The 71,357-nt window shown below is 45.1% G+C and overlaps 1 protein-coding gene across 5 annotated transcripts; it reads left to right on the forward strand.

The window, feature by feature from the left end:
• Window positions 1-14,367: 14,367 nt before the first annotated feature.
• Window positions 14,368-45,071, forward strand: Incenp (inner centromere protein). Of its 5 annotated transcripts, none has more exons than XM_076844689.2 (18): window positions 14,368-14,485; window positions 17,453-17,603; window positions 18,215-18,328; window positions 19,172-19,995; window positions 25,408-25,459; window positions 26,742-26,799; window positions 26,915-27,032; window positions 28,036-28,087; window positions 28,719-28,833; window positions 28,906-29,040; window positions 35,307-35,416; window positions 35,492-35,612; window positions 35,993-36,115; window positions 37,023-37,234; window positions 38,743-38,818; window positions 38,981-39,088; window positions 40,952-41,102; window positions 42,417-45,071. In XM_076844689.2, the coding sequence occupies exons 2-18, from the start codon at window positions 17,464-17,466 to the stop codon at window positions 42,629-42,631; spliced, it is 2,724 nt and encodes a 907-aa protein (XP_076700804.2). In that variant the 5' UTR covers window positions 14,368-14,485; window positions 17,453-17,463; the 3' UTR covers window positions 42,632-45,071. The 5 variants fall into 5 exon arrangements, with proteins under 5 accessions (XP_076700804.2, XP_076700806.2, XP_076700802.2 ...); XM_076844691.2 differs by having other exon boundaries at window positions 19,175-19,995; XM_076844687.2 differs by having other exon boundaries at window positions 28,719-29,040.
• The last annotated feature ends 26,286 nt before the right edge of the window (window positions 45,072-71,357 follow it).

Below are 71,357 nucleotides of genomic sequence, written 5' to 3' on the forward strand. Positions count from 1 at the left end.
ATCCCCAGCCCCTCCACAACGTTTAAATTGACAAAATGAAAATATAACCACAGAATATATATATATATATATATATATATATATATATATATATATATATATATGGCTCAGAGTTCATGTTTCATTTTAGAATTGGTTAGGGCTGAGTGTAGCTCAGTGGTAGAGTGCTTGCCTAGCATACATGAGATCCTAGGCTCAATCCCAGCACCCCATTTTCCTGCAACTAAATTCAGTGCTCAGCTGTTAATGCAGATTTACAACAACAACAACAAAATTATCTGCTTCATTTCTGAAATGTCTTTTTTTTTTTTTTTTTTTTGTACCAGGGATGGAACTCTAGGGCACTCAACCACTGAGCCACATCCCTCCAGCCCTTTTTTGTATTTTATTTAGAGACAGGATCTTGCTGAGTTATTTAGGGCCTCACTAAATTGCTGAGGCTGGCTTTGAACTCATGATCCTCCTGCCTCAGCCTCCAGAGCCACTGGGATTACAGGTGTGCGCTGAGGTCAGCAGCAGTTGAACCCAGGGCTTTGCATATCCTGGGCAAGTGCCCTACCACTGGGCTTCACTGCCAGCCCCACCCCCATTTTTTTTTTTTTTTTTTGATGTGGGACTGGGGATCAAACCCAGGGCCCTGAGCATGGTAGGCCAGTGCTGTAACAGGAAGCTATGCCCGAGTCCCCACCTTTTCTAATTTTAAAAAACATTTTTTTAGTTGTAGATGGACACAGTATCTTTATTTTTACTCATTTACTTTTTAATGTGGTGCAGGGGATTGAGCCCAGGGTCTTGCGAGTGAGGCAAGCGCTGTACCACGGGCTACAACCCCAGCCTTCTAATTTTTACTTTTGAGACAGGGTCTCAATAGGTTGCCCAGGCTGGCCTGAAATTTTCGATCCTCTTGCCTCAGCCTCCTGAGTTGCTGGGATTACAGGAATTTGCCATCCTGCATAGTATATGATTTTAACTGATCATTATATAATTATCATTATATAATCTATTAGATTCTTTTCCTGAAACTTGCCTTTCAGCGGGCAAGTTATTTACTTCCATTGAAGTGACTCCATTGCACAGTGAGATGGATTTTGTAATATGGAAATTTTCTTCACACTTTTATGGAGGTGGAACTGTAGTTTGAGCTTGGAAAATATATCTGCTCAAATTTGTATGAACGTGGAGATCTCAATTCTTGTTTCAGCTTTTGACAACACAGAAAGCATGTGATGCAGTTCGATGTCACTTGTCACTGACTCTGTTAGTTTGACTAGAATGCACCCCTAGAAATATGGAGAAAAGACAATGTTAGTTGTCATCACGATGACCTTGCCGCTGTTGAAGTTTTGCATATCATGCTCTTAATATTAGGTTGAGTTCATTAAAGCATTATCAAGTATGTTGCAAAAGCTAAGTTCTAAAGCCGCTCAGTGTTCTGTAACCAAAGTTGAGGGCAGTTCTCATTCAGAAAAATTTCAATTTTAGCCTGAGCTAAAAAAAAAAAAGAATCACAGTAATTCTTTACCATTGGTAATCCATTAAACTGCTGGTAATAGGCCAAGTCAAAATTCATGGAACTGAAGATGGGGAAGGTATGAGATTGGATCAAGTTTACTGTGACACTCCTGGTGTTCACATGATTCAGTGCTGCATGATAGATAGGCTCAGTAAGACACGATAGAGAGATTCTAATATTCGCCGGCAAATATCTGCTGATAAGCTATGTAATGGCCGGGCTCATTGACACATGCCTGTAATCCCAGAAGCTGAGGCAGGAGGATCACAAGTTCAAAGCCAGTCTCAGCAATTTAGTGAGTCTTAAGCAACTTAGTGAGACCTTGTCTCAAAATTAAAAACAAAAAACAGGCCAGAGGTGTGGCTCAGCAGGTAAGTGTCCCTGGGTTAAATTCTTGGTACCAAAAGAAGAAGAAGAAGAAAAAAAAACCCCATAAAACAGATAAAGAAACAAACAACAACAACAAATATATATATATATATATATATATATATATATATATATATATGACAATCACAGTTTTTTTGACACTTTACATTTTCACAAGCTTTGTAAATTGGTCCAATTAATTTTTTTTCCTGCTCTATACTTTTTTTGCCACCATCAGTTGTAACACATTTTTGCAGAGTTGTACTCGTTCAATGTTTCCTCAATTTCTTCTGAAATATTCTCTGCTATGGTTGCTCCTGCAGTCTATTTATAGGGGCTAACTCTGCGGTGGACCTCAGCATGAACTCCTTCAGTAAATAATAACTGAGCAGCATCAGTAAGGGCTCTGAATAAATATCTTTGAGTTTTCCCCAGCAGAGATCCAGAGACCCAGAGAGAAGAGCACAGCAGGGGCTCCGCTGTCTGGGGTTGACCACATGCTCAGCTTCAAAGACAAAACCACAATGTGAGACTTCAAAAGGTGTTTGTTTGTTTGTTTGTTTTAAATACTTACAAATCCTGGGGAGTGCACAGCCAGGGTGGAAGACAATACACTGAGGTCAGGCGGTGTAGGAAGATAGGAAGATGGAAATGGGGGCGGGGACTCATGGGAAAATGCCTTCATGAGGTCCTGGGTGTCATCCAAAGAAGTTTCAGTAGGAAGCTTTAATTGGTAAGCGCTCCTCCTTGGAGTTTACCATGGGATGGAGAGGCGGTCACTTTAAATTCATGGGAAAACCTCTGAAGGGTCCTTTTAAAGAGACCAGCGGGGAAACGCTGGGAGCTCAGTCTGCTAGGCTAGAGGATGTCTCTAAGTTTTGCCTCTGGCCACGGGCCACAGCCCTTTGGGCAGGGTATAGTAATGGAAACTGTCCAGGGTGGCTGAAGACCTCTTTTGGCATGAGAAAGTTAAACATTTAAAAACATATTCATAATAGCATAGGAGAGGGATAGATGCTGAGGCAACATCAAATTATAAACACTCACTACAGTATCACTCGCCATTTTATCAAGAGGCAATAAAAACCACTCAAAATCATTTGACTTCTTTTTCTTTTTTTAACTTACTCTGATTTGTTATACATAATGGCAGAATGCAATTCCTGTTACACATATAGAACAAAATTTTTCAAGACACTGGTTGTAACAAAAGTCTTTTCACACCATTCGTGTCTTATACACGCACTTAGGATAATGATGTCTAACTCAGTCCACCATCATTCCTACCCCCATGTCTCCTTCCTTCCCCTCCCCCCTTTCGCCCTATCTAAAGTTCCTCCATTCCTCCCATGCTCCCCCCACAATCAGCATTATGCTTCTGCATCCTTATATCAGAGAAAACATTCGGCCTTTGGTTTTTTGGGAATTGGCTTCACTTAGCATTATATTCTCCAACTCCATCCGTTTACCGCAAATGCTGTGATTTTATTCTCTTTTATTGCTGATAATATTCCATTGTGTATATATGCCACATTTTCTTTATCCATTCATCTACCGAAGGGCATCTAGTTTGGTTCCACGGTTTAGCTATTGTGAATTGTGCTGCTACAAACATTGATGTGGCTGTGTCCCTGTAGTACGCTGTTTTTAAGTCCTTTGGGTATAAACCTAGGAGAGGGATAGCTAGGTCAAATGGTGATTTTATTCCAAGATTTCCAAGGAATCTCCATACTGCTTTCTATATTGGCTGCACCAATTTGCAGTCCCACCAGCAGTGTATGAGGGTACCTTTCTCCCCACATCCTCGACAATACTTGTTGTTGTTTGTATTCTTAATTGCTGCCATTCTGACTGGAGAGAGATGAAATCTTGGGGTAGTTTTTCTAATTACTAGAGATGCATTTCTCTAATTACTAGAGATGTTGAACATTTTTTTCATGTTTATTGATTATTTGTATATCCTCTTCCGAGGAGTGTCTCTTTCAGGTCCTTGGCCCATTTATTGATTAGGTTATTTGTTTTTTTGGTGCTTAGCTTTTGGAGTTCTTTATATATCCTAGAGATCAGTGCTCTATCTGATGTGCTTATATTATTTTTAAATTATTTTTAAATTTTAACCTGGGGGCTCCTTACCACTGAGCTACACCCCTAGTCCTTTTAATTTTTTTTTTTTTTTTTTTGTCTTTTAAAGAGACAGGCTGGCTTCGACTTGCAGGTCTCCTGTCTTAGTTTCCTGAGTCACTGGAATTCCAGGCTTGGGCCACTGCACAGGGCAAGATAAATGTTTTCCTAAACAGTTCTGGAGGCCTGAAGCCTGAAATCAAGGTGTTGGCAAGCCACATACCCTCTCCCTCGGGAGGTTCCATGAGGGAATTTGTTCTTTGTCTTTTTCAACTTCTGGTGGTTCCTGATTTCCTTGGCTTGTGGCCACATCACTCCAATTGCAGTCTCCATTTTCACACCATCTCTTTTCCCATGTGTCTCTTCTCTGTCTCTTATAAGGACACTTGACATGGGATTTAGGGTCCACCTACATAATTCAGGATAATCTCATCTCAAGATCTTTAATTTAAATCCATCTGCAGAGACCTTTTTTCTGGGGTCACATTCATAGATTCCAGGGGTTTGAACTGCATGAATTTGACATGGATATATCTTTTTTCAGGACTTCCCCCATCAACTAATGATACTGTTTCCAGTACTTACAACTCCTTAAGCAAATGTTCTCATCAAGGCTAACGGTTTTAAAGAAATTTATTTTCTCTGAACTTTTTTTTTCTTTCTTTTTGCTGCTGCAATTAAACACAATTTAGTTAACTCACCAGGAATAAATGGTTTTCCTTGCCTGGTTAACAAACGAAGCACAGGAAACTCACCTTTGGTTACAGCCAAGTTTTCATTTTTGTGAAGAAATTCTGCTATGATGAGATATAATGTTTTAAATTTTCTTATTTTTTCTGATGGTTGCTTCCTGTAAGTTGGGAATATTATGATGAGTGCTCAGTTTGGAAAAAATTGAGGTGTATTGTATTCTTTTAGCTCAGCTTCCCGCCATGGCTTAATAAACACAATGTTTTGCCACCTAAGAAGATAAATAATCTATGCTCCACTGTTCCCTAGAAGCACAGTATTCTAAATCCACTTTTGGCATGATGGATAGGTAATTAGAAAAGTAAAATATTGTGGAAGATAATGTGCATGGCACTTGAAATGCTGGTGAATGTTTACATCTTTGCCATTTTTACCATGCCAGACAGTGATGTGAAGAGATGAGCGTAGCAATCATTCGATTCCAGCTACTCCAAAGCAGCCACAGACAGTGTTGTTGGATAGTGACTGGGCTCCAGTAAAACTTTATTTTGGGCTGATTAAATTAGAATTTTGTGTTGTTTTCATCATCACAAAATATTCTTCTTTTGATTTTTTTTTTTTTTTAGCTTTTGAAAAATGTGAAAGCCATTCTCCGCTGATGGGCTATACAAAAACATGAGGTGGGCTGGGCGAGGTGGGACACATCTATAATCCTACTTATGTGGGAGACTGAGAGAGGAGGATTGCAAGTTTGGGGCCAGCCTTAGCAACTTAACTAGACCTATCTCAAAATATAAAAAGTAATAATTTTTAAAAAAGAGGACTGGGAACATAGCTCAGAGGTAAAGCACCCCTGAGTTCAACCTTCAGTACCAAAACCAAAACCAAAACAAACCAAAACAACCCCCCCCCAAATGTGGTTGTGCTAGATTTGGCTGGAGACCCGTGATTTATTGGTCCAAGGTCTAAATTTATATTAGGAAAAGAAACACTAAGGAATGTAGCTAGGCCCCAAAAGACTTACAGAAGGGAAGGATTCTGTTCTAGAAACACATTCATCTAGAAGGGCTGTCTTTGTTCCTTTCTGTGGTTAGGGTGAGAGGGTGAGAGATTTGTAGAAAACGTTATGGCAATCATGCTCAGCAAGAGACCAAGCACCCTGGAAGGGTTGGAGAAAAGTTTATTTATGCCAGTGGACCCAGGTGAGCTAGTGCTCTGAAGTTCTGAGCCCCCCAAGTTGAGGTTACATGGGGCTTTTATATGAAATTTGATGTAATTTCTTTTTTTAAAAATTTATATATATATATATATATATATATATATATATATATATATATATATATTTAGTTGTAGTTGCACACAATATCTTCACTTATATGTGGTGCTGAGGATCGAACCCAGGGCCTCACATGTGCTAGGCAAGCGCTGTACCACTGAGCCACAACCCCAGCCCCAGACGCCATTTCTTAACCATTATAACAGCAGTGGGTTTGATTTCTTTGCACAGGGATTTTGTTTGTTTGTTTGTTCTCTAATTCTATAGATACTATATGATGAAATGTGTTTTATTAGGGAAAAAGACAAAATAACAACAACACAATCTCAAAGCAGGCACCTGGGTTGTACTTTAATTTATAAAAATTTAATGTGCCTGCAAATTTTTGTGCAAATGCATGTTATCTCTCACTAAAAATATGCAGAGCGCACTTTGAAAAAAATTTTCCTTACAAAAATATGTTTACATATATAAATATACAACATAACCCAATTCCTAAAGATAGCACCTTTGGTTTAACTTCTTCCAATCTCCAAGGAAATTTGAAAGACATGAAATTGATGTTTGTCTTTCTTGGCCACTATATTATCCAGAAAAAGTATTTTTTATTTTCAAGACAATAATTTTTCTTGGTTCCAATTTACCCATATTTTCCTTCTTAAAGTAAATCCATTCAAATCCCTACCTGCTTTTTTTGGATATTGTATAAAAATATAAATTGGAAAATGAGCTTTTAGTAGTTATTAATACAAAAGAATTTGGTTAGTGTTTGAGCCCACAGTGTCTCAAAGACCTGAAAACAGGAAAAAAGGAGTCTCATCTTATGATCTAATGAAAAGCATAAAATTCCTTGTTTTATTAATATATGAGCACACCATTAGAGAGATGCATAGTTTAACCAGACATTAGCACAGTAACATTTGAGCATCTCGCTGCTGTCTGAGTAAGAGAGGGAGGTCACTACCCCAACCCTTTAGAAGAACTTTCTCTGAGCAATCATCCTTTCCCATCCTTCGAGGCAGGTTCTCCCTGCTTTTGTTCACCAGAAGTAAAGGTGTCAGCAAGTTCAGTTTTCTGATGTGTTTTAATATTACTGAATTTATTTCCTATTCACTTTTTTTGGAGGGGGGTATGTAATGGTCAATTTGAATCATCCACTTGATTGGATTAAGGGATGTCAATGATTAAGAGGCTGATGGGTGTGTCAATGAGGGTGTGTCTAGGAATGATTGGCATGTGAGATAGCCAACTGAAGTCAAGGCCCTCCTTAAGCATGGGCAGCACTGTCCAATAGGATGATGGCTTGGATGGAATAAAAGTTGGAAGAGCAAGGGAGCAGCAGCAGATGCAAGCTCCATTCTTCTTCAATGGGTTGTTGATTGCTGCTGCCATCACCTGAGGACATCAGACTCTTGATTCTTCACTCTTCCAAAAGCAGACAGTGCCAGTAATTTTCCAGAGAGTTTCCAGAAGCCTGCAGTCTCTGACTAGGGTAGCACCATTGATCCCTCTTGTACTGAGGCTTCAGCCTCTTGGACTGCACAGCTACTGGTTCTTCCAACTCTCTAGTCTGCAGATGGCCATTGTGGACTATCCAGCTTCTGGTTACATAAACCATCTTAATAATTCCCATTTTTATAATTATGCTTCCTGTTGATTCTGTTCCTCTAGAGAACCCTGACGAATTTGGGGGGATACCAGGGATTGAATTCAGGGGCACTCAACCACTGTGCCATATCCCCAGCCCTATTTTGTACTTTATTTAAAGATAGGGTCTCACTGAGTTGCTTAGCACCTCACTATTGTTGAGGCTGGCTTTGAACTCTCAATCTTCCTGCCTCAGTCTTCCCAGCTGCTGGGATTATGGGCATGTGCTACTGCACCTGGCTCTATTCACTTTTTATTTTCAAGACAAGAGAACTCAACTGAAGGAGTCTGTTAAACCTTTCTTCCTTTTCTGTGTCCAAACACTCATAGCTACTCATTTATACTTTCAAGTTACTAGGCTTCTTCCACAAGGACCTCACCCCAGTCTGTTTCCATGCCTCCTCTGCCCTCTCATTCACAACCCTCTGCAACATTCCTTTTCTCTCAAGTCAGACCAGATTGCTTGGTCAGTGTGAATCTATCCTTCATGTGCTAATCTGTACAAGAGGTCAGTTAATGATGAGCTCCACTCCTCCTTCAGGATACTCATTTTGGGTGAGGATGGGCAAATAGGGGCACCAAAGCTTGCCCACCATGACTGGAAGACTGATTCATTCTCAGCCCAACCAATAAGCTGCTACCTGAATTGAAATAAACATCAGAGTCTGATTTTTGAAGACCAATTTCGGCCTCTTGGCGTTTTCCATTCTCCTGGGTGTTGGGGTCTTGAGCACTCTGGCTATGCCTGTTCATCTTCAACTGGCCCATGCCAGGAGGGTTTCAGGAGTTCTCGAGCCATACATCTCCTGGAGGATTGTTTCAGCTGGACAGGAGGCCAAAACTTTTTCAGAGATGTATTTGGGGCTCAAAGGGCAAGGGACAAGGGCATGATGAGTGAGATGGGGAATTTGGTGTGGAAGGGAGAGTAGGGCTTTAGGAAAGGTTGGAGAAAGGGGTTTTCTGAAACGGGGCTGGGGTACACTTTAGCAGAGACGCCATGCTCCTGTAGAAGTTTGGCCAAGCTCACGGTGCTACTAAAGGTTGTAGTAGAATCTCGTCAGTTTGTGGGGATTCACCAAAGCTGAGTCTATAGGACAGGGCAGAATTCATAGCTCCCACTACAGGGTAGTGAAGGGAACCAGAGCTGGGGTGACTGGAGTGATACCAGGGATGTAATAGCCTACAGGTGGTGAAGGTGAATGCTGAGTTCAGATGCACAGGGAATTTATGTTAAGTGTAGAACACCTTGTTATGCTCGAATTTGGGACCCCCTAAAGACCACCAGAGACCAAGATCGATGTAAGCATCAAAGAGGTGTTTATTGCGACCTAGCTCGGTCCTCCGTGCGCACACAGCAACAGGTGACGCTAAGAGGCCCCGAGCCCAGGGTTTGCAGCAGTTTTATACATTCTTTGGAGAAGGCAGGGACCCCCACATACATCATAGCATCTCTTAGCAAACCATCACACACCGCGGGAAAATCAAATAACAACTCTAAAACATGATTAGTGTATCAAGTGGCGGGAAAGAATCTGGAAAGAATTATTGGTTAGTTCAAGGGGTTGAGGCACTTAAAATTGATTGGTTTAAATCCTGAGGATGTCACAAGGGGGGTACGTGCCAAACTTCAGGGCTTCTAGTTTAGATACTGGTCACCACACCTAGGTGGGGGCCATCTGGAATTTCAGATATGTGGTTATCTTGGCCTGTCTTAGGTGATCACCACCTGCGGCTTTTCCAGAGAACTGTTTCCACAGAGCTTTTCTGTAGTATTTTCCTGACTTTATGACTACAGTAGGTCAGAGGTTAAGTTTCAGAGCAAAATGAGGTCCCAAGCAGAATGAGATTGCTTAGGTCTTTCAACCTGTTTTGCAAAGTGGCCTGTTGAGAGCCACAGCCGAGTCGGGATGGCGCCGGGCATTGCCAGAAGGAGTGGTTGAGAGGTGACCCCAGCGAGCCATTAAGATGATGATAATTAAGTTAAGCTGTGTATAATTGACTGGATGATGCTGGATTGGAGCAGGCTGTGTATTCAGGCTGTGTATAGTGTATATGGACCCCTGCTGTCGGGCAATAGGGCGGCTCCTACTGCCTGCTACTTTGGAGTTCCCATTGAATTCTCGAAGGGTTCCCGGAGGGCAATAAAGTAGTTCCTGTTTGAACCTACAAGTGCCACGTGGTGGCCTCGTGGCGGCCTCGTGGCGGCTCGGTTATTTTGTGCCCAGCCAGACTGCAGCAGTGGCCTTCATCACAGTCAGCAATAACTCAAGATGATTTCATTTGTCTCCATAAGAGCTATATTTCTTTTTTTCCACAGATAAAGAAATATAATTGATCCACAAATATATGAAAGAAATAAAACTACAAATAAAACTACACTGAGATTCCATCTCACGCCAGTCAGAATGGCAATTATCATGAATACAAGCAATAATAAATGTTGGTGAGGATGTGGGGGAAAAGGTACACTTATACATTGCTGGTGGGACTGCAAATTGGCACAGCCACTATGGAGAGCAGTAGAGAGATTTAAGAGCTAAATCTCTAAGAACTAAGCCAATGAGGTTATAGTTTGGGCAAGAGTTCATTGGCGTAGTAACCTACAATTTATACTAGCAAGTAAGTGATGTAGCTCCATTCCTACAGAGTTCAGAAAGCTACAAAGTCTAGGAAGATGAACCCTTCCCCCAGGCTTTGGTTCTTCATCATAACAGTCTTAGAATTTCATTTTATCATCAGGTCTGGTATCTCCGTCACAGTTAGGGTGAGAGGGTGAGAGATTTTATAGCAAGGGCCGTCCCCTCCAGCCTCTGTAACCCAACTTCATTACTTTGCAAAAGGAAAGCTTTCTTTTGGTTTGTGGTTTCAGAGGCTTTGGTCCACAGCTGCTTGGCCTTATCACTGTGGGCTGGTGGAGAGGCAGATAATCATGGCTGAGCAACACTGCTCTCCTCACAGCATCCAGGAAGGATGGAGGGAGGGAGGGAGGGAGGGGGAGGAGGAGGGAGAAGAGAGAGGGAGGGAGGGAAGGAAGGATGGGGAGAGAGAGAAAAAAAAAAGGGGGGCGGGACAATATATACCCTTTGAGGCCATATGCCCCTAGTGACCTACTTCCTTCAGTGAGGCACTTCCTCCCAATAACACCGCCAGCTGAGGACCAAGCCTTCAACACATAGCTCTGGGGGACATTGAAGGGCCAAACTGTAACAATGGGTATCAAATTGCTATGGTATTTTGATTCTATTGGACACATTTATTATTTCATTTGTTTAAAGTTTTTTTCCTGGGGATACATTCCACCTTTCATTTACATTTGAAGTTTCATCTCAACATTACATATCCATACACCAATTTCCTTTTTTATTGACTTCCACTTAAGCTTAAAAGCATAATTTGTTCGATAAGAACTGTAAACAAATATGACACATAACACACAGGAAAAGCTTTTAAACAAATTTATTGCCCCCAACGTGTTTTTTTTTAATTATAAAAACAAGTATCAAAATAATCCTGCACATACCATTCTAGTAATTACACCCACACTGCTTCAAAAATTACCACGATTTCTGACACCATTCCTTTTAGGGGCTACATTAGACAATTTCAACCATAGCTTTTACTAAGCAAGATGAGTAAAGCTGGTTTTCTGCTTTTCCTTCTTGAGATTTTTTTATTTTTCTTTATTTTTCGGAAAAACACATCTCCACTGCAGGCTTTCTTTCATCTTGTCAACTTGAACTCTATTCTAAGTCTGCCAGGTTCCTGTTTTAATGACAGTGCCTTAACAAGAAAATAAAATATTGTGCTGTGTTCCCCTCAATTACTGAAAACACAGTGACTGTACATATAATAAATAAATTTTTACAAATGTCCAGGTCATGTTTACCCATGGAATTCTTTTGCTTGGTGTGTAGGTATGTTGCATGGTGATATTTAGTTAAGACATTAGTATGAGTCTAAGGTTGTTGATTCAAGGCAATTTGAGATTCACTAAAATTAAATATCATATGTTTGTTCTTCTGGTGGCCTTGGAAGCTTCGTATTTTCTTTGGAACATCATTGGATATCTTAGCTTTTTTTTTTTTTTTTTTTTACTTTTTTATTTCATTTTTGGTCCTGGGGCTGGAAGCCAGGCCCCTCATGCATGTTATTCATGCATTTGACCACGGAGCTACATCTGCAGCCCCACATCTTAGCTCTTGAAGCGAGACGTTTATGCTCTGTGATTTTTGCCATTTTGCTACTGCAGGTAAGCTCTGTTCATCCACCATCCCTCTAGAATTATCCACCCCATTCATATGAATTTCTGCCACAAATCTAACTAATGGAGGAGTTTCTGGGTGTGTAGTTGTACCTTCTACTCTCAGATCACACATGCTACTTTCATAATTCGTCTTCCTTTCCTTTCTATCTGGAATGTTCTTCGTCCCCATCATCACTTTCTGAAATCCTACTAGTTAGTCCCTTAAGGTTCATTCCAAGGCAGCTTCCCCCACTGTTCAGCCCTCCTCAATTACTTCAGCTTTGATGGCCCCCAAATCAGACCTGTCCACCTTGCAAGCACCACATCTTCATTATCTTCTTTGAGGCCCCAGCTCATGGCACCATCACTTACACCTTTTGTTCAATTTCTTCCCACAAGTGAGAATGACAAGGAACGTAAGCTCCCATAGGGACTGCTGTCTTCTCCTGTAGCCTGCCTCCTGTTTAAAAGAGTGCTGTGAGAGTCCCATTGTAGAGCGTCAAAATCTACAACACACTGAAAATCACATCCTTTGCGACCATTGAAACGATGAGAAAAGAATTTAGAGGTCAATTACAAATGTAGACCTGAGTTTTTAAAAGTTTCTTATTTGATGCAAGAACAAAATGATTTGATAACTACTATTGTCTATCTCGGGATGTTCTCCCACTTTGTTTCACAGACCAGCCGCTGCCAATTTCTCCCTTGGACAGATTGATGTAAAAAGGGTCCCTTAATCTCATAAGGAACCCACATTTCAGGTCCCACAATGGTCTCCAAAAGATCTAGCGGTAGAGGACCACAGTGCCCATCAGAGGGGCTTCCTCCTTGCTTTCAAGTCCACTATTCTATCACATCATCTCCATGCTATCTCCACCTGTGACTCCTCTTAACTGCTGTCAGAAAGCCTTCTCTAGCGTCCTGTAGGGGTGAAGACAGCTTCCCCTCCCTGCCCTTTGCAGGTTTGATAATTTGGCATCTGAACAACTGACAGATAATTGAGAGAAGACAATGACATAGGATTTATTATTTATTACTGTGCATGGGGGCACCACCCGAGGGAAAAGGGAACATCCCCAAACCTAGTGTAACCTGAAGGTTTATGTAACCTCTCTATAAGAGACAGGAGAGGAAGATGCAGGCAACACAGGGAGAGGGAGTTATCATGAAAAGAGGAATGGGCTTTCAGGTGGAATGGGTTCTTGTGTCTGCATAGGACGAGAGATTCTACTCTCTTCCGCCTATGGTGAATTGCTCATCCCTGATGGGATAGATAAGAATTTTGGGGAGCATTTATATAACACTTGGATTGTAGATGGAGAATTTGCTTTTGATCATGCAGAGGACATTCAGGAAGAGCCCCTCTTCTGCATCTGCAGTTCCCTTCAGCCTGAAGTAACCAGCATATCACTTTGCATATTTTGGGATTGTACTTCCTGAATCCCTTCAATCCCTTACTTTTTTTTTTTTTTTTTGTACTGGTGATTGAACTCAGGGGCACTCAACCACTGAGCCACATCCCCAGCACTATTTTGTATTTTATTTAGAAACAGGGTCTCAACTGAGTTGTTTAGCACCTTGATTTTGCTGAGGCTGGCTTTGAACTTGTGATCCTCCTGCCTCAGCCTCCCAAGCCGCTGGGATTACAGACGTGTGCCACCGCACCAGGCCAAAATTACTTTTTTCCCCCCTCCTTCCTCCCTCCCTCCCTTCCTTCCTTCTTTCTTCAGTACTGGACATTAAACCCAGGCTGAGCTGATTTAGCTGGTTTCTTTTACAGACCATGGCAACCTCCCTCCACAACACATGTGCCTGAAGCAGTTTCTCAAACAGCAGAAACACTGATATATATAGGGTCAGATAATTGTTTGCTGTGGGTGGGTGGCTGTGCTACCTACTGTATGTGTTCATACAGTGCCAAATGTGTGTGCTGGGTGGGGGCAAAACCGCTTCCCGTGGAGAACTACTGGAAACACTTGGACATGCAGATGTGACCCAGGTGACCGTCCCCAGAGATGACGGAAGACTCTGTATAAATAAACTCCGACGCGATTTACAAAGCGTTTTCTTTTTACTTCTCGAAAACGGCAAGCCGTCAATCCTTGTGAGGGAAAACGGTAGAGAGAGAACAGGAGAATTTGTAGGCTTGGGGAATACATCCGCGACAAGGCGGAACCCTTTCCCCGACCCTCCCGCGCCGCAAGGCGCCTTCGCAGTGCACTCTGGGGCTTGTAGTTCCGGAAGGCGCGCGACGCCCCGATAGCGGGCGACTTAGTCTAGACGCTGCGCACCGCAGTTCCGGGAAGCAGAGAAGGGTTAAAGCGTCCTTTCCCCGCCTCTTAATCCTTCCGATTGACAATCAGGAAAGCCAATGCGTGACCTGTTTGATTCTTCCTATTATCTGATTGGCTTCGAGTTTTTCAACCGTCCGGAAAATCTCGCCGCGGATTGGCTGACGCTTCAGTTTTGAAAATCGTGGATTTCGCCCGCGCAGCGCCGCCCGGTTGCTCCTCCGGTGCCGAGAGCCTACGAGGCCGGGAGCCGGGAGGATCTGGGAGGCGGGGGCTTACTTAGGGAGACCGCGGACTTGGATCGGAGCAACCCTTTAGAGACTCGGTGCAGTCAAGTGAGTGAGCGCGGGCGCGGGCGTGGTTGGGGGGGGAGGTTAGCGACTTGTTCCCCCGCTTCGTGACCCCCTCACCCCTGCCCCTTGCAACGTAGAAACGTAGGGGTCCCTTCTTCTAAGTGGCGAGATCACACCCCCCCCACCCCCCTTAAACGCCTAGGGTCGGAGAGAATAACCCCGTCCCCTCCCCACCCAGGGGCCTAGCACCGCGCTTTGTGCCAAGGACTTGGCTTTTGATTGACTTGGGCCCCCAGGAAGCCCCAAACCGGCCGGGCCGTCTGGAGGGACCGTGCCAGAGGACGTTTCGGTTCTGTTAAATCCCCAGCTCGGCATGCTGCGCCCCAGCTGAGTAGCATTTTGAACTGGCCATTCGCACAGGCCAACGCTGCGGCTTATTTTGTCACCCCCCCAGGCGCGTTCGCTGTCAAGCGCGGTTCCCTTCAGCTGCGGGCTGCTCGTGGGAGTGCCTGGAGCCGAGACTGGGCGCCCAGCTTTCCCGGGCCGCTGTCCCGGAGGCCTCCAGCTAGTGGTTAAGAGCACAGTTTAAATCTAGGCTCCGCCCCTTACTGACTGGGCGACTTTGACTTCTTTTTCCTGTTTCCTTAGCTGCACATGGGTGTCCTGGAGATTGGGGCAAGAATCAAAAGTGATTCTGCCTGACCCTGGCATGGAGTACGACTCCGTAATCGGGGCAGCCCTTGTAACACCTGCACGGAGGTGTGGTGGAGAGGTGTCCACCTCCTGTACTCCCAAAAGAGGAGGCGCCGAGGAGGGCCATGGGGTAGGGGGCTCTCGTCTGGTGTACGGTGTGGAAAAAGTGTTTGTGGAGAGGAAGAAAATCTCCCTCCTCCATGGGCACTCAGGGTCTGTTCATAGGTTCTTAACCTGAAGATGGGGGTTTTGCTGCTCTTCCAGGAGATTGATGGCACTCCTTCCTTTTTTCTCAGGGTCCCCTCTGTTCTAACTTATGGTGATTTTTTTTTTTTTAATATTTATTTTTTAGTTTTTGGCGGACACAACATCTTTGTTTGTATGTGGTGCTGAGGATCGAACCCGGTCCGCAGGCATGCCAGGCTACCGCTAGAGCCACATCCCCTGCCCCAAATGGTGATGTTTTTTAAATAGTTAATTCAAAGTCTGCTAAAACCACATATACCCTAAGAAGTTCAAATGGTATTTTGAACTTAGCAAAAGAACCACTCATCCACTTTGTCAGTTTAAACAAATACTTTAAAAAGTTGTCCAGTTGTTGCTCCCTTTAGTTCCTCTACAAACCACTTTGCTGGCCTTGGACCAGAGTCTGGGCTGTGCCCTGGGTGCAGAAGTGCTGGGGGCAGGAGAGAGTTGGCAGTGGAAAGGAGATGCCCATGTCTAGCTGACTGCAGATGAGGGCTTTGCCCAGAACCTGTGTGTTTCTGCCTGTTTGGCCCTACCCAGTTAATGCTGCCCTTGGCATTTGGGAGCAGGAGATTTGGATGTGTACTGGCTTGCCCTAACCTGTACCTTGAGTTGTTCAGTTAGTGTCACTGTCTGTTGTGATGGTGGAGAGGGGTTCCTATGAGATTGATGGATGGATGGATTAATTCATTCAACAAATGCCAGGTGCTGTGCAGGGCTCTGGGTTTTCAGTGATGAGTGAGACAGACAAGGGCCTGTCTTCTGGGAGCAGAGACAGGCAGTTAAACACACCCAGTGGTGTGCATGGGATTGAATCAATGGATGGGTTTGTGGCTGGGATTGTTTTAGATTGATGGTCAGGTCCTCACTGAGGATCTGAGATCCAAGTGGTAGAAAATGGGTGAGAATGTTCCAGATGGAGGGCAGAGCTCCTTTGAAGAACAAAGGCTAGTGTGTGCCCCAAAATTAGACCTAAGAAAGTCCTCTGAGGCTGTAACCTGACCTAGTGTTAAGCTCCAGAAGAATCAAGGGGTCAGCAATCTGGCCTTACTCCCAGACCTTCCATCCTAGGTGGTAGGTTGAGCTGAGCATGGCTCTTCTTGGTTTTGAAGGTATAAATCAGGGTGTCACTCATGACATGAGGTGTGCAGTCTGTTATTATGGCTTATGGCCATCACCCACACTTTTGTTCTTTCATTCACTTAACAGTTGGGGTATTTATTGAACCCCTCGTTTGACTGTAATAGAATACTTCATCTTAGCTTGGGACTTCTGTGATGATTCTCTTACCAAGTTATAAGGAAGATATCTAAGCTTCTAGTTTTTTAAGAAAGTAAGGAAAAAAGCTCATCTCATTTGTGTTTTCCCTTTCCTAATATTTGGAGACAAGTTTTCTCAAAAGCAAGGGATTCCTTATCTTTTCCTCTCATGTTCCTTTATCCATTTATTGGGCATTTCAGCTCTAGGGAGAAGGTTGTGGGATTCTTTGGAGAACATACCCTTGGACCCCTACTTTCTTACCAACTTCTTAAAGAGGCAGTTGGATTTGATGTCTGATGGCCTAGAGCCCGGGGTCAGCTCATGTGCATCCCAGGGTGGCTGTGTCCTAAGCCCTTACATAACTCACCCACAAGTGCTAGGATGAAAGGTGGCAGGAGAGTAAGAGCAGGCCTGTGGTTGGGCAGGGAGAGGGGTGCTGGGGTGTCTGCTTTCTTCCTGATCCAAGAAGGCAGGTGGCAGTGCCTGTCGTCTTAAGCCTGAAAAAGGTGATTTGTAACATTCGTAATAGAATTGGATGGGAAGTGTGGACTTACTGGGACAGCCTTTCCCTGAGAATGTGTATTTTAGGAGAGGGAGGTGCTTGGACTGCTCGAGGGCAAGGGTCCTTCTTTATGTACAAATGAAACCATTGGACTGGTGTTTGGAATTCTGCATCTGGAGAGGGGCCCTGCTTTGGGCACTGGGTGTCTTGTGGTGATTTAGGGGTGGGGTTTGTGGCCTGGCAACTCTTTTCTGCTGAACAAAGTACCGGTCTCTAACCTTTCTGTCTCTTGTCCATGCCTTCACCAGAAAGAGCCACCATGGGGACCACTGGCCCAGGACCCATTCACCTGCTGGAGCTATGTGACCAGAAGCTCATGGACTTTGTCTGCAACATGGACAATAAGGACTTGGTGTGGCTCAAGGAGATTGAGGAGGAGGCGGAGCGCATGTTCATAAGGTGAAGGCAGGGGTGCTGTGCAGTGTGGGCACCAGGGGCTGCCTGGGATGCTCTGGCTCTGGACACATAGCAGGTTCACTTCCTACCTGACAGCTAAGCAGACAGCTCTTTCCCGAGGGCCCAGTGTGCTGGGGCCTGACCCAGTGTAGTGGGCAGGAGAGGGAGCGGTTGTCTTTGCCTGGCTCACTGTACTTGGTGGGGCCTCTCAAGGTGAGGGGCTGTGAGGACTCATCTGGGAACTTGCTTCCCTGTCATGTGTCCCGGAGGGAGCTCTGAGTGCCTGGCAGGTGATTCACACAGGGCCTTGGAGAGCTTTCTTTCTTATTTTTAGAGAGAGAGAATTTTTAATATTTATTTATTTATTTTTTAATTCTCGGTGGACACAACATCTTTGTTTGTATGTGGTGCTGAGGATCGAACCCGGGGCCGCATGCATGCCAGGCGAGCGCGCTACCGCTTGAGCCACATCCCCAGCCCTGGAGAGCTTTCTTGGTGCTGGCAACCCCAGCTTTACCTGTCACTGCTGGGAAATGGGAGGAGGGCAGATCAATGAAAGGAGGACCTGGCTTCTGCTAGGAAGTCTCAAGTGTCATTGTTCTTGTACCAAACAGAGAATTCAGCAAAGAGCCAGAACTGATGCCCAAAACTCCTTCTCAGAAGAACCGACGGAAGAAGAGACAGGTTTCTTGTGTTCAGGATGAAAACAGAGACCCCATCAGGAAGAGGTAGGAGGGCCAGGGCCAAGTGTGCTGGGTAGGTGGTCTCTGCTGAGGCTTGGTGCCCTCTGGGAAGGTGTTGGAGGGGCAGCTACCTGCAGCAGTGCTGGTGGGTGAAGCATTAACCAAGCATTAACTAGGCAGTGAAGCAATTACCAAGACCATGAAATTCAGAGAGTGTGTGAGTGCAGATGCCTGTGTATATGTTAGGGGTGGGGGAGGGGAAAGATTCCTAGTTTGGGAGACAAGAGAGAACCAGTCTGTATTGGGTTAGAGTGACCAGAGGTATGGACCAGATGACTGGTCCAGCCCTCTTGTTGCTGGGCGTGTTATAATTCCTCACAGAAATGGTGACTGCAAAGTATTGGAGTGAAGTCACTGGGTCTTAGAGTCAGGCAATCTGGATGTAAACACCAGTTCTGTGCCTTATTAGCTGTACGGATATCTCTGGGCTTCTCTGATCCTGTTTCCTCATCCCCCAAAGTGGGTATGATGGTGCTGCCTTCCCCGGGGCCATCTTGCAGCTTGAGATCATGTGTAAAGTTCATAGCAGGGTGCTAGACAGTGTGACCTCAGTCAGAGGGAAGTTTATAGTAATTTAATCTTCCCAGCAGTTCTGTGAGGACTGGACATTGCGTCTAGCTTATAGTTAGAGAGACTGAGCAGCCAGGGTCTCATGGCTAGAGGTGGCAGAGCATGCACTGGAACCCCAATCTTTTGCCTCTAATCCTCTGATTTGCACTCCAGCCGAGCTGGTGGCTTCTGGAGAGATTGATCTAGACTGGCTTGAGTTTTTTGAGGGGTGCCCATTGCCCTGTTGAGCTATCTTAGCCCCTGCTTTTCTGTCCCCAGCAGATTATCCCGTAGAAAGACTCGGAGCAGCCAGCTGAGTTCCCGACACCTCTGTAGCAAGGACAAGGTGGAGAAGCTGGCCACAGTGATGGGGGAGAATGGCTCTCCTGTGCTGCAGCGGGTGACCCGAGCTGCAGCCGCCGCAGCTGCAGCTGCCGCAGCTGCAGCCGCCGCTGCTACAGCCGCTGCTGCAGCCTCCTCCACAGCATTGGCTGAATCTTCACCTATCCCCGAGCTTCCCAGCATGCTGACCGAGAAGCCCACGGTGGTGATAGGCCTTACCGAGCGCCGGAGTGCTGAGCAGTGCCTCACTCAGCGCATGGCTGCCTCAGCTCTGTCACGGGTTCCATCCCCAGCTCCCACTCCAGCTGCACCTCCGGCTTCCCAGGACATCCCGACATCGGATGTTGAATCAACACCTAAGAAGTCAGAGGCCGGAAGACTGGAGTCTGTCACAGTGAGCTCTTTGATGGCTACGCCCCAGGATACCAAGAGTCGAGGGGTTGGGACTGGACGGTCTGTGTCCAAGCTCAAGATTGCTCAGGCTTCCCCAGGTCTGTGGGACTCACACAGCTCTCCAGACTCTCCATGGAAGGAGCGGGTGCTGGCCCCCATCCTGCCAGAGAACTTCTCCACCCCCACGGGCTCCTGTGCAGTCCCTCAGTCAGTGCGTCGCACCCTGATTGCCCTGTCCTCCCCGGATGCCCAAGTCTTACTCACCCAAAAGTATTCCCTGGTGTCCAGACAGGAAGGCACCAGCCGCAGATCAAGCAAAAAGATCAAGAAGGCTGCCAAGGAGCCAACTGCCTCTGCCCGCATCATCTGTGAGTGTGGTGGGTGGTGTGAACTGGTCCCTGGTCCCTGATTCAGCTGAGTGTTTCTGAGGGACCACCTAGCAGAAAACTTTCTGAACAACTTTCTGTGATGCTGTGACTGTTCTGTATCTTGCTGTTCTGCTTGGTAGCTGCCAGTTGGCCACATCTGGCTGTTGATCACTCAAAATATGGCTAGACTGATTGAGGAGCTAAGTTTAAATTTTATTACATTTTTATTTGATTTAGATTGAAATGGCAACACATAGCTAGTGGTTGCCATGTTGGATGATAAAGGTCTAATCCAACCATTATTTCATAGATGAGGAAACTGAAGCATAGAGAGGTTGGCCCCAGAGTCCCTGTGTTTCATGGCCACGTTGAAGTTGGAACCTTTGAGGAGGGTCTTCTCAGAGCCAGTGTGTTCCTCCCCTTCCCTGTCCTGCAGAGACTGACTTAGATGCAGCATGCTGGAATGTTTAGTCTGGAATGTGGATTCTCACTGCCCCAGGCTCATTCTGGAGCAGATGACTAAGTATTTGCTGAGAGGAGTAGGAGGACCAAGTTGACTCTGAGCTAGAGTTCTGGATTTGGGTGACAGCTGGGCCATTTACCTACCTACCTTACAGCCTTGGGTAGGTATGTAAATGTCTTCGGGGGCCTGGGTTCTTCATCTGTGACCTGGGATAATAGCATCACCTTACAGGGGCATCATGAGCTTTTCTTCATTATTGCATCTAGGGTGTTTAGAATCATGCCTGGCACAGGAAGGACTCCATGGCATTAGCTGCTTTTATTATCATCATATCTCAGTGAAGGGGACCTGTGCCCTAAGTGTTATGAGCCACAGAAGGGAGGTAGGCATCTCTGAGTCAGGGCTGCATGATGGGGGCGGGTCTGAGTTGGGAGGGTTTTGAAGGATGGCTGGGCTTTGGCTAGATGGGAAAAATGTGGGGATAGGCATCCCTAACGGGAACAGCTTGAACAAAGACCTTGAGGGTCAGAGCAACAAGTGATAGGGTGTCTGGGCTCATGTGCCATCTGAGGAGCTTGGGCATAGCCCCACTGGAGCAGAGGAAGTAGCCCATGATAGTTGTTAGAAGATTCCTAGCACCTTGTGAAAAATGGCCAAGAGGGCTGGGCACAATGGCACATGCCTGAAATCGCAGATTCTTATGAGGCTGAGACAGAAGCCAGCCTGGGTAACTTACCAAGTCCTTTTTTCAAAATAAAAAATGAAAAGGACTGATGAGGTAGCTCACTGGTATAATGTTTATGTGGCATGTGTGAGTCCCTGGGTTCAATCCCCAGCATTATGGGGGAAAAAACGGCCAAGAGGAAGGAGGGAGGGAGTCAGGGAGCTGGAGGCTGCTGCAGGGCAGACTAGAGGTTGGTCTGGACAGTGAGGTTGATAGAGAGGATGGGCCATGTTTTATATTAGTGGGTGGTACAAAGTAACTGGCATCTGCCTGGAACTTATAAAATTTGCAAAAGAAAAGGTTATCTCCTTTGGTCTGTGAACAGCACTGTTTGCTTATTAGGATTTCCTTTCTTCAACAGAGGAGGAGACAGGCTTTGGAGGTCATGGTGTCTATTAATTGGAAAGCTGGGGCTTGAGCCCTACTAGTTTTATTCTGTCCAGGAAGGCAAGTACTTGCTGAGGCCTGTTGAAAGCCCCAGGGCAGGGACCCTCAGGCAGGTGCAGATACCTCACCTTGGCAGGTTTCTCCTGGGCACTGCCCTTGGTCGTGTGGTGGTGTAATTTGGGTCTTGTGAAGCATGGCATGAGACAGGAGTCTGGTGCACTGTCCCTTTTAGATTCTCAGACGTACCTAGGTGGCTCATATCTGCCTGGGAGGTTTCCCTAGGCCTGAATCGGATCCTGAGAGAGAGGTCCAGCAGGGGCAGGTGAGGCGGGGCTATAGGAAGAGAGAGGATCTCTGGAGCTCCTCTCATGCTTTGAGATCAGATCTGTAGTTCCAAGCCCTTCTGGTTGCTCTTCCCTCTCTGCCCCTTCTCTGCTCCCAGGTGGTCTTCTGAGTGGACTGGCATGTGACCAAGTCTGTCTGACTCTAAGCCCACTGCTCATATTCCTTCTTAAGATGGAAGGAAGAGGGAGAGGAGGAGGCAGGGTCCAGGATCTGGAGTCATAGAGACTCTGGGTGACCTTGGGTATACCCCTTCTCTCAACCTCAGTTTCTGCATCTGTGAAATGGTGATAGTACCTGCCTTGAATGTGGGTGGAGAACCTGTCTAGTGCTTGGGTGTGGCACATGCTTAGTAGATCTCCCTTAAATAAGCCAAACACAGCAAGGGCAGTGTCCCTGAAGCTCCGTGTAGGTGTGACCAGGGTACACAGCTATGGGGTGGTGAAGAGGGGATGTGGAGACTTTGTGGGTGTCTTTCTGACTCCAGACTTGGGTGTGGCTGTATGGGCAACTCAGGTGGCATCTTGGTTGGGGTTGTCCCCTAAAGCAGCCTTTGCCGCAGGGATTTACATGCAACTCATTCTTTTTAGAAAGGAGGGAAGTACCTGCAGCAGGAGAATAGAGAGGAAATGAGACAGGAAAAGGTGACCGGCAGGAAAGGGTAGACACAGGGGATATCTGGAAGCCTGCGTGAAGCACTGGTGAGGAGCTGCTGACCAGGGACATGAAGCCCTGGCCCTCCTGGCCTGGTGCACAAATACTGAGGAGGGGCTGTCTAGCAGCAGTGGACAGGCAGGTTGGCTCTCAGGTGGATAGGCAAGGGTCAGGGGCTGCCACTGTAGGGTTTCTAGAAGGTTATGCTGTGTAGGTCAGATTCTGTTGTGGCTTCCTGGCTACCTCTGCACTGGGGAGTAATCCTTTAGTCCTTATGCCTGGCCTTAGGCTACCTCCCTGCCACCAGACCTGCTCTGATGCTGGAATGGAAGCTAGGAACAGAGCCCTCTCTTGTGAATAGTCATCACCCATAACTGCCATTTTGACTCTGAAGCCGCTCCTCCCACTGGCTGCCAGACCCCAGAAAGAGAGGTCCCCACTTCCTGCTTCTTGCTTCCTCCTTGGTGACTTGCCACTCTGTTGTTCCATCCCCTTGCCTGTCTGCCCGTAGACCCTAGCTGCCTCTCCGCCTTAGCTCTGGTCATGCTCCCATGGCTCAGGATGAGCCAGCTGAGCAGGTCTGCCTTCCACGCCCCCAGAAGGCTGTTCTGTCTCTGGCTCCTGGAGGTGCTTCTCCTTCTCCCTAGACTGGAGGCTCTCAAGGTTTGGTTTCAGCACCTGCTTCCAGTTTTAAAAATCAATGAGGACCGCAAAAAGCTTTTGATTATAAGCTAGTTACTATATTAGAAATTAAAAGTAAGGAATTTAAAAGTATTTAAAATAGTTAATATTTTATAGAAAACAGAAATTACTTAATAGTTGTTATCTATTAATAATATTTTAATATTAAAGGATTTAAAATATTTAATATCTTAATATTAAAAAACTAAAGTGTCAAGCCTTTTACCTTTTAACATAAGATTTTTGCTGAAACAACTTTTCCAAAACTGACTGACCTTATTCCACGCTTCTCAGATCTCTTAAATGTGTGGCTTAGCTGAAGACAGCCAGATTCTGCATCTTATCTGCTGCATTTTGCTGTTTGGGTTGATGTATCTGAGAAAATTTGGCCTTACACATGTGTAATCATGGGAAGAGGGAGGGCTTTTATCTGGCTTTTCTAGATAATTGTGCATGTCCTTTGTTATTATACCCAGTGTAATAAGTGACAGTTTCATGAAGGCTCCTTGTAATGAAATCATGTCGTTGATTCCTCATTGATCTGTCTTGCGCTTTGACTGAATCAAAGCGGTTTTATAACCTCATGCATTGGTCATTTGGAAGATGTGTTTCTTTGAATTATACATCTTCAAAAACATCCACAGACTTCTTTTTGTAATATCAAATAAGCATGTTTGTTTTCTGATCTCATCAGAAAAGTCTTTAGGTCTGGGGAAACTGCAGTGCTTCTGGTGGTGGACACATGTTTTTCAAAATTCTACTTTTTGGGGGGAGAGCTCTTTTTTTTTTTTTATTTGTCAACAAATGCATTAGTTGTTATATTTTAAGGAATGGATTCACTTCATTTATTTTTAGGATATTGTCCAGATATCCAACATTGGATAGCTGAAGATTGCTAATTATTCTTTCAACTAAAAAAGTTGAAGAAAAATTTGCTAGTTCAGCTGGCAATTCAAACACAGGCACTTTTCATGGAGACCTCGGTTTGTAGTAGATGCACATTTTACATACTTAACCACTGTGTTGAGCACAATATTAAAAAGACATGCACTTGAGTTTAGATTTAATAAAATTAATGCTTCTTCACTGAGGACATTTTAAAAAATTTGCTGTTTTTAAATATACATGATAATAGAGTATATTTTATCATACATATATGGGGTAACTATGCTAATTAGGATCGAATCTTGTGGTTGGGCATGATGTGGAGTTACATTGGTCATGTATTCAGATATGAACATAGGAAAGTTATGCCCAATTTATTCTGTCTTTCCTATTCTCATCCTCCCTCCCTTCCCTTGTTCCCCTTTGTCTAATCCAATGAACTTCTATCTTCGCCCCCACCCCTTATTGTGTGTTAGCACCCACATAGCAGACAGGACAGTGTTAGACTGTTTATATGAGATAAGATGATGCTGTCTGCTGTGGTCTTGATTGGTGCTAAGCTTCCGTAGTCCCCTTCTCCCACCCCACCCCTTTTGTGTTTTCAGGGCAAATGTCAACCTAGTGAAAATGGAAAGTAATTATTTAATATTAGGGTGAAATGGTTACAACCTCGTGGAACCCCGGAAAAGGTCTGGGAATATCCAGGTTTTGGAGATTACTGTTTGAGAACCACTGGCCTGGGCTTCCTTCTCCCTCCCATTTCTTCCCTTTCTTTGTTCTACACATTGAATCTTCCAGACCAGTTCAGATTCCCCTCTTTAGGCTTTTAAAAACCTTTGCTCCTTTTTGTCATTGCACCATAATGTCCTTTATGGGATTATTTGTTGGATGTGAAGACCAGACAGTGACTGTTGGTTTTGCTCACTGTTGGCTCCCTGGGCCTGACTCAGGGCCCAGTACATACCAGGCACTCGATGAATGTTTGTTGAATGAATAAGCTCCTTGTGTTGCACCTGTGCTGGGAGTTGAGGACCCAGAGCTATGCCTAGTGAAGGAGCTGAGTTGTGGCCTCCGGTGGCCTTGCTAGGCAGTAGCAGAAGGCATAAAGCTGGTAGGTCCATTGAGGAAGTCAGGCTAAGGGCCCAGGACATGGTGGGCCTGTGTCTCCTGAAGGGAGTGATGGCTAAGCCCTTGCTAGAGCTGATTCTGTGAGCCTCTTGGTGTGGTACATGGCCAGTTTCTGAAGACACCTTTTGTTTCTTTGTTTTCCCATCAGGTCACAGTTACCTGGAGAGGCTCCTAAATGTTGAGGTGCCCCAAAAAGTCAGGTGAGTTCTGTTCCAGGGCTAAGGGATGCTCCCAGGTGTGGGCAGGGCACTCTGGGGACCAGGGAGTTGAGGTGAGCACCAAGGATGGAAGCATTTCCTGCTGCTGAGCCCTCCCTCCCCGGGCTGGACCATCCATGGCATTGCTGGCAGCCCTGCCCTTCCCCCCAGCCTGTTTAACCAGCCAGTAAGCAGCAGGGGGCCGGTCTCTATGTAGTACTTGTCAGCTCTGCTTGGCCTGCCCTGGCGGGAGGGTGGGCTCCATAGGTTGTAGATGAGGCAGAACGCCTTCAGATTGGGGCGGATGAGGTAGAATGGGAGTAGCCTGGATGATTTGGAGTGCTCCTCATTCCAGGGTCACACTGCCTGGGGCCATGGCACTGACTCCTCTTCCTGGAGGCCACGTTCTGCCATCACTAAAGCCAGCCCCCTCCCTTCTGGCTTTGGAGCAGAGGGCCACTGCTTGGGTTGGGCATACCTGCTGGCCTGACCAGCCCCTGGACCCAGAGACAGGGCTCATCTGGGTCCAGGAGATTGCAGTGAGCTGGGAGTGGGCTCTGTGTTAACTTTCCAATACAGACACCTGAGATAACCAACTAATAAGAGAAAAAGCTCCCAGTTTTAGTGGTCTCAGTCCATGACCAACTGACCTGTTGCTTTGGGCTTCTGGCAGCAGCATGCATCACAAAGGAGAGCCTAGGGGTGCAAAGCCATTTACCTCTGGGCCAGGAAGAGAAGGGAAGGAGCCTGTGGGGCCTCACTATCCCCATCCAGACCACATCCCATTGACCCTAAGACCTCCACTAGTCCCCACTTCTTAAAATGCCCATCACCTCCCAGTAGTGTTACTCTGGGGACCAGCCCTTTAACATAGGGACCTTTGGGAACCAGGCCTTTAAGAACCAAATGATAGGGCTGGGGCTGAGGCTGTGCTCAGGGGTGAGCGCTTGCCTAGCATGTGTGAGCCCTGGGTTCGATTCTCAGCACCGCTTATCAATAAATAAAATAAAGGTCCATTGACAACTAAAAAAAAAAAAAGAACCAAAGGATAGCAAGCTGCCCTCCCAATCAAAGCCATGATGGGATGATGGGGGTAAGATGAAACCAAGTTCAAGACATCCTCTGCCCAGGAAGCTGCTGGTCATGGCTGTCATCCTCCCATCATGCCTTGGGGCTGTTGGTGTGTGCCTAGGTCAGGTCCTCTGACTCTGACTACCCCAGAGACGGTGGGGGGGAGGGCCTAGACTTGCCGGGGTGTCCCTGTAGTATCCCCTTCTGCTTTCAGCCCTGAGCACAAGGAGTCCAGTGACAAGGATGAGCCTGTGGAGGCAGACGAGCCAGAGGTGAGGCGGGCAGCCGGGGGGAGGGCCTGAGGGCCCCCGGGGCTCTGCTCCACATCACAGTCATCCTAGGCCTTCAGTTCCAGGCAGGGCCCCTTAAGCTTGCTTCTTCTCACAGGCCTCCAAGAACGATGGGAGTAACTCGAGGCTCCATGGTGCCACCAAGGTTGCCCCTAGTACGTCCACGTTGAAGCCTGCAGCTGGTGACCAGGAAGCATCATCTGAAGGGCAACAAGGTAAGTCTTCCTGACCTGCTGCATGCAGGTACCAGAGCCACAGGAGGCCGTGCTGGTCTCAGCCTGGCCTGTCTTGGGACAAGGAACCCCATTTTCTGGAGTAAATGAAACCTGAAGATAGCATAGATCTTCTGGCTGGCGCTGTTGCTGGGTGCTGCACGAGTGGCCTTGGCTGGCTGGGGCAGGAAGCAGGGGGAAGGGCCTGAATCAGGGTATGAATGTGAGGTGCCTGGTTCAGGCTTTGAACTCTACTCCAAGGGGAAGAGGGGAGAGCCTGGCCGCCTGCTTTGTCTCTGTATCTGGCTCACTGTTGGCCTTCGTAGGTCCTTCCCCGTGGACAGAGGGCTGGAGAACCGTGGCTCTAGGAGCTGGCCTGCAGCCCTCCCTGGCTTTCTGGGCTCCTTGGGAGATCCTGGGGTTGGGGTTACATCTCCTAGGAAGAGTGTTCTCCTCTGGTGGGGAGAATACTGTAGCTGTAAGATTTTGTGTCTTCCTTCTCTTTATGACAGGGACTGTGACAATGGTTGTGCCAGCCCTACAAGCCCCCAGGGTGGCTGCAAGTTCCCTTTGGAGTAAGGGGCACTTTCTCCTAGTGTGAAGCAAATCCTGAGCCTGCATTCCACATGGTGACTCTGTACAGGAGCCTGTCCTTCTGCCATGGTGTCACTGGCTCGAGGCCCATTGACAGTTTAGCAACTGTGCATGGAGCTTCAGGGGCTGTAACTCCAGTGGGACTGTCCTGCCATTCTTGCCACCGATACCAGGCACTGGGGCTGAGGGTTCTGGCCTGGGCATAGTGTGTCAGGCTCTGGATGAACATAAATTCCTTAGAGCTAGTGACTACATTGCTAAGGCTTATACTTCTGTCACGGGCCACCCTGGGGTCTGCCAGGAAGAGCCTTGCCCCTCCTATAGCTCCAGCTGGGAGCCACCTCTCCCAGTCCCTCCATGCCCAGCCCACCAACATTGTCCTGCAGCCCTGTTGAAATTGCTTTCTTCACAGAGGCCAAGACTGATGAAGCAGATAGACACAGAGAGCCACCCCGGAGTGTCAGGTTTGCACCTGGGAAAGGGCATGTGGGTGATTTTCTTTCAAGGGGTCCACAGGGGCATGAACTAGAAGGCTTTGCACGAGGAGGGGGACGTTGTTGAGGGGCTCCTTTCTTGTTGGGGTTCATGGCCTGTGTTCTGACTTATTGAAGGAGGCTGTTCAATGCTATGGTGCCAGCACTGGCCTGGGAATGGGGTGATCTAGTCATAAACCCTGTCCTTCTGAGTATTTTTGGCTATGTGACCCTGGACAGGTCACCTTCCTTTCTCTGCATGAGTCAGAGGGCTGGCCAGGGAGACCCCAACTCTATAGTCCCTTCCAGTCCAGAATCCTGACTTGTTTTTTTGGTACTAGGAATTGAACTCAGGGCACTTGACCACTGAGCCACATCCCCAGCCCTATTTTGTATTTTATTAAGAGACAGGGTCTCATTGAGTTGCTTAGCACCTCACCAGCCTTTGCTGAGGCTGGCTTTGAACTCATGATCCTCCTGTCTCAGCCTCCCAGCTGCTGGGATTATAGATGTGAGCTACCCTGCCCGACTAGGGCTGACTTTTTGTTTTTTTATGGGGTATGGCGGAGTGTAGGGAGGGTGCATGGGTCTGCCCTGTGACATTGCCAATGTGCCTGGGTAGGAGGAAACGCAGCTATAAGCAGGCGATGAGTGAACTGGACGAGCATCATCTGGGGGATGAGGAGCTGCAGCCCCCCAGGTGTAAGACTCCTTCCCCACCCTGCCCAGCCAGCAAGGTGAGTAGGCTTCCAACTCTGTGCTGTTCCCTGTCCTGTTTGCCCTATCCTAATCTCTTTCCTCACTGGCAGGTGGTACGGCCCCTCCGGACCTTTCTGCACACAGTGCAGAGGAACCAGATGCTCATGACCCCAGCCTCGGGGTCCCGCAGCAGTGTCATGAAGTCTTTCATCAAGCGCAATACTCCCCTGCGTGTGGACCCCAAGGTGAGGGAGCCCCGTTCTCTGGTCCGGCTTTGCTCAAGCTGGGGCTGCTGGGAGTAGTGTGCGTCCGGACAGAGACAGGGGCAGAGGCAGGTATGGCCTGGCTCTGATAAAGGGCCAGTTCAAGGCTCTGTGGCCATGAGCAGCTTGACACTGGGGTCACTGCCTTGACCTTCTAGTCCTCTGGACTGTGGCCCAGAGCCTTGGTGGCTCAGTGTGAACCGTGGGCTGGGAAGTGGCAGGATGGGCCTAGCAGACCTACAGTGCTCACCGTCCTCCCAAGTGTGAGGGCTCAGGTGAGGAGTGGCACAGACGCTTCAGGTGGGCATGGGGTGGTACTGCTAGTGAGAGTATAGGCTCTGAGCAGACGGCTGCTGTCACTGCCAGGTTTGGGGCCTGCCTTGTGGGTTGTGCCCAGCCTAACAATAACTCTTGGCTTTTTCCTGTCTTCTTCACAGTACAGCTTTGTCGTAAGTAAAGCCTGTTCCTGTCCTGTAACAGCTGCACCTAGCACTTCCCTGGGTAGCCCTGTCTGTGTAACTGACAGCTGTGGAAGCACTAACATTGCAAGGGGAGCATTAGGAAGAGATGGGGATGGCGGTGAGGGGCATTTGAGGCACCGGGTGGCTGGCTGGAGGCACTCAGAAGTTCTGGGGTCTGGTGTCCTCCCTCTGCTGAGTCTGCCCTCTGCTTGTGACCTTGCTCTGGCAAGGACATAAGCAGGGTGTGTCCTGTAGCTGTTCACTGGGACTACAGCTCCAGTTGTTTCCTACCACCCCCTCTCTTCCCTGTCCCCAGCACTGGGGGCCTGTGGGTCTGCTAAGAGAACAGACAGATTGTCTCTGGTCCCCAGAGCCATTGAGATTTATTGGGTCACAGATCTAAGCAGTAGCCTTGAGTTGGTGGAGCTACGGGGGAGGGAGGTCTGGCTTTGAACTGGGCTATTAATAGAGAATTGTCTCTGGGTCTGTAGCTCTGTGGTAGAGCATTTGCCCAGCATGCACAATACTGGGTTCAATCCCCAGTATTGAAAAATGAAACAAAACTCCAAACCTTACAGTAGAATTGTTGCAGTGACATCTGGAAACAAGGCCACAGAAGCTGTTCTCTTCTCAGACACCTCAGCTGAGCTGAGCCAGGTTACTGACCTTGAGTAAGAACCTAGAGGAGCTCGGGCCTGCTTAGCCTTCAGGCTGGGCTCCTGTGCCAGTTGCCAAGGCTAACCTTTGTTCCTTTGTTTCCTGTGGGAGCCCTGGAGGGCTGCCCACTGACTATCAGAAGGGCTTCTGCCTCCAGCTGATCACCTCTGCAGGTGGGAGGGGCTTCCCAGTACTTGGCCTGGTGGGTCTGGAGCCTGCCCTTCCTGCAGGGAGCCCCGTTCCAACTCCCTGGTTGGACGGGGTGATAGTGTGCCTTCCGGTTCGACAGCCAGGAGGCCGAGGCCCTACACTCCTGTTTCTGTGCTAGGCTCCCACTAGGCTCCTGGGCCCACAGTAGTGAAGAGGACTAGCTAGCCTTGTGTGCCCCACACCCTGATTTATTAGAGATTTGCAGTTCTCATGGGTGTGACTGAGACACCTGGGACGTTGCCCTTTTCTGCTCTGGGGAGTCCAGGCCCCTGAACAGGGCATCTGGTGGGTATGGACAGTCCTTAGCTGGAAAACCAGGGGCCACACTTTCTTTGGGCCTATGTTTCCTTGGTCACAAAATGAAGAGACTAGTGAGAACTTCAAAGAGATTTGATGACCCAGGGAGTAATTGTGTCAGGTAGCTACTGCAGGACTTGGTATAAAGCCAGCACTGGGTACAGGACAGACTGCCTAGGTGAGATCTCTGGAGGCAGAAGGGGCTTCCCTGGCTCATGGTGTCCTCCCAGCCTCTGCTTGGGCCTCTGGGGAGCGGGAAGAACCCAGCCTGTTTTTGAGAAGCAGGCAGAGAAGAAACAGATTTTGTGACACTAGCTACTCTGAAGCACCAAGTTTTCTTACTAAATTTGTAATGCAACAAGATGAAGGGCTCTGCTGGGTCTGTGCTGGGAAAGCTGTCACTTGAGCTTTGGGACACAATTCTGTTTCACTGAGCCTTACTGAAAGTTGGAGTCTGCTCTGCTCTTGGAGCAGGAGGAGAGGTGGCAGTCGGGTGCCATGTGGCCTTTGCTTCTGAGTGCTTTCCTGGAAGGAAAGCAGATGGCCGCAGCTGGGTGGAGAAGCCTGTGGGCCCCACCCTCTTCTTGTTCTCCCCAGGTCTGGGTAGTTGCAGAGCTGGGGTGTGCTGAAGGCCTGCCCTTCTCCCTCCGCGTGGAGCCCCAGTGTCCTGCAGGCCTTTTCTGCACCCAGCTTGACTTTTGTGGCTCCTTGTGTCTCTCTTTCCTCCCATTTTTCTCTTCACTTTTTAAGAAATGTTTTGTTTGAAACGGTGATCTTACAGTACAATGGACTTTTTTTTTTTGGGGGGGGGGTGGGGAGTATAGTTCAATGAATTTTAACATGATTTATGTAACCGCCATCACAGTTGGGATGCAGAACCTCTCCATCACCACAGAGCGCCAGTAGCAGCCCCTGTGTGGTCATACCATCTCTCTGCCTTGATCCTAGCAGCCATTGACCTGTTTGCCCTCAGCTCAGTGTGGTGGTGACTTTTGGAGAATGTCATGTTAATTGTTGAGTCATAGCTACCTTTGGAGATTAGCCTCCTACTGTCTGCCCAAGGTCTTTGAACCCATCTGAACCATCATATTCAAAGTGAGTTTCTTAAAGACAGCAGATAATTGGTTTTTAAAAAATAATTCTGACAGTGCCTTAATTTGATGTATTTAATGATAGGTTGGAATTTAGGACCACCATTACTTTATTATTATTATCATTCTTTTTTTTTGTTTGATCTTTCCCCTTTTCTTTTTTTCAGAGGCTTACTAGAAAACTTTTGTGTGTTCCATTTTATCTGCTGTGATTTTGACTATCCTTCTGCAGCATTCTCTCCAGGTGTTTCCAGGCATTCCGTGCTCCACTTAGTCTGTTGAGCCACCATTTCCCCAGTGTGGGGATGTGCAAAAACCTCCCCCTGGGCCCCTCGGCCTCTACTACTGTTACTCTAGTTGTCTTGCAAATTACATCCTTTGGTTTTGACGACTCCATTAAGATACATTCTAATTTTGACTTTCAACTGCTGAATATCTTGTTGAACTCAAGAGGAAAAGAATTTTCTCTTGGCCTGGGTATCTGCCAATTCTGTTGCTCTTTCTTTGTTCTGGATATTTCATGTTTCTTTGTAGAGAGGAAAACTTCTTTTAGAATAGGTGTGCTGGCAACTCATTCTCTAGTTTTCCTTCATCTGAGGAGCCTAGCTCTCTTCCTATTTCTGTAAGATACTTACACAGGGTATAAATTTTTTTTTTTCTTAAAAACTTTAAAAATTTCCTTCTCATAAGAAATCTTTAGTCATTCCAAATATTGTTCCTCTGTAGGGAGTGTATCCTTTTATTTTGTCTGATTTTAATACTTTACTTTTGTTTCTAGTTTTTAGGTTTGTTTATGATGCATGTGTTCATGGATTTCTTTATAGTTTTGGGTGCATCTCCTGTCAAGGTCATCTGGTTCACTGACCTTAAATCCCAAGATCATATATTTCACTGGACTTGGCAGAATTATCAGTCATTGTTTTTTTAAAGGTTCTTAAGCATCACCTTCCTCTCCTTGTGAGATTATAAGATACTAATGAATCACATGAAGACCTGTTTTTTTTGTTTTGTTTTGTTTTTTGGGTTTTTTTTTTTTTGGTACCAGGGATAGAACCCAGGGGCACTTAACCATTGAGCCCCATCCCCTATTTATTTATTTAATTTTATTTTGAGATAGAGTCTTGCTAAGTTACTCAGGGCCTTACTAAGTTGCTGAGTCTGTCTTTAAACCTGCAGTCCTCCTGCCTCAGCCTCCTGAGCTGCTGGGATTACAGGCGTGTGCCACTGCGCCTGCAGGCCTTGTGATTTTGTCTTAAAACAGTGAGTTTGGTTAATTTTTCTTCAATAACTTTTTCTGTTCAATTGATTAATGTTTATTGATTTATGTTCAATTTTGCCATATTTGTCTTGTCTTTTCTGCTGTTGAACTTATCCATTGAATTTTAAAGTTTCAGTTATTGCATTTTTAGTTCTAAAATTTCCATTTGTTTCTTTTATATCTCATGTTTCTTTGCTGGGATTTTTCTGTTTGTCTAGTTTTTGGGAAAATATTTGTGATGACTTATCAGAGCATTTTTGAAATACCCATTCTAAAGTCTTTTTCAGATAAATTCCAACAACCATGCCACCTTGGAGTCTGATAATTGTTTTTTCCCATGTCAGTTGAGATTTTCTTGTTTCTCTGCGTGTTGAGTGATTTTTGGATTGTCTCCTCAATGTTCTTATTAGGCTTGAGGCTCTGGGTCTTGTTTAAATCTTATGGAGAGTGTTGATATTTTTACCAACTCTGCAGTTTAGCAGCAATCGACTTGATTCATTTTCAGGCTGCAGGTTCCCATCTGTCTTCTGTGGCATGTGCATCCAAAGTCGGTTCATGTTTTCAAGCCTTTGCTGTATGGGTCTAGCGGAGTGTGTGCCAGTCTGAAGGGGCTTGAAGGTGATGTGTTTTATCTTAGTTTTGGGTGTGATAATTAGAGTCAGATGCTTGCATCTGCAGCCTGGAACAGAGCCTAGGAACTCATAAATAATCCATGGGATCCCTTTCCTGATTCCTTCAGTACTTTCCAGTTCTCTGGAACTCTCCTTTTCCATCCAGGGAGCTAGGACTTTGGTTACCTGGCTCTGCCTTGTGCTTCTATGACTGCACCCAGGGCCACCTGGCAGAAAGACCAAGAAGCAAAGAGTAATAAACAAGTTTGAGCCTAGACTTTCAGGAACATAGTTCCATAGTCTGGAGTCTGCAGCAACTGCTGCAGCCCCTGTTTACCATGACAGAAAGGATTTGTATACTGTCTCTGTTAGACTTTCTCTTTCTGCTCCCTGAGTCAGATCTAGGGGGCTTTTCTTGGAGTTCTCCTTCTGCACCCAGCTGATCCTGACCCTTTGGGGTTTCAGCTGCACTGAGTTCAGGCTGGGCTGGGCAGGAGAGGTAAAGGAGAACTTATTGCTGGTGCTTCAGAGTCTGGTCTTGTTTCCAGTTCTGCCTGCCGCTTTATTCTTCAGAGGCTTCAAGAAGCTGTTCTCTGCGTTCTGCCAGGTTTTGTGACCGTCATAGGTGGGAAGAATAGGTGGTGCGTGCCTACTCTGCTCTAGCCCTTAACCAGAGCTTCAGGAGGATCGTGCCACGTCCCTGCTAGATTTCTGGGTGGGAGTGCTCTTCTTGTCAGGGCCAGTTGGCCAGGAGCCAGGGAGAAACTGATAGTAACCAGTTGGAGGGGGAGCAGTAACCAGTTGGAGGGGGAGCGGGGTGGCTGGCTGTTGGAAGCTGAGTCCAAAGAGGGAGTGGAAGCCAGTTGAGGGTGGTGTGTGCAGGGCTATGGTCTTGGCCTCAGCCTCTATTTTCAGCCCCAGACCATTTAGGGGGAAAACAGCAGACTTGCCCTTGGCCAGGGAGGGCGTGGGGCTCCTGTTGACTGTCCATGCCCTAACTGTGCCCTCCTGTGGCTTTTTGGGTCTGCCCAGATGGGGTGCTAGCATCAATCTGCTATACAACTACTACTATTAAAAACTTGTTTTAAAAAATTCTATCATGGGAATTCGGAAAATTAAGAAATATCATATTTAATCTGTCTCACCATAGTAACCTTTGTTAGCACTTGACAATACTTTATTGTTTTCAACACTTCTGAAATAGTTGATGTACACAAAAGAATAAAGTATTCACAAATAACATACGTTATAAAGCATGATGGTGACAGTGCTTGTGTGTGTGCTGGCCCCTTATGCAGAACAGTAGCCAGAGCTGTCAAAGCTGTCTTCTTGTCCCTTCCCAATCCCAGCCTCCATTCTCTTTTTCAAATGCATTATTTATAGAATCAGCACACACATTTCAATTTTGAGCCTGATTTTTGTGCTGCCCATAACTTGGCAGGGCTCAGCTGAGGGTGCTTTGTGACTCCGGCCCTTGGAGGCGTTTGGATCCTCCTGGGAGCAGAGACAGAAGCCCCTGCCCAGCCTGGGTGAGCATGGAGGGCATGCTAGGGGCACCTCTGCCTCTAAGGAACATTCTCTGCTGCTGTCCACCTGGCTGAGGCTGGGTAGCCTTTGGAGTGGGGTTTGTCCTTGCTCATGTCCCAGCCCCTCTCACCCCCAGGAGAAGGAGCGCCAACGCCTGGAGAACCTGCGGCGGAAGGAGGAGGCTGAGCAGCTGCGCAGGCAGAAGGTGGAGGAGGACAAGCGGCGGCGGCTGGAGGAGGTGAAGCTGTAAGTGGCCTGGCCCCTGACCCTGCCCTTCCCAGCCCCAGCCCTCCCAGGTCGTAAGACTCTCTGTGCCCCTAGGAAGCGTGAGGAGCGCCTCCGCAAGGTGATGCAGGCCCGAGAGCGCGTGGAGCAGATGAAGGAGGAGAAGAAGAAGCAGATAGAGCAGAAGTTTGCTCAGATCGATGAGAAGACCGAGAAGGTGAGAGCCTGGGCTGGGGCTGCCATGTGGGGTGGGCTCGCCCTGGTGGGGCCTGAGCACTCAGACCTGGCAGGCTGAGGTGGGGCTGGGCCTCTTGGGAAGCTGTGGGTTTAACACGCTATCCTGTCTGTATCGTGGGCCCTGAAGGCCATTCTGAATCAAGCCAAGGGCTGAAATTCTGGGCTCTGGGTTTTCCCAGCAGCCTTTTGCGAGTGGGTAGAACTGACCCGCTGGATGGCGGCTGTTGCCCTTTCTCTGGGCTGTGGGGAGCAGTCACGGTTTTTAGTGGCACCAGTACCCATCACGCAGAGTTCTGGGTCCTATTCTGTGGAGCTGTGTGAGGGCCTCAACCAATGGGCACGTGCGGGTGGGCTCTGCAGGCCAAGGAGGAGCGGCTGGCAGAGGAGAAGGCCAAGAAAAAGGCGGCGGCCAGGAAGATGGAGGAAGTGGAGGCGCGTAGGAAGCAGGAGGAGGAGGCGCGCAGGCTCAAGTGGCTCCAGCAGGTGCGATGCAGGAGGGCTGCAGGGAAGGGGGCGGGCAGGAAGGTCACTGCCTTGGTGCCCAAGGACCTGCTGGGCACACCTTCTATTGGGGTTGATTCTGGTGAATCTTGTTGCTTTGAGCCCAGGAGGAGGAACAGCAAGTACCTCAGGGGTGGGGATGGTGACTGTAACCTGCCCCCTGTCTCTGAGGAAGAGGGCATTTTGAGGGTGAGGTGCATGATTTGGAGTCAGACTTCTGACACAGCTCTGCTATTTGTTAGCTGTGTGACCTTGGGCAGGTTACCTGACCTCTCTGCTTCTGTTACTTGCAGTGGGAGCAGTATCTTCTGGATAGGGTTATTGTGAAGGTTAAAAGTGTCACCTGATGTGAGGTCGTCAGGCGGTGTCTGGCATGTGCTAAAAGTCTTCCACATGATTGCCCTTAGAGCCACCCTTCCTCCGAACAGGAGGGGCCTGCCTCTCCCTGGGAACTGTGTCTCACTCCTGTAGGGAGTGGAATCTGTCATTAGGGAGTTCTGTGCCGGGCACTGTCCTTAGTATCATGTGAGTGAACTCACAGCTCCCTGGGGCGTCAGGTACTATTCTTGTTCCCATTTTATGGATGAGGAAGCCATGGCCAGCGTTGTTAAGTGACTTACTGATTGTTACACAGCTGGTGGGCCTAGCTCCAGCCTCTGCCCTTGCTTGTTGAATCTGCCTCTGTTGGTGTCATCAGATGCCTTTTCAGTCTGGCCATGGTGGCGCTCGCAGAGCACCTGGCAGCCCACCTGGCGGCTTAGCCCCTGCCGTTGCCTGTGCCAGAGGACCCTGGGTTGGCACAGCCCCTCACCCCTTTGGCCAGCCTCTCTCTCCCTGGGAGCCCTGGCCGGCGAGAGTGCCCTTATCCACCTCTGCACGGCTGTCTCAGGAAGAGGAGGAGCGGCGCCATCAAGAGCAGCTGCAGAAAAAGAAGGAGGAGGAGCAGGAGCGGTTGCACAAGGCCGAGGCCAGGCGGCTGGCAGAGCAACGCGAGCAGGAGCGGCGGCTGGCAGAGCAACGTGAGCAGGAGCGGCAGCTGGCAGAGGAGCGCAAGAGGGAGCAGGAGCGCAAGAGGGAGCAGGAGCGGCTCCAGGCTGAAAGGTGAGGCCCTGCTCACAGCCTGCCTTCCTGTGCGTGGGAATGAGACGGTGCATTGACACCAGTGTGGCTCCCAGCTTCTCTTGGGTTGGCAGGCTCTTTCCTTACCTTCAGAGCCGGGTGCCCATGGCTGCTGGCCTCCGAGTAGGGTATACTTTGTCTACAGCAGACGCAGGAGCCATGGGAGGGGTGGCCTGGCTCCGGCTCTGTTCTGCCTGCAGGCAGTGGTGCTGCCTTTTTGGTCTTTTCCTCAGCGACAGGCAGGCTAGCACTTCGCAGCAGGGCTGCTGTGGGCTGGGGCTACGGAAGCCCACAGGTTTTTTTTTTTGTTTTTCTGTTAACAAAACTGGCATCTTGGGCCAGAGGGATCTTTGTGATGCAGCATGGGGCCTTCAGCACTCTGGGCCCTGCCCCCAGATGTACACCCCATGATGATGAGGATGACCCAGGGTGCCTCCCACCCCAGCTCCCCACCTTGGGGACTCTGGATTCCATGAACCCTGGGACCTACTGGCTGTGCCGAGGAGTGGTCTCTGTGAGGCAGGATAGGATTCCGCAGTTAGTTTTCTAAGTAGTTACCTGAGGCCCACCTGTGCCTGGTCGCTGGGGTTCTGGGGATGTCAGGGACAAAAGCCACACTCACTGTTGGCCAGGAGATGTAAGAGGACTGTGCCCACGTGTGTGTGTAGCCCAGCAGCTGTCCTCTTTCCTGCCCCATCTCCTGGGAAACGCCATCTTTGTGATGGTTATAGGCTTAACGGAGAAGTGAGGAGTCACAGCCAAAGGGCTGGACTGTGATAGTGCTGTCTTCTGGTGCTAATTGATTGACATAAAGTTGTCCCTGGTCCTATGGACAGAGTCAGAGGTAGAAGTCCAAGACAGGAGAAAGGGGTAGCAGCTAATGTGGTTTTAGAATTGGATAGTGCAAGGTGGTATTGTCACCCTACGAGGGGTGACAGGATAATTATAATGGTAGCCGTGGTGGGTACCAAGCTGTATTTTACCCACGCTTCTTGCGTCCTCACTTGAAGCTCACTGTGGCTTAGGAACCATCAGCTCCACTTCACAGAGGAAGTAACTGGTTCAGAAAAGTTATGTGACTTGTTCAAGGTCATGAGCTAGACCCATCACAGCCCCTCCTCTGCTTCATGGGTTGAGCTGGTGTTTGTCCTGTGGGTTAGAATGATTGCAGGTAGCACAGAAGGTTTCATTTGACTCTGTGACAATGCTAGAAGAAAGGTGTTACAGTCCCATCGCATAAGAGAAGAGTGAGGCTGAGACCTGAGTTGTGTGGTGGAGTGGGAACTACATGCTTGTGATCGCCAAGGCAGGGCCCTTCAGGGTGCAGACACCCTGCCTTTGGGGCAAAAGTGCAGCTGTGGCTCTGAGTTGGTATCCCATTTTGCCATCCCATCCTCTAAGGCATACCCACTGGCCTGGTTTCCCTAGCAGGGTGGGAACAGGGCCAGGGCTCTGCTTCCTGCCCTGACAGGCTCTTGCTTGGTACTCAGGGAGCTGCAGGAGAGGGAGAAGGCCCTGCGGCTACACAAGGAGCGACTGCAGAGGGAACTGGAGGAGAAGAAGAAGGTAGGGGGAAGTCATGGGTGGGCTTCTCTGGGCCTGCTGGGCTGTGGCTGGGGAGATGGTAGCCTGATTTCAGTCTCTGGCGCAGGGCCTGCCTGGCCTGCTGTGCTGCCTGGGGTGGCAGTGGGGCACATACACAACTCCCTGTTGTTGGCTGGGTTGCAGAAGGAGCAGCAGCGCCTGGCTGAGCAGCAGCTGCAGGAGGAGCAGGAGCGCAAAGCCAAGAAGGCGACTAGAACCAGCAAGGGCCTGAATGTGACCATAGATGTGCAGGTGAGGCCAGTGCCCAGGGTGGCCAGGGGCCCGCTCTTGTTCTCTGTCCAGACAGGGGCTTTATAAGTTAGGACCTTAAGGAGGATGGTCCACCTCCTTTTTGTATCTACTGTTTTTGATAGGTATATTATTTTTATATTCTAAAAGTAGAATTTGTTACTAAAAAAAAGTTTTAATAAAAGTATAAATTTTAAAAAAAGGGCCCTTGGGAAACTACTAAACTCATTATATATCTTAGAGTTTTACATATGTAACCAGGTCATGCACACAAACACATGGATGTACTTTTCCATACATATACACTTGTACATTTTTAAATGAGTATGACCAAATACTATTTGGAAGTTTGATTTTTCTTTTTTCATTTAGTATATATTATAGACATTTCAACACGTGCATTTCTTTTTTTCCCCTTTTTTTTTAAACTGGTGCATTATAATTATACGGATAGTGGAATTCATTGTGATGTATTTGTACATGCACCCAGCATAATTTGATCAGTCTCATTCCCCATTACCTCCCCTTTCCCTCCCTCTCCTTCCTTCTCTGATACCCTTCCTCTGTTCTTCTGGTTTCCCTTCTATGTTTATGAGATCCTCCCTCTCCCACCACCCTTTTTTTCTTTTTTCCTCTCTAATTTCTGCACATGAGAGACAATCATATGTCCCTTGAGTTTCTGAATCTGGCTTATTTCATTAAACATCATCTCAAGTTCCATCCATTTTCCTGCAAATGACATAATTTTGTTCTTCTTTACGGCTGAATAAAACTCCATTGTGTACATATACCTTTTTTTCTATCGGTAAACATCAAGGCTGGTTCCAGGGGCTGGGGATGTGGCTCAAGCCGTAGCACGCTCGCCTGGCATGCACGGGGCACTGGGTTCGATCCTCAGCATCACATAAAAATAAAATAAAGATGTTGTATCCACCAAAAACTAAAAAATAAATATTAAAAAAAAATTCTCTCTCTTTAAAAAAAAAAAAAAGGCTGTTTCTGTGATTTGGCTATTGTGAATTTTGCTGCTATGATTATGGGCGTGTCTGTGTTGCTGTAGTGTGCTGGCTTGGTTCTTTTGGGCAGATACTGAGCAGTAGCATAGCTGGGTCATATGGTGGTTTCATTCCTGTCTTTTGAGGAACTGCCATACTGATTTCCATAGCGGTTGTACTGATACATAATCCCATCAACAGGGTAAAAAATGTTCGTTTTTCCTCACACCCTTTTGAACATTTATTTTTGTTTTATTCTTGATGTTTGCCCTTCTAACATGTGCATTTCTTAATTTTTTTCCACATTTTTTTCCCTTGGTATATCATTGTTGTAGGTGATGATGGGATTGGTTGTTACGTGTTGGTGCAAGCACACAATATAACAATGTATTCTGGCCAGTCTCTCTCCCCAGCTCTGCCCCCTGTGCATTTCTTATTTTTGATGTCTGTGTCCCCATTCTTTATACTAGAATTTAGCCAGCTCCTGCTGAGCATTTCAGCTATTTTCAGTTCAGTGATGATACGAAACAAAACAGTGTGAAGGAAGGGTTTTCACTGCAGCAAAGTTAAGATGTTGAAAACTGGAAGTTGGGTCTGTCCATCTATGTCGGAGGGTTAAGTTGAAGATCATGGGTCTGAGAGGTGAATCTGGACACACTGACATGGAAAAATATTTGTGTGGAAAACGAATATGCAGAGTAGTATGTATTCTGTGACTTTTTAAGATTAAAATGTGACCCTAAACCTTTTGTGTTTTCCTGTGAGGTGAGGGAAGGTGGCTGGAGCCCAGCGTCCCCCAGTGGTGGGATGCAGGAAGGTAGGGGAAGGGAGGTGGTGGCCATATTGATTTTTTTTTTTTTTTTCCCCCCAGTCTCCAGTTTGTACCTCATATCAAATGACTCCACAAGGGCCCAGGACCTACCCCATAATCATTACAGAGGATTATGGGATGGACCTGAATAGTGATGACTCTACTGATGACGAGGCCAACCCCCGGAAGCCTATTCCCCTCTGGGCCCAAGGTAAGCAGGGCCTAGAGTGCCCAGGAGACTCAGGCCTTTGCCTCTCCTCACTCTCTCAGGCCCTGGAAGTGGCAGGTAGACTGTTGCAGGTGGCCAGGCTATTGTGCTGGGGTTGGCAGCTTGAGAAATTGGCCTAAGAAGCCTGCATTGGGCCTGTGGGCTCATCTGAGGACCAGCCTAGGGTGGTGGGTGCCTGTTTTCTTAATGAGTACATTGTGGCCAGCCCAGGCCAGGCATGCTACCAGGCGCTCTGATGGACTCAAGCTCCTCTTAGAGCCCCACTCAGGAGGGCCAATGAGGCTTAGACCCACATAAGCAACCTGTCGGGCTGAGGATGGTAGTAGGGTTTAGGCAGAGTGCCAAGAGCTGGAGCCAGGGGCTTCAAGCCATTGGGAATGGTAGGAAAGACCTGGAGGAGGGCCACGGGCCACTTGATCAGGATTTGACCTGGAATTTACAGGCCCAGCATCTAAACGGCGTGCGGGTAAGTGAGACTGCTGCCCTGGGCTGGGTGCGAGGCCTGCTGGCGTGGAGCAGGGCCTGGTGCCATCAGTAGTGGTTTGCAGGATGTGTGCGGGGGGTCGGGGCAGGATGCAGACCTCCAGAGGGCCAGACTGGTCCCAGCCAGGAATCCCACAGGGGGTCAGCGCTCTACAGAAGACAGCTTGCTTTTGTCAATTTCACTTCCTTTGAACCCCACGATAGCTGGAATCTTGGTCGAACTAGAAGTGTCAAGTCACCCAAGAGGCTGCAGTGAGCAGGGGCCAGTGCCAGCAGAGGAGCCACCTAAGCTTAGTTGACCTTAGACAGTTTACTTATCTGTTAGCTGGGTTAACAGTAAAACCTGGCTGAGGAGATTTTTGGGGAATACAATGAGTGCGGAGTGGCGCCCGCTGCCTGGCAAGTGCTGGGTGCACGTTCCCACCTCTGATCCCTCAGGGTCTTCCTCAGCTTTGCTGGCAGGGCTGTGCTCTCTCACGGCCTCAGCTCTGTCCCCTGTCAGCCTGTGCTCTGAGGCGAGGAGGCTTGCTTGGTGCTTGTGCTCTGTTCCCTGGGGCAAGTCTTCCATCTACACAACGGGGAAAATAAAGCACCTGCTTCTATCAGATCTTGGGGAACTTTGGTTCAGCTACCAGAGGACTGCAGACGAACAAGAGCTGGTGTGGGTGGCGGGTGAGCCTGAAGAAGGCCCTGCAAGAGGAGCAGGGGCAGGGCATGCTCGGGTGGCGAGAGTGGCAGGGCTGTGTGTAGGGCAAGGGACAGGGACCTCATGGAGCGCCTAAGACATTGACCAGGCCTCTGCATTCCATGTAGGCGCCCAGCTCTCACAGGCTGTCGTCCCTCAATACTTGAACCCACCGAACATTGAGGAGCTTTTTGGACCCATTCTCCCGCTGGACTTGGAGGACATCTTCAAGAAGAGCAAGCCCCGCTACCACAAGCGCACCAGCTCGGCTGTCTGGAACTCACCGCCCCTGCAGGGCACCAGGACCCCTGGCATCCTGGTCCACAATCTGAAGAAGTACTGAAGCAGGCCCATGGCCTCTCTGCTGTCTCTGCGCCCATCTGTCTGTCTGTCTCTGTGTTGGCTGACATCCTCCTGCTTGGTCTGTCAGTGCTGAGGGCTTGGTCAGGTGGCTGTGAGCCTCCTTGGTGTGCAGGTGTTTGTGCTGCAGATGGAAGGTGGCCCCAGGCCTGCGGGGGGCCATGGGCTTGGTGGATGGCTAGGGAGGAAGCAGGCCCAGCCCCAACCAGCCTGCAGGCAGCACTGTGTAAATAGATTATTACAATTCAGTAGAATTTTAGTCTGTAGAGTTTTAGAGGTAGATTAATAAAGTGCATTCTTTCCAGCCTTCTGTGGATGTCATGAAGACCAGGCTCCGCGGCATCATGCCCCAGATCCTGGTCCTGCAGGCATGTGTCTCTGGCCACCAGATGGTCTGGAGAAGCCAGGCACTGCTCCTTCACCTGGGTGTGCTCCGTGGTCACTGGTGGGGGGATCCCGCCCCAGAGGTACTGACTTGAGGGCTGAATCCGATACCCGGGGAGACACTTTAATGACTTCGTGATGGGGTAGTGAAGATGCTTGCTGTTAGTAAAGAAATTCCATTCTTTTGGAAAGACTTGGGCCTTGACACAGCCCTGCCACTTAGTCCCTCAGCCTAGCTACTCCTCAGGCTCCACCCTTGCTGCATGGGTGGTGAAAGGACTTGAAAGAGTTCAAGTGCATGAGCTCTGATTAGAAAAAAAGGAGGTCCTTTGAGACCACCTTGGGACCAGGGCAGTGGGAGAGTGCCCCAACATTGAAACCAGACAGCTGCTAATTAAATGGTTGGTGCCAATCAAGAGTGGCCCTGGTCCTGGCTACTAGGTGTCCTGCTGCTCTAAGTCCCTAGGGTTGAGGTTGGTAAACTATGGCCCATGGGCCAGATCAAGCCACAGTCAACTTTTAGTTTTATTGGAACATGCAGACTGGAAGTGCTGGTTGGTCTGTCCGTCCCCACCTGCTCTCACTTGAGGGTAGAATTAAGTTTTGCAGCAGAAGCCTTGTGGCTTATAAAGCTGACAATTTTTGTTGTCTGAACCTATACAGAAAAACTTCCTGACCCCTACCTTAGGACAAAATAAAGGCTAAATAGAAGAATGCTTTAAAAAGAAAAGAAATGGTGAACACACACGATAAACCAAAGTTAGAAGATTCTGCCCATGCGAAGAAAAACATTTTACAGTTCATTCAAATATGGTGGACATGCAGATTTGTTCCATCTGTTCTCCCGACTGGGAACTTACGTTAAGTAAACTGGAGAGCATGTCTTTGTCTGAAATCATAACATCAAATTTTCACTCTGATAAGCATATTGATACAGCGTGTCCAAGAAGCACTTATTCAACAGAAAGGCAATTTCAGTTGTGTCTTGATCAGCATTTGATGTTGTCCGTATTTCTTTATCCATGTAATAGGAGTGTAGTGGTGTCTCATGGTTTTAATATTGCCTCAAGGCTGAAAAGGGTGAATATTTTTTCAAGTGCCTATTTGCCTTCTGTATATCATTTTTGGTGAAGAATCTGTTCAAGTCTCACTCAGTCCTAAATTGTGTTGTTTAACCATTGAATTTAAGAATCCTTGTGTGGTGTAAATACAAATCTGCTGCCAGATACGTGCTCTGTACTATTTTCTGCTGTTCTGCAGCTTGCCTTTTCATTTACTTCCAGTCATAGAGCAGACATTTTAAATTCAGCAAGTCTACTTATCATTTTATGGGTTATACTTTTTTGGTGTCATGTCCAAAAGAAATCTTTGTTTAGCGTCAAGTCCCAAAGCTTTTGTATGTTTCCTTCTGAATGTTTTCTTATTCTAAATGTTATATTTAGACATGAGATAACTTTTAGTTTGAGATTACTTTTTAAAGTGTGAGGTTCATGATTTTTGTTTTTATTTGGGGCACGTGGACGGATGTCTAGTTGTTTCAGCACCATTTGTTGAAAAGACTGTCCTTCCTCCACTGAATGTCCTTTGTATCTCTGTCAAGAATCAGTTAGCCACATTTCATATGGGCCTATATAGGACTTTTTTTCTTCATTCATCTGTGTCTCTTCTTTTGCCCAAACCACATGGCCAAGATTGCCATACTTTGTAATAATCTCAAAATCTGATAATTTAAACCCTCCAGATTTCTTTTTCCTTTCCAATTTGTTTTTACTATTAATTTTACCTTTCTACATATATTTTAGAATTGATCTATCTATACAAAAGTCCTGCTTGGGTTTCCATTGGAATTTCATTATAGATGAGTTTGGAGGTAAATTCACATACTTACAATAGTGAGTTTTGTGATTCGTGCATGTGATATGTCTCCATGTATTCACATTTTATAGTTTCTGTCATCAGCACATTGTAGTTTTGGCTTACATTATCTTGTACATATTTTGTTAAATATTTATTTTCTGGCCATTATTGTAAATAGTTTTGTTTTTCTAATTTTTGAATTATGCTTGTTCATTGCTGATATATAGAAATAGAAATGATTTTTGTGTGTTGGCCTTGTATCTTATGGTGCAACTAAAGTAATATTCAGATGAAAATTTATAGGACTAACTGCCTATGATAGGAGTAAAAAGGTCTCAGTAATAATTTCTATTTCCACTTTTCCAAAGTAGAAAAACAGTATCAAATTGAAGTGTAAGAAGAAAAGTAGCAAAGCAGAGCAGAATTCAGTGACACTAGAGAGAGAAAACAGAAAAACAGCAGAAAATTAAAGCTATTTCTTTGAGAAGCTTAAAAAATTCATAAACCTCTGTCTAGACTGGTTAGGAGAAAAAGATATGACAGATTACCCCTGTCAGGAGAGAGAGATCACACCATTACAGATCATACAGATGTTTATGATCATTAGAGACTATCTGAAACACTTAGGGCAGCACACTTGATGATTTAAATGAAATACACACAAATTCCTTGGAAGGTAGAAATTATCTCAGTTTACTCAAGAAATAGAAAACCTAAGTAGTCCTATTTTTTTTTATTGGTTGTTCAAAACATTACAAAGCTCTTGACAGATCATATTTCATACATTAGATTCAAGTGGGTTATGAACTCCCATTTTTACCCCAAATACAGATTGCAGAATCACATCGGTTACACATCACATTTTTACATGATGCCATATTAGTGACTGTTGTATTCTGCTACCTTTCCTATCCTCTACTATCCCCCCTCCCCTCCCCTCCCATCTTCTCTCTCTACCCCATCTACTGTAATTCATTTCTCTCCTTGTTTTTTTTTCCATTCCCCTCACAACCTCGTATATGTAATTTTGTATAACAATGAGGGTCTCCTTTCATTTCCATGCAATTTCCCTTTTCTCTCCCTTTCCCTCCCACCTCATGTCTCTGTTTAATGTTAATCTTTTCCTCCTGCTCTTCCTCCCTGCTCTGTTCTTAGTTGCTCTCATTATATCAAAGAAGACATTTGGCATTTGTTTTTTAGGGATTGGCTAGCTTCACTTAGCATAATCTGCTCTAATGCCATCCATTTCCCTGTAAATTCCATGATTTTGTCATTTTTTAGTGCTGTGTAATACTCCATTGTGTATAAATGCCATATATTTTTTTTTAATCCATTCATCTATTGAAGGGCATCTGGGTTGGTTCCACAGTCTAGCTATTGTGAGTTGTATAAGTTGTCCTATTTGTAAGAGGATTTGATTTTTCGTTCCTCTCACAAAGAACACTCTAGGTATAGATGGTGTTAGTGGTACTTGTTACCACATTTTAAAAGAAGAAATAATACCAATTTTACACAACTTCTCTGAAAACTAAAGAGGAAAGAACCCTTGTGAGTCTTCTGAGGCCAGTATTGCCCTGATCCCCAAACCACACACAGGTGTTTCAAGGAAATTGGATCATCATCCCTCATGAACATAAACACATTCTCAACAAAATTTTAGCAAATCAGATTCTACAAAATACCTTCATAAATACACTGGGTAACAGACTAAGTGAGATTTATTTCAGGAATGTAAGGTAGGGTTAACATTGGAAAGTAAATGAAATTTACCACATTAACAATGCTAAAGGAAAATCATGACTAAGTAGATGGAGAAGTTTGACAATTCTATGCAAATAACTCATGATAAAGGCTCTAAGTACGTTTAGGATTTAAAGAAAATTTCTTCACCTTGATAAAGCTTCTATTTAAAAAACCCCACAAAACAAACCTAACATGCATACTAAATGGTGAATGTCTGAATGCAGTCCTTATACTGAGCTCAGTGCAAGGATGCTGACTCTACTTCTGAGCATTTCATTAGAGGTTGTAGAGTGCAGTAGAAAAAAAAAGTATTGGAAAGGATCTTCAGGGGCTGGGGGCGTAGCTCAGAGGCAGAGTGTGTGTTTGGCATGAGAGGCCCAGGGTTCAATTGCTAGCACAAAAACAAATGATGATAACCTCTAGAGAATCCAGTATTATCAACCAAAGGCTGGTAGGTAGTAAGTCAGTTTAGTATGGTTGCAGGATACAAGAATGATATGCAAAATTTTATTGTATTTCTGTGCATTGGCTATGTGCAATCAAATTCAAATAAAAATAGAAGTCTCAGTAATGTTAAATATCAAAATCTTAGGAATGAATTTGAGAGAAAAAAAAGATCTGAAGCCCTATGCAGTGAAAAATAACAGGACATTTCTGAGGGAAATGCATGAAGACATGGGGTACATACGGTGTTCGTGGGTCGGATCCTCCATATTATTAAAATGTCAGTCTTCCCCAATGATTTTATTCAACCTTAACCAAGCCCAATATCCTCCTTTTTGGAGGATGGAAGGGTAAAAGTTTATTACGAATTAGTTTAAAAATTCATATTTAACTACAAAGAGTTTTTAATAACCCAAATGAAAAAAAAAAAAAATTGGAGAGGTCACACAACAGGACTTTTTAAGACAATACAAAGCTACAGAAATCAGGACAGTATGGTATTGGCATCTTATCTGGTCCAGTTGGATGTATTTGAAAAATTATTACATGTCCTTACATATATCAGAATTAATTTATGATGGATCATAGGCCTAAATGTAAAAGCTAAAAATGTTAAAGACTTCTAGAGGAAAACAGGAAACGATCTTAAGGGTCTTTGTGTTTGACAGAGATTTCTTCCATGACACAAAAAGTATAAAGTATAAAAAAATAATAAATTATAGTTCATCAAAATTAAACCCCTTTGCTTTTTAAAAATTTGCTGGTTCTTTTTAGTTCTACATGGATTCTACTGTCACGTAAAGTCACTGTTAGCCACCAACTTATTTTTGCCCCCTTGCTGGAGGGATGCTGTACACAACCTATCCTACTATAGGGACAGAAGTGGGCCCCTCTTCACCACCTAGCCAGAGCCATGCGACACAGGCTGACCCAGGCTCCTTTGTTTCACAAGACCAGTCCCTGGCTGCCAACCCCACCCCTCACTGTGGCCCACCCCTTCCTTACCCGACACACATCCTTGTCAAACCCGAGGTAAGGCTCGGGTAGAGGTGGACAAACCTTCTGACTCCATCTGCTTGTGATAACACAAGCCCAAGTCCACGTGCTGTGGTGGGGTTGAGGGCCAGGAGCCGAGGTAGTCTGAATGCTGGGCAAGTTCTGCTTGGCCAGAGCCATCGTTATAGCCTTTGTTTGCTCCCTTTGGGCTTCTGTGATGCAAAGATTCCTAGAGAAGGTTTAGGAAAGAAGGCAGAGGAGGCTTAGAAGGGAAGCAGTCTTCTGTCAGCAGCTCGATGCTGTGACAAAATACCTGTGGAAAAAACCTGAAGGAGGAAATTATTTTCTCATGGTTTCAGAGATTTCAGTTCATGGTCATTTGGCTCCATTGCTTTGGGCCTGAGGCAAGGCAGAACATTTTGGCTGGGAACATGTGGTTGAGCAAGAGGCTCACTTCGTGATGGGGGGATGGAAGGGGGGGGGGGAGAGAGGAAGAACATTTTAGATATAAACCATATAAATCCATCACCTGTATTCCAAGGGGTTACAGATTACCTGGAGCCCCAGCTACAGTCATCATCTGAGTCTTTTGGAGCTCAACTGAGGCTCCTTTGGACATCTGTAGAAACCTGGATGGTAGCACATAAAGCCAGAGTCTGAGCTACTGAAGCTCGGACTTGTATCCCTTACTGAGCTTGATCCCTTAATCAGCCAATAAAAAATAACTTGCGTGGTCAACTCCACCACATCCCCACCGCTGTCTAATAAAGTTTGAAATTTTTCCACAAAAGCAGTTTACCTTGCATGCTGAGAAGGGAAGCACACTCATTGTCTTGTAGTGGTGAGCTAAGCTGCATAATCATACCTTTGACAGACACTTGATTTTATTGCAACTTATTAAGTCTGAGTGTGGACATGAAGGCCAACACTGATTCAGGTTAGTTGACTAAATTCATAAAACTTATAATAATAATAACAATAACATTATCATTAATAATATTATTATTAATAACATTATTGTTATTATTGTGGTACTGGGGATTGAACCCAAAGGTGCCTTTACCTCTGACCCACATCCCTAGCACTTTTTATTTTTTATTTTGATTCAGGGTCTTATTAAGTTGCTGATGTTGGCCTCAAACTAGTGATCCTCCTGCCTTAGTTACCTGAGTTGCTGGGATTACAGGCGTGGGCCACCACATCAGGCTATGAAGCTTTGATCTTGGTAATAGAGGTTCATTTCAGCTTAATCTGGAGCTAAAAGAAGAGGAGGCCATAACTCATGCATGCTATGACATTTGTTTGGATCTCTATTTGCTCTGTCTGCTCTGCCTCTAGTCTGGAGGGGTCCGTAGCAGTGGAGAATTGGTTCCAGGGAAGCAGAGGAGGGGAACTTCAAGAGTGTATTTAGTGTCTCGGTTGTGATTAGAGAATAGCCGAGAAAGGGGCCCACTGAGGGTCCCCTGTGGTCCCTGTGCTGGGATTCTTTAACAAAATTACTATGGGGTTACCCCCAATGTGGGCTCCTAGAATGAATTGCTTGGCCTCAGAAGCCCTGTAAAGGTGTTGGGGGGCAGCCATCCTCGCACGTGATTTGAGTTACTTCCCAGGCTGGGTGAGAGGCGCTTGGACACAGCTGTGTCGGAGCCTTCCTTTTCCAAGTCCGAGGGCTTGTCTGTGCAGAGGTATGCCTGGCCACTGCCCTGAAGACCCAATCATCACCCCTGACCTTGGGATGCTGCCCCCCTTAACCTTCATTGGATGGGATTTTCCTTGGAATTTTTTGTTCTCCAATTAAAGCTCACTCCCTGACGTGTGTGTGTGTGTGTGTGTGTGTGTGTGTGTGTCTCTCTCTCTCTCTCTCCCCCTCCCTCCCTCTCTCCCTCTCTCTCTCTCTCTCTCTCTCTCTCTCTCTCTTGTCTCTTCTGCAAACCTCGACACCGCCACCGCATTAGGTGGCTGGAGGCGGGAGCTAGGAGAAGTCGTCTTGGAGCTGGTATTAAAGGTAATGAGAGTCTTGTCTCTTTAAAACTCCCTAGCAATTACTTATGAACCTTCTTTCATGAAGCTAGCGCTGGTCGAATGGCAGAAGCCACCACTGCAGGAGTGGCAGGGACACTGTGACATCTTAGTGGACTCCTGCTTCAGTTACTTAGGGTGTATTGTCTGCATGTTTGTGACCATGTTACTCTAAACTGAGTGAGCAGTGCCTTTGAAAAGGAGAATGGTTGGTTTGGAATGATGTGGGTAACCAAGAACCCAGGCATGGTGGTATCTTGACCTGGTCAGTAGACAACAATTTTGATAACTTTCTGCCACTGCATCGTAAATAGCCCTTCCCCTTTGCTCTCTGATAACACGTTCCTTTTTCCTGTGAGTGTTCAACAGGAATGTCGTAGAAATTTCAACTTCCGCCGAGTCTGTCCAGGGCAATTTGGACTCTAACATGAGCCTGTATTTCTTTTTTTTTCTTTTTTCTTTTGGTACCAGGAATTGAACTCAGGGGCACTCAACCACTGAGCCACATGCCCAGCTCTATTTTGTATTTTGTTTAGAGACAGGGTCTCACTAAGTTGCTTAGTGCCTCGCTGTTGCTGAGGCTGTCTTTGAACTTGTGATCCTCCTGCCTCAGCCTCCTGAGCCACTGGGATTACAGTCATGTGCCACTGCACCTGGCATGTATTTCTTCCCAGGATCCTCCCATTGCTGGTTCCAAACTCACTCCCACATTTAGACGTTTCTTACTGCAGCATCCCATCTCAAGGTAGCAAAAGGTGTTGAAACCCAACATTGTGTTCTTCATTGCAGATATATTTTCAATTTGATATTTTGATTTTTATTATTTTCAGTTATCTTCCAGAATTCTGAATCTTGTCTTTTTTATTTCACCAAATATATTTATCATGTAAAAAAAGAAAACAAAAACATCTAGTTTGGAAATTACAAAATCAATACAAAATGGAAAAATCCACTGGTGTTTAAAAATGTGAGATTAATTCTTTTCACTGAGTTCTTCTACTTAGCATCCTCAAGTAGAGAGAATGGCGCACACATTTCAGGGCTTCTTTAGCCTGTCATGGGAAAAAGCAGAAACACAAGATCAGAGAAGAAGAGAAACCGGCATTAATGCCTGGAATTCTATATAGTTAATGTCTCCTTTGGGGAATGAGTATTTAAACTGTTAGCGCAAATGTCATAGTTATTTCAATTTTATATGAATTCTTTTTAAAAGATGAGTTTATGGTTTCTACATCATCCATATGCTTTAAAATATTAGTTCATTCCCTTTGAAATGTTTTTTCCAGTTCATATTCTAAAAAAATAAACTCTTGTGACCTATAAAAAAAAAAGAAGAAGAAGATTAGAACATTCCTGTCCTTGAGACATTCATCTCTTTATGGAAACTAACTTAGAAGTCCCATTAAGCTCAGAACCTAATAGCTAGACTCCAGGCAAAGAGAAAGACGTGAACTTCAATGACGATCATTTGTTTAACAAATATATAATGAGCATCTGCCACAAACAAACGTTATATTGAATTTTTTGGTGACTGCAACATTGAGACACCGACAACGTCCTCTGAATGAGGGAATGTGGACGAATTGATGTAATGCCTCTGGACCCACCTCAAGTTGAAAGAGAGTCTGTTTTGAGATATTATTTGTTTAGGTGTAGGACGTTCTTTTCATTTTTCAATTCCTGACATTGGTTAGGGCTCTCCTATTTCTCAGTAATTAGAAATGCCTTCTGCTGGGGTTTTGGATAGCTTTCTGAGTTACTTTTGCTATCTTTTTGTTTTAGTATAACGTTCCTCAAAAGTTGATGACAAACATTGTCATATTCCCTTAAATTTTTTCTTCATATCTTTTGCAGACTTTTTTCCTCCCTCACCCTCTAGTGCTGGGAGAAAAGTGAGTTTCATTCTCAGATGAGGATCTTCTTCTGTATCATTGGAGTCTTCAGGACCTAAACTTGAGGAAGCACTCTGGTCCTTAGGATGTGAAAAATGGTTCTGTTCTGTGCATTGTCCAAATGAGTGGGGTCTTTCAGGAGTGTCTGTCTGGGGCCTGGGGGCATACTTCAGTGGTAGACACTTACCGAGCCTCCTCAAGACTCTCAGTTCAATCCCCAGCACTGCAAAAACAAAACAAAAACAAAAACCAAGAGTATATTTGTATGTGGAAAGATGGTGGCTATACCAAATATGGTTAAAAGAAACAGCAGTACTTTAAGAGAGTGCAAGGTTTACCTCCACCCTTGGAGGTGGGGAAGTAGATGTTTACTCCTACCTGATAAATGCTTACAGCTATGATGGTATTTATTAATCCCCAATCACTAGTACTCTTCTTTACAGGTGGTGAGCAAGCCAACGATTTGACTTCCATGAATTTCTGATAACTTCCTTTTATCTCCTCTCTTTACACATTTTTTAAATTAGTTTTTTTTAGTTGTAGATAACACAATACCTTTATTTTATTTATTTATTTTTAATGTGGTGCTGAGGACCGAACCCAGGGCCTCATATGTGCTAGGCGAACGCTCTACCTTTGAGCCATAACCCCAGCCTTCTTTACACATTTTTTAATTGTGTGTTTTAATTGTACATGATGTTGGAATTTGTTGTTAGATATTCATATATGCACATAATGTAACAATATAATTTGACCATTATCACTCCTCAGCACTCTGATGACTTCTTAGTGACCAAATGACAAACCACAGAGGATTTCATGTTTCCCCTAAGCGTCTTCTTCCCTCAACTGCGGCTATATTGTCTTCATCCACAAGGATGGCTGTCTGGATATGTTTTCTGCCAGGATTATCATCCTTCCTGGCCCTCAATGTACATGGGTCACTTGGATTTTGCAGAGTTATTGTCACCCAACCTGCCATGAGGGTTGAATCGATCATCTGTGCCAACTTGGAGGTGATTTTCCAATTCTTGATTCACTTCTTTGTAAACCCCATCTGCTGAGAGCCAATGCCGCAGTCTGGCTGGGCACAAAATAGCCGAGCCGCCAAGCACTCCATGCACACTTCCCGGGAACTGTCCCCGGGAACTCTCCCAGCTCTCCACTGGGCTCAGTGCGCTCTCTCTCTCTCTCTCTCTCTCTCTCTCTCTCTCAACCCCGAGAGAACTCCAGGGGAACTCCAAAGTGGTGGGCGCCCAAGGCAGCAGGAACCACCCTACTCCTGGAGCCGCCCTATTCCCGAGCCACCCTATTGCTGGACAGCCGGGGTCCACATACAACTCAATACACAGCCTGTCCCAATCCAGCATCATCCAGTCACAGCAATTATAACTTAATTATCATCATCTTAATGGCTGCCTGTCACCTCTTAACCACTCCTTCTGGTGCCATCCCAACTGGGCTGTGGCTCTCAGCACCCATCCTCCTCCCAGGAGTCCAATCTAAGTCCCAGCATCCAGCTCGATCAGGTCTTCCTCTGCAGTGTCCCTGTGCATGTTAAGTGAATGTTGACTGATACTCCGGGTCAGACATTTATTTATTCCTCTCTTATTTTATTAGAGCATTATGACTATATATAATATTCAGGTTCATTTTGACAAAATAATTCTACTTCTCTCTTAATCTTGCCCCTCACAAAGCCTCCTTTGAATGCCCGGATTGGTGTACGTGGCCGTTTTCTATATTTCCACAATTTCCTAAGCACATGTCTCCCAAAGACCATGTTCTTTGTTTTGAAGTGTCATATTTATGTGTCTACTTCCTGCACAGGATGGAACATCCTAGGGTCTCAAATGAGTTTGTTGTTCTAATCACCAAAGTTATGTGTAGGGACTGGCATGTAATAGGAAGTGTCTGTGGAGTATTTTTCTAAAACTGAATGTAAGTGTACAGATTGAACCTCAAGGTGGCACCATTTCCTGTAGAATCTGGAACTTCATGGAACATTTACAACCTGCCAACAGTCCCTCTGTGTGGGAGGTGATGAAGTTCACACTCAAAGTGAACCAAAGGAAATGAGTTTCATTTTATTTTTTTAACTTTAGTTCAAAACAGCTGACCAATTTTTCTTTTTTTGACCAAAGAGAGCTCTGCGTCCCCATGGCAGTTGCTTATTATGCCTGTCATTTCATATTTCATAGCTACAAAGAAGGGGATGAGGAATGGAGGGCAACAGGGCTGAAGAAACTGAGGTAAAGCCTGAGTGGAGACTGTACTGAGGGTCGACCTTAATAAAGGGGAATAAAGAGGAAAGACACTGCTGTGTTAGTGTCTTGGAAGGTAAAGGAAGTGAGAATGGAAGAATAGAGCTGCCTTATTCAGAGAGGATGAAAGTGTCCACCTGGCTCAGGTGGAAGGGCCGTCTGAGGACTACGCGGTACCGAGCGTTCAACACATGGTAATTATTTAATCTAGGACCTTCATGTCAAGAAGGTCTTGTCTCCATTTATTGGGACACAGAAAGAGTAATGGCTCCTTGAAACTCATGTGGTCCATATAATCTAGAGATGAAAAAATATACCCCCATCTCACATCTTTGGTTGTGCTAGTTGGCCTTGCCACCTCTTCCCTCTGTACCTGAAGGGCGTCAGGACCTCCAACTAGTGGTGTCCCACAGAGAGACAAATTCTAAGCTGGCTCTGGGAAGTTAGGTTAATTTCCTCCTGTAAACGAGCAACTGGAACATGGTTCCCTTGTGGCTAACTGTCTTGCTTGGGATTATCTTCTTTGTCTTTACCAGAGATCTAGGAAGATTAGGGATTCTATGTGCAGAGGGATGTCAAAGGGGGGCTAGAAGGAGTCACATTTGCCTACAAAGAGAAAAATTTCCTTTTGACAGCACAAACCCGTGCTGAGAGAAGAGCTAATGGGACCTGGACTGCGTCACTGCAGGGAAGCTCTTGTAAATCCATTTAATTAGGCTTCCCTCTCTTGGTAGAACCAAAGTATTGGAACCGAGCTTTACCTTAGTCTAGGGGTCTCAACCCTGTGGAAAGGAACTTAGCCCTGAAGGAGAATCCTTCATATTCAAGTGACTGTTACATGCTGGAGGAAAACTGCTGGAACTCAACCGGATCTCTCAACAACCTGGGAGAAATTCACAGGAGCAGAGCCTATACTGCTCCTTGGAACCCTGTCTGTGTGTCTGTCATAGACACTGGGAGGGCTTTCTCCACATGAAGCCTGTTCAGTGTCGGCCACGTGATTCTTGTTTCAACACTGGATTTATGAATGATATTGCCAGAACTCTAGGGCTGGGGTGGGAGAGTCTGGTTGTCGTTTGATCTTCAAAGCTTGAATACCTGATGGAATGTCTGTCCCACAAATGGTGAACCTTACCCTGAATTCATGTTAAGCACAGTGGAATCAAGGAGATTGTATTATCAAAGCAAAAGAACTGCAATTGGACCGGCTTGTAGAGGTGATCTCTATTCTACCTGTCATTGCAATGTTTCTGTGATTTGGAAGTGATTTTCAAAGAGGAAGTGAAAAATTCTATCACCGAGACAAAACTTTCATGCTGAAAAGGCTTTGGTCTTACCCGGAGAGAAGGCCTCAGGCCAAGCAGGAGAGGGCCCCTGTAATAGCTGGACCATGGAGATGACGTGTGAAGTCAACATATAGGTGTTAAAGGGTCCCCAACTGTGGGCTGTGTCTCAGATGGTACTGGGACTGGTTTCTGTCATTAAAAACAGCCCAAGTAGGGCAGTTATCTGACAATTCCTTGGTAAGTCAAGCATTTAAGATTTTTCCTTTCTTCTTCCTGGGGATATATCACAGAAAAGGGATTTAGACACCACAGGACCATCCATTTGGCATGATTTGGTGCACAAATTGATGGTCACTGTCTCGGATGTCTAATGAATGATCTTTCCATTCAGTGAGACTCACTGTGCAAATCAGAGGTGGCAGCAAAAAGTCTGCAGGTGCTTTGGGTGTGCTACAGGTATGGCCTGGGTCTGAGGGCATGGGAGTGGTGGCTACAGCACTCATTCACTGTCATGAAGAGCTTGAGGCAAGAACCACACAGACTCATCAGGAACAAGGAAATAATAAGAAAATGTCTCCATGGAATTTGTAGCATAAGGCACATTGATGATTTGGGTACCAGCAGAGATTCATTTTGACAGAGGACCTGCCATGTATTTCCAAACATTTTTTCTGGTTCTGCGTGTTAAATCCTGGGTTTTATATATGCCAGGCAAGCACTTTGTCACAGAGCTACACCCCCCAGACCCATATCTTGCCATTTTGAAAAAGTATTAAGTACATGAAGCAAAAATTTAACACATTTTTTTCATAAGTTGAATGCAGTTTTTTGTGTGTTTATATGTCCATGCATCATAAAATATTATTATTGCTAAACAAGAGAATTTTATTTATTTTCCATTTTTATTTATTGATGGTTCAAATCAGAGTGCTTGATTTGCTTATAAATCAAACCAGAGATTTAAAAAGTAAATTTACACCAGGCCTAAATGGAGTCAAGCCTAGGTGGGGAGACTACTGAAACAAAATGAGAAATTCAGGATATTTTCTGAATCACACAGGAGTCTATTTGGTTAAAGTCTGAATCTCTACATTCAGTAGAGTAGACATTCGTTTTCCACTGAGAGTATTCCAACCCTGTAGAACTGCCTCTGCCTGGTGAATAAGAGAAACCCTCTCATTTTGCAGCTTGCCTCAAAACTTGCAGAGCTTTTCTTATCCATCCTGTGGTTAAGAGAGATTGGTGGGACGAAGCCTCACCCCTATTTCATGTGAGGCCCGAGGAGACTTAGTGGGTGCTGCAGTCATCAGAGGCAGAGACGACCGCCTGGTTCAGAGTTGTACATTCTCATCCCTCCACAAGGGGTCCCTCCCTGGGCTTTTGAGCTGAGGTGGTGGAGTATTTGTAAAACAGACCCATGCCCTTTACAGCTTGCATCCAGTAGGGAAAACAAACCCTATAAGTACAAAACAATGAGAAAAAAAAAAACCACTGATAAGCACAACTGATTTATAACTAATACGTTTCCTTCTGGCAGTGTGTTTTCTGGAGCATTCTAATCACAATTATTTTGCAACAAGGTCTTTATATTAATTATATCTAGGATTCCAGTCCAGAACTTTTCAGAGGATGTTGCAACTGTCTCTTTTAAATGACAACTCTCTTGTGTTTTTCTCGTTCCCAGCCTTTAGATTCAGTGCACATACTTATACACGGGTCAGCTGAAGGCTCTTGCACATCACTTCTATTCCATATCTCTCTCCATGCGCTGTTCATTTATATGTGCATATTGAACACAATGACCGCAGGCATCCCCACATGCCTGACATTAATATGGGTTCTCTCCACTGTTCATATTTGATAGAAAGTTCAAGAAAGAAGTCCTACCACGTCTTTGGTCATGGTTACTTTCCCATATGAATTCTCTCATCTTGAGAACATGGCTGGATTGGATGAAGGCTTTCTCCCACGTTGCTTATGCACATGAGGTTTCTGTCCAGTATGCAGTTTCTCATGTATTTAATACAGCTGGAGGAACTAAAGGCTTTTCCACATTGCTCACACACATGGGGTTTCTCTGCAGTGTGAGTTCTTTGATGTCTGAGAACCTGACTGAATCGACTGAATGCTTTTCCACACTCCTTGCATCTATAGGGCATTTTTCATTTTTCTAACTCTGAATTTTTTTAAAAATTTTTATAACTCTGAAAATACTTTTCAGATGAATGGACATGTGGGAACAATCAGTTTTGTGGGAGAAATGTCACTTGATTCTTTGAATTCCTGTGTGCTATGGGCTAAAAAAAGAATAGGGAGATCTATTACTCAAAATTCTTTTTAGTGATTTAGTGCCCGTGACTGGATTGATTTTATTCAAGACAAGAAATCAGATACCATTTGATAGAGAAAAAAAATTGTGTGTGACAAAATAATACTTCAAAATTTTTCTTTGAAGTCTAGAAATGTCTACGTTCAGAATCAATGCCAAGTATTAACATTCAGCGAAGCCAGGCAGGTCTTTTGTCAAACAAACCGGAACTTGAGTGAATGTGGAAAGGGAGGCAGAGATGAGAACCGGTGTGAGCACACGGTTCCTATGAGGGGATTAGGACCTCTTCTGACCCCTAGGTTTGTGCCCACCAGTTCAAACACCAGCTCTCTAGAGAATTCCTGGATTTTTTTTATCCCTAGTCCAAAGGGCAAATTTGACCTCATCTAGATGAGGATGTGGGTCCAGGGACTTTCCCTTCAGAAAGAAATGCGGACTATCCCAACCAACCCCCCTCCTACAGCCTCTCTCCAATTTCACTGTTAAGGATGTTAATATGAAAAAACAGTTGCTTCTTCCTGGCCGTAGGGAACACCTGAACTTACCAACAGGAGAGTGAGAGGTGCCAGTGCAAACAGAGCCAGGTCTGAAGGACATTTTTGTTAGTATTTAGCATTAACATTTCTCGTTGACAGATTCAGTTAGATTGAGTTTGATATTTTACCTTGGGGTCAAGGTCATTTATTTTGTTTGACTATTTCCCTTTTCTAAATCAAATAATTGACATTTATAGACAGGCATTTTGCTGAGAATTTTTCCTTTATTAGTCCATTGACTCCTCTCACAGACCCTATGCATAGGCCCTATTATTGTCACCTTTGTTCTAGAGATCGGCAGAGTGAGACTGTGAGATTCAGCCGGCGGGAGCCCCCACAAGTGGAACATTTGCCTGAATCGAGCTTGACCCCAGGCTGTGCTGCCTGTTCCTCAGTCTATGAATACAAGCTAATTTTGGGAGATCTAAGCAGGAATTCAGAATTCAAAGTACAGGACTACTCCGTTAGGATTATGGTGGGGCTGCTTTAATTGGTAGAATACTTTTGAGAATAGTTTCAATTTTCTAATATTTGCCTCAGAAGAAGGTGTATACTGCTTTATTTAGACCTCTGGAAGTTGAATAGATATTTGTAAATAGTGATTGATTCATTGATTTATTTTTTAAAAATAGAGATTTTTCACTTGAAGAAAATAGTGTTAATATATTTCCCTCCATTTATGGAATATTTATTTATTTTTTCTCCTGGTTTCTTTTTTTTAATTTATTTTTTTATTTTTTTATTGGTTATTCAAAACATTACAAAGATTGCAGAATCACATCGGTTACACATCCACATTTTTACATAATACCATAATAGTAACTGTTGTATTCTGCTACCTTTCCTATCCTCTACTATCCCCCCTCCCCTCCCCTCCCATCTTCTCTCTCTACCCCATCTACTGTAATTCATTTCTCTCCTTATTTTTTTCCCATTCCCCTCACAAACTCTTATATGTAATTTTGTATAACAATGAGGGTCTCCTTCCATTTCCAAGCAATTTCCCTTTTCTCTCCCTTTCCCTCCCACTTCATGACTCTGCTTAATGTTAATCTTTTCCTCCTGCTCTTCCTCCCTGCTCTGAATCTCCTCCTCTCGCCATGCACAAAAGTTAACTCAAAATGGATCAAGGACCTTGATATCAAATCAGAGACTATGCGTCTGATAGATGAAAAGGTTGGCTCCGATCTACATATTGTGGGGTCGGGCTCCAAATTCCTTAATAGGACACCCATAGCACAAGAGTTAAAAACAAGAATCAACAAATGGGACTTACTTAAACTAAAAAGTTTTTTCTCAGCAAGAGAAACAATAAGAGAGGTAAATAGGGAGCCTACATCATGGGAACAAATTTTTACTCCTCACACTTCAGATAGAGCCCTAATATCCAGAGTATACAAAGAACTCAAAAAATTAAACAATAAGAAAACAAATAACCCAATCAACAAATGGGCCAAAGACCTGAACAGACACTTCTCAGAGGAGGACATACAATCAATCAACAAGTACATGAAAAAATGCTCACCATCTCTAGCAGTCAGAGAAATGCAAATCAAAACCACCCTAAGATACCACCTCATTCCAGTAAGATTGGCAGCCATTATGAAGTCGAACAATAACAAGTGCTGGCGAGGATGTGGGGAAAAGGGTACTCTTATACATTGCTGGTGGGACTGCAAAATAGTGAGGCCAATATGGAAAGCAGTATGGAGATTCCTGGGAAAGCTGGGAATGGAACCACCATTTGACCCAGCTATTGCCCTTCTCGGACTATTCCCTGAAGACCTCAAAAGAGCGTACTACAGGGATACTGCCACATCGATGTTCATAGCAGCACAATTCACAATAGCTAGACTGTGGAACCAACCCCGATGCCCCTCAATAGATGAATGGATAAAAAAAATGTGGCATTTATACACAATGGAGTACTACGCAGCACTAAGAAATGACAAAATCATGGAATTTGCAGGAAAATGGATGGCACTAGAGCAGATTATGCTAAGTGAAGCTAGCCAAACCCTAAAAAACAAATGCCAAATGTCTTCTTTGATATAATGGAATATTTATTTTTAATCAACAAATAATAATTATGTATACATAATTATTTATGGTGTACTATTTGACGTTTTGCTATATCCTTCCAGTGTGAACTGGTTTAATCAGGCTAATTATCCAATTCATCATCTCATATTGATCATTGTTTTGTGGTGAAAACATTAAAAATCTACTCTTCTAGCTATTTTGATATATCCTCTGTTTTTATTTTATTAGGACGTGATAGTTATACATAGTATTTTGGTTCATTTTGACAGAATCATGCATGCGTGGAATTTGGTTTACTCCATTTCAGTCCCTGTTCTGGCCCCTTCCCACCTGGTGTCCCTTCTTTTCACTCATCTGTTTATTTATTTTTGATTGGTGCCTTATACATATACATAAAGGTGGGATTCACTGTGGTATATTTTTATATGCACATAAGGTGATTTTTAAAAATTCATTCCACAGTCCCTCTCCTTTCCCATCCCTGGTCCCTCCCTCTCAGTCTCCTTCTCCTCCACTGATCTTCCTTATATCTTTCTGATATCTATTTCCCCTTCCAGCTTTCTCTTTATTTTGCTCTGGCTTTCTTTCACTTATGAGAGCAAACATTTGACCCTTGATTTTCTGAGTCTGATTTATTTCACCGAGCATGATGTTCTCTATTTCCATCCATTTACTGGCAAATGCCATAATTTCATTCTTCTTTATGGCTAAGTAATATTCCTTTGTATATATATATATATATATATATATATATATATATATATATATACACACCACGTTTTCTTTATCCATTCATCTCTTGTTGGTTATTGTGAATTGTGCTTCAATAAATGTTGACATGGGGGCTGGGGACATAGCTCATTTGGCAGAGTGTTTGTCTCCCATGCACAAGGCCGTGGGTTCAATCCCCAGCAACACACACACACACACACACACACACACAATATTGATGTGGTTTATCACTATAATGTGCAAATTTTTTTTTTTATAAATACCAAGGAGTGGGATAGGTGGATCATATGGTGGTTCCACTCCTAGTTGTTTTTTTTTTTTTTTTAGGAATATTCATGCTGCTTTCCATAGTGTCATACTCATTTGCAGTCCCACCAACAATGTAATTAACCTTTCCTCCCACATCTTTGCCAGATTTATTATTATTTGTATTCTTGATAATTGCCATTCTGACTGGGGTGATATTAAATCTTAGTGTCGTTTTGATTTGAAGTTCCCTAATTGCTAGAGATGCTGAACATTTTTTCTGTATATTTGTTGGCTGTTGTGTTTCCTCCTTTGAGAGGTGCTGTTTAGTGTTTTTGCCCGCTTACTGATTAAGCTACTTGTGGGTTTGTTTTTTTTTTTAGTTTTTTTGTATATTCTGGATATTAATCCCCCTGTCAGAGGAGTGACTGGCAAAGATTTTCTCCCAATTTGTAGGCTCTCTCTTTTGCTCTTGTTTCCTTTGCTGTGCAAAAGTTTTTACACTTGATGCTGTCCTACTTACTGATTCTTAGTTTTATTTCTTGAGCTTTCTAGGGTCTTCTTAAGGAAGTCAGGGCCTGCATCCATACGATGGAGTGTTGGCTCCATGTTTTATTCTAGAAGTTGAAAATTTTCCAATCTAATTCTAAGTTTTTGATCCACTTTGATTTAACTTCTGTGTAGGGTGAGAGAATTAGGATCTAGTTTCATTCTGCTACATACAAATATGCCATTTTCCCAGCACCATTTGTTAGAGAGGCTATCTTTTCTCTAACATATACTCTTAGCACCTTTGTTAAGTATCAGATGACTGAAAGTATATGGGTTTGCTGTGTGTCTTCTACTCTTCCATTGCTCTTTATGTCTCTTTTGATGCCAGCACAGGCTGTTTTTGTTACTGTGGCTCCGTGGTGTAGTTTGAAGTCAGGTACAGTGATATCTCCAGCCAGTCGCTCTTCTTGCTCAGGATTGCTTTGGCTATTCTGGGTCTCTTATTCTTCCAAATGAATTTAAGGACTATTTTTTTTTTCTAGCTCTATGAAGACTGCATTTGGTATTTTGACGGGAATTGAATTGAATCTGTGTAGTGCTTTTGGTAGTAGGGCTATTTGGCAATATTAATGCTGCCTATCCAAGAACAGGGGAGATCTTTCTTTTTTCTAAGGTCTTCAATTTTTTTTCTTCAGTGTTCTTTAATTTTTATCACAGAGATCTTCCATGCTTGGTTAGATTAATTCTCAAGGTTTTTTTTGTTTTTTTCCCCTGAGGTTATTTTGAATGGGATAGTTCTCCGGATTCCATTCTCAGCAGAATCATTGTCAGAGTATAGGGAAGCTATTGATTCATGAATGTTGATCCTGTATCCTGTTGCTTTTTGTAGTTCCTCCAGTGTTTTTAACATGAATGGGTGATGGATTTTATTAAAGGCTTTTTCTGCATCTATTGAAATGATCATATGATTCTTGTGCTTAATTGTATTTATGTGGTGAATTGCATTATTGACTTGCATATATGTTGAACCAATTTTATGCTCCTGGGATTGAACAGCTTGATCATTGTGTATTATCTTCTTGATGTGTTTTTGAATGTGGTTTACTAATATTTTCTTTCACATCCATGTTCAGCAGGGATATTGTTGTATAGTTTTCTTTCCTTGACTCGTCTTCACAGAGACACCATTTTGACCAATAACTCACATACCAAGCTACTTTTTTTAAAAATTTTTTTTAATTAATTTTTATTGTAGGTTGTTCAAAACATTACATAGTTCTTGAAATATCATATTTCACACTTTGATTCAAGTGGGATATGAGCTCCCATTTTAACCCCATATACAGATTGCAGAATCACATCAGTTGCAGAACCATTGATTTACATATTGCCATTCTGGTGTCTGTTGTATTCTGCTGCCTTTCCTATCCTCTACTATCCCCCCTCCCCCCTCCCCTCCCCTCTTCTCTCTCTACCCCCTCTACTGTAATTAATTTCTCCCCCTTATATTTTTCCTCCTTTCCCCTCACTTCCTCTTGTATGTAATTTTGTATACCCCTGAGGGTCTCCTTCCATTTACATGCAATTTCCCTTCTCTCTCCCTTTCCCTCCCACCTCTCATCCCTGTTTAATGTTAATCTTCTTCTCATGCTCTTCGTCCCTACTCTGTTCTTAGTTACTCTCCTTATATCAAAGAAGACATTTGGCATTTGTTTTTTAGGGATTGGCTGGCTTCACTTAGCATAATCTGCTCTAATGCCATCCATTTCCCTCCAAATTCTATGATTTTGTCATTTCTTAATGCAGAGTAATACTCCATTGTGTATAAATGCCACATTTTTTTTTATCCATTCATCTATTGAAGGGCATCTAGGTTGGTTCCAAAGTCTTGCTATTGTGAATTGTGCTGCTATGAACATGGATGTAGCAGTGTCCCTATAGTGTGCTCTTTTTAGGTCTTTAGGGAATAGACCGAGTAGGGGAATAGCTGGATCAAATGGTGGTTCCATTCCGAGCTTTCCAAGAAATCTCCATACTGCTTTCCAAATTGGCCGCACCAATTTGCAGTCCCACCAGCAATGTACAAGTGTACCCTTTTCCCCACATCCTCGCCAGCACTTGTTGCTGTTTGACTTCATAATGGCTGCCAATCTTACTGGAGTGAGATGGTATCTTAGGGTGGTTTTGATTTGCATTTCTCTGACTGCTAGAGATGGTGAGCATTTTTTCATATACTTGTTGATTGATTGTATGTCCTCCTCTGAGAAATTTCTGTTCAGGTCCTTGGCCCATTTGTTGATTGGGTTATTCGTTATCTCATTGTCTAATTTTTTTAGTTCTTTGTATATTCTGGATATTAGGGCTCTGTCTGAAGTGTGAGGAGTAAAGATTTGTTCCCAGGACGTAGGCTCCCTATTTACCTCTCTTATTGTTTCTTTTGCTGAGAAAAAAATTTTTAGTTTGAGTAAGTCCCATTTGTTGATTCTAGTTATTAACTGTTGTGCTATGGGTGTCCTATTGAGGAATTTGGAGCCCGACTCCACAGTATGTAGATCATAGCCAACTTTTTCTTCTATCAGACGCCATGTCTCTGATTTGATATCAAGTTCCTTGATCCACTTTGAGTTAACTTTTGTGCGTGGCGAGAGAAAGGGATTCAGTTTCATTTTGTTGCATATGGATTTCCAGTTTTCCCAACACCATTTGTTGAAGATGCTATCCTTCTTCCATTGCATGCTTTTAGCCCCTTTATCGAATATAAGATAGTTGTAGTTTTGTGGATTGGTTTCTGTGTCCTCTATTCTGTACCATTGGTCCACCCGCCTGTTTTGGTACCAGTACCATGCTGTTTTTGTTACTATTGCTCTGTAGTATAGTTTGAAGTCTGGTATAGCTATACCGCCTGATTCACACTTCCTGCTTAGCATTGTTTTTGCTATTCTGGGTCTTTTATTTTTCCATATGAATTTCATGATTGCTTTCTCTATTTCTACAAGAAATGCCGTTGGGATTTTGATTGGCATTGCATTAAACCTATAGAGAACTTTGGTAATATCGCCATTTTGATGATGTTACTTCTACCTATCCATGAACAGGGTATATTTTTCCATCTTCTAAGATCTTCTTCTATTTCTCTCTTTAGGGTTCTGTAGTTTTCATTGTATAAGTCTTTCACCTCTTTTGTTAGGTTGATTCCCAAGTGTTTTATTTTTTTTTGAGGATATTGTGAATGGGGTGGTTGTCCTCATTTCCATTTCAGAGGATTTGTCGCTGATATACAGGAATGCCTTTGATTTATGCGTGTTGATTTTATAGCCTGCCACTTTGCTGAATTCATTTATTAGCTCTAATAGTTTCTTTGTAGACCCTTTTGGGTCTGCTAGGTATAGAATCATGTCATCTGCAAATAGTGATAATTTGAGTTCTTCTTTTCCTATTTTTATGCCTTTAATTTCTTTCGTCTGTCTAATTGCTCTGGCCAGTGATTCGAGAACTATGTTGAACAGAAGTGGTGAGAGAGGGCATCCCTGTCTTGTTCCAGATTTTAGAGGGAATGCCTTCAGTTTTTCTCCATTCAGATGATGCTAGCCTGAGGCTTAGCATAGATTGCTTTTACAATATTGAGGTATGTTCCTGTTATCCCTAGTTTTTCTAGAGTTTTGAACATAAAGGGATGCTGTACTTTGTCGAATGTTTTTTCCGCATCTATCGAGATGATCATATGGTTCTTATTTTTAAGCCTATTGATGTGGTGAATAACATTTATTGATTTCCGTATATTGAACCAACCTTGCATCCCAGGGATAAATCCTACCTGATCATGGTGCACAATTTTTTTGATACGTTTTTGTATCCGGTTCGCCAGAAGTTTATTGAGGATTTTTGCATCTAGGTTCATTAGAGATATTGGTCTGTAGTTTTCTTTCTTTGAAGTGTCTTTGTCTGGTTTAGGAATCAGGGTGATGTTGGCCTCATAGAATGAATTTGGAAGTTCTCCCTCTTTTACTATTTCTTGAAATAGCTTGAAAAGTATTGGTATTAGTTCCTCTTTAAAGGTTTTGTAAAACTCTGCTGTATACCCATCCGGTCCTGGGCTTTTCTTAGTTGGTAGTCTTTTGATGGTATCTTCTATTTCCTCAATTGATATTGGTCTGTTTAGGTTGTCAATATCCTCCTGACTCAATCTGGGCAAATCATATGACTTAAGAAATTTATCGATGCCTTCACTATCTTCTATTTTATTGGAGTATAAGGATTCAAAATAATTTCTGATAATCTTCTGTATTTCTGAAGTGTCTGTTGTGATATTGCCTTTTTCATCCCGTATGCTGGTAATTTGAGTTCTCTCTCTTCTTCTCTTCGTTAGTGTGGCTAAGGGTCTGTCGATTTTATTTATTTTTTCAAAGAACCAACTTTTAGTTTTGTCAATTTTTTACCAAGCTACTTTTTTAAAAAAATGGTTCTTAGTTATACATGACAGTAGAATCATTTTGACAAAATTATACAACGTGAAATATATCTTATTCTAATTAGGACTGTTTTCACTGGAGGTAGGAAGTCCAGGTGAGAAACCACAGTACCCATTATTAGAGGAATATCAGGAAATTCACCCTGAAGATGGCAGGAATAAAAGAGTTGCTCATATCATGCTCTCCTGAACTTGAAGTGCAGCGTGGAGAGATACACCTCCCTTTTGCACCAGGGAAAGGGAATGAAGACCAGGCCTGAGACTTCAGAGCTAGTCCCAAGCCAGCCAAGATGAAGCCCAGCACCCGGAAGAGCCCCACAATTCTGCCCTTAGGCCAGGCCCCAGGACTGAGAATCTAGCCCTATCTTAGCCAGGTAGCCAAGGAATTGCCTCCTCCATCCCTTCTCTAACCTCAGACAGCCCAGCAAGGTGAAAATTAAACTGCTGAGGGGAATGTAGGAAAGTGAGCACAGGGCTTTGTCTTGAAGGTCAGGGCTCAGCTGCCAGATCTCCCACCAGGAAGAGCCCTAGGGCCCCTGTGCACAGGCAGTGCTTACAGACTGAGCCTCTAGATCTCACCTGGGCACAAAGGGGAGACCTGGGCCCACCCCCTCCAGGGACATACTTGTGTTTTGGCCCATGTTACTGGCAGCCATGGGATAGGCCTCAGGTGCACCCTCAGATTCACATGAAACAGTTTATTGTCAGCCTTGGTGCCTCCAACACTCCTCCTCGAAAACTTGATCAAGCACAAAAGAAAAAGTCTCTACCAGGTAGAGGGTAGGGGAGACAGTGAGCACAGAACACTGCTTTGGAAGTCAGTGCAGCTAATGAAACCAAACTGAGCTGATCTTAATTTTTTCAGGCTAGTGCCCACTAACAGAGCCTCAGGACTCAGACAAGGGCCAGGTCTAGATCTGCAGCAGCAGAGCCCCAGAACTGTATTCTAGCCAGGGTAACCTGTGGCCTGTTGTCATGGTGTTGGCCACGAGCCCACCCCACAGCAGGCTGCCCATAGCAAATGACTGATGATTCTGCCCCTGTGTTGCTGTGGTCTCAGTGGGGTGTGGGCTCAGGTGTGACCCACATCACAGCATTAGAGTACAGCCACGTCCGTCATGCCACAGTAGTAGGCTACAAGTAGTAGTGCCACTTGTAGCAGGCTACAAGTCACTGACTGGTAGCCTGGCACCCATCCCTCTGTGATGAGGCTTATATCTGAGCAAAAATCTGCTTTACCTGACCACAGGCCAGTGATTAATGTCTACAGGGGCAAGTGGAAGTGAGGAGTAAATCTGTTCCTGTTGGGAATCACTGTTCTACTGGTGGAAAAATTTGCTATCATGTGTTTATCCTAAATAAGTCTTCTTATGCCACTAGGGCAAGAGGTCCACAGCTGTGGGATCACTACAGGAAAAAGTGGGCTTTTAGAAGAATAAAAAAATTACTCACTTAATGGAGAAGCTATTGGTGCAGATCTGATGGAACCATTCAATGTCACATGTGTAGAGAATTAAGGATTTAACCACATATTGTAGGAAAAATGTCAAGTTGAATAGAGTTTAGGCTTTTGGGGAAGTCAAGAGACATCAGTCGGGGAGTGAGGCTTAACTCTTGCTCTGCTTATAAACCTGATTCCCAGGCCTACTTCATTAGATGGATCAAGATTAGATCATATGTGAAACCATCACTTATGGAGAAAAGAGAGACTGAGGCCCTCTTGGCTAACCTCCAGCCACCTCTTCTCCTCACCTGATTCCCTGGACCCCAGCCCAAGTCCTCACTCAGGAGAGTGCAAAGTGGGGTTGGTGCCCAGGATGTCACATTGCTGTCCAGTTTGGGTGTTAGCTTTGGTCTCTGCCTTCACTGCAGTCTCAGATTAAATCGGCTTCTCTTTCCAAATGGAGCTAGTGGAAAACAAAAATATGCAGGGTGAACTCTTCATTGGCAGGTCACACCCATCTCAGGCTCCAGGGTGTAAAAGTGAAACTTCTTTCAAGAAGAGACCAGGGGGGCACCTACTGGCACAGGGGGTCCTAGGAAGTGGCGTCACCAAGCTCATCCATTCAGCCACTCAGAGGCTGCTGCAGCCAGGGTCCCCGTAGGCTTGGCTGCTGCTTGAGAGGTGGCAGACGTTGGAGGCAACTCGTGGGGCTGGTTCTGCAGGAGAGCAGGTGGTGGAGTTAGGTGCTCATGGAGGCTTCCAGCAAGATTTCAAAGGGAGGCCTGGCAGGCTGGGCAAAGCGCAGCAGGTCAGAGTCCTCGTGGGGCTGCCCCGTAGGGTGATGCCTGGAGGTGTGAGCAGGAAGCCAGAGCCGCAGTGGAGACCCCCAGGTGAAGAGCTGCCAGTGCCTCGGAGCCTAGCTGAGGAGAGCTGCAGGAACGAGCGGGGACGAGCTGAGAGCTGGTCACGTGGGCTGCGAGCAGGAAAGTCAGGCTCAGAGCCACAGCAGCCCCTTGGAAAGAACAGCATGTGCCATGGGCCTGGGGCTCTGCGTGGAGGGCAGGAGTTGTTGGTCTTGCTGGATTCCAGCCCTTCTTTGTAAGCCTGGTTTCTCCTTGTGGGATGGAGATGTTCACCACGTGCCTTTACATACTGGGCACATGTAACTGCTTTTGATTTTTTACACTGAATCATGCTGAGTTTGTCTTGAGTCTCAGAGGAGACTTGGACTTGGACTTTTGGACATTGCTGGAAGGGTTGATACCGTGGGGACTCTTGGAAACAGACTACATAGATTTTTCATTGTGAGATGGGCATGAGCTTTTGGGTCCAGGGGCAGAATGCTAGTGTTGGGTGTGGGGTGTCTCCCAGAAGTTCATATGTGAGACAATGCCAGAGGATTTAGAGGTGCAACGATGGGGTATGAGAACCTTCATCTAATCAGTGCATCAATCCCCTGAGAGGGATTACCCAGGTGGAACTTGAGCTGGCAGCATGTGACTGAAGTTGCTGGGTCTTTGGGGGCATGCCTTTGGGACGTATCTTTTGTGTGGGGGGAAGAGAGTTTCTCTCTGCTTCCCGTCACCAGGTTTCCAGCTGGTTTTGCCAGCCACACACTTCCACCTGGATGTCCTGCTCGTCCCCAGCACTGAGGAATGGAGGTAGCTATGTGTGGACTGAGGCCTCTGAAACCGTGAGCCCCCAGATAAACTTTTCTTCCCGAAAATTGTTCTTGTCAGGTCTTTTTGTCACAGCAGCAAAAAAGCTGGCTAAATCAGGGGGTGATTACAGACTTCCCTTCATCTAATCTCAAGTCTTATATCTTCACGCGCACTCTTGCAAAGAGGGGAGTATCAGTCTTTCAAAGGATTCTCACAGGTCCCAGGCGCTGAGCAGGAATGCACTGGAGTCTTGGGATGTGGACTGACCACTCAGAAACACGGTCTTAAAATCCCAGGACCAGGTTAGATCCCAGGCAAGGGCAACCCCTGATTTAAGAAAGAACTCAGTGATTTGGATAATGATATCTCGTGGTCAACCAAGATGTCTTCAATAGCAGGGGCTTCTCCCCAAATTTATGTCTGGGGTAGGCATCTGTCTCCCAGCCCCACTTCTAATCTTGTGATCTTGCTCAAGGAGACAAGGGTTTACCGATGGGAAGACATCCGAGTTTAAATTCCCCTGACAGTGGAAAGAGACATCGTGAAAAAAGGAATGGGGGATATTTTCCCCCAAATAGTGTGGAACAGATGCATGCCCGAAACACAGAATGTAGAAATGAACTGGAGCATGCTACAGTGATGTATCCACATTAATGTTTACAGCAGCTCAATTCACAGTAGCTAGACTATGGAACCAACCTATGTGCCCTTCAACACATGAATGGATAAAGAAAATGTGCTATATATACACAGTGGAATATCACTCAGCCATAAAGAAAAATGAAATTATGGCATTTGCTGGTAAGTGGATGGAACTGGAGAATATCATGCTCAGAGAAATAAGCCAGTTCCCCCAAACCAAAGGCCAAATGTTTTCTCTGATATGTGGATGCTAATTCATAATAAGGGGTGAAGGATGAATAGACATACCTTGGACTAGACAGAGGGGAGTGAAGGGAGGGGAAGAGGAATGGGGGTAAGATTGATAGTAGAATGAATCAGACATTATTACCCCATGTGCATATGTGATTACAGCACCTGTGTAACTACATCATGTACAACCAGAAGAATCAGATGTTATACTCCATTTATGTATGATGTGTCAAAATGCATCCTACTGTCATGCAGAGCTCATTAGAACAAATAAAAAAATTAAAAATGAACTTAATGTTCATATAATTTTCAAAAACCTTCTTTAACAGGATTTTGTGCAAGTTCACTAGTCACTGAAAAAGACGGCTCTCAAAGAAGCTACTTCCATTAGTGTGGCAAGAGCTTTCCAATGCCCCAAATTTGTCATGTCTGAGGTCTTCTAGAAACCTGAAATCAGGTCAAATACCACTCTTTATCACCACATTGTTTGTTTCTCAGCACAGATGCCAGATCACTGGATAGAATCTGTGAGTGATGTGTGTCTGCAGATGATCGCAGCAGGTCCTCTATAAATACCTGTCACAAAGGGGAGATTCTGAAGGATAGGAAACATCTCCAGTTTCTGAACTTCTGAGCCTCAAAGTCCCTGTGGAGTGAGAAAATGCAAGGTATTCTGAACTTGTGGGTCTCCTTCTCTTCCCCATAAGCACTGGTTTTCCACTGATTCTTTTCTGGGCTAAGTTACTGCTATTTGATTCACTAGAATCATCTGATCCCAGGGAGATGTCTAGGTAACCCCTGAAGAGAAATCAGTCTGTAGTGGGGGGCCCCACCTGATGTGGGGCTTTTTTTTTTTTTTTTTTTTTTTTTTTTTTAGATGAATGAAACCTCTGAGGGCGTCTCGGGCAGGTGACAGGGAAGGTGCATAAAGACTGGGGAATCAGGAAGAGTCCCAAGAAGTCCTGGGCAAGGAGACAATGTCCCATTTCTTGTCAATGTC

The sequence above is a fragment of the Callospermophilus lateralis genome, chromosome 2 (genome assembly GCF_048772815.1).
Source record: "Callospermophilus lateralis isolate mCalLat2 chromosome 2, mCalLat2.hap1, whole genome shotgun sequence".
NCBI classification, from domain to species: domain Eukaryota; kingdom Metazoa; phylum Chordata; class Mammalia; order Rodentia; family Sciuridae; genus Callospermophilus; species Callospermophilus lateralis.

Excerpts from the sequence above, each read along its gene's own strand:
- Incenp (XM_076844687.2), top strand. The coding sequence starts at position 17,464 with ATGGGGACCACTGGCCCAGGACCCATTCACCTGCTGGAGCTATGTGAC. Across the intron at positions 26,800-26,914 it reads TGGAGGCAGACGAGCCAGAG|GCCTCCAAGAACGATGGGAG; the intron begins GTGAGGCGGGCA and ends TTCTTCTCACAG. Across the intron at positions 35,417-35,491 it reads CGGCTGGAGGAGGTGAAGCT|GAAGCGTGAGGAGCGCCTCC; the intron begins GTAAGTGGCCTG and ends CTGTGCCCCTAG.